General features: G+C 36.0%; 1 protein-coding gene across 1 annotated transcript; it reads right to left on the bottom strand.

Moving 5' to 3' along the window:
- Window positions 1-21564: 21564 nt before the first annotated feature.
- On the bottom strand, window positions 21565-23547 carry LOC132551553 (uncharacterized). The gene has a single exon (XM_060215705.1). It carries the CDS (start codon window positions 23545-23547, stop codon window positions 21565-21567), a length of 1983 nt encoding a protein of 660 aa, XP_060071688.1.
- Window positions 23548-51639: the final 28092 nt, after the last annotated feature.

The raw sequence follows: 51639 nt of genomic DNA, 5'->3' as shown, positions 1-51639 counted from the left end.
ACACATACTCGATTTTGTTTTTCTTTATGTTCCTCTGAAATACTTAAAAACGGGGTCAAAGAACCGGACGTATTTCATTTCTGTTTAATCCCCTTCCCTCTAAAAAACACAGGACAATTGTGTGTATACATTACTTTTTATCGTAATATGTGTTATGTACCAGAGTCTCAACGTTATTAAGCTGTATATCACTAAGACCTGATTCGTTGAAAATTTTACAACCAAACACACATTCCATTTCTAAATAAATCAAGGATAGCATACACTACAACCAAATAGTTAGTTAAACCGCGCAACACAGCTATTTTGTCCGAGTCAAAATTGTTTAAACCTTGGAGGCTCTTGAGAAAAATTCACAGTTGGAATTTTATGTACAATGTGAACAGAGTTACTATTCAAATAAATCAAAACGTAGCATTTTGTATCAAATTGAAATTAATATATATCCGTGAAGAGACGAACTGTGTACTTTAAAACACTGAAAGTTAAGTACAGTTGTTATTATACCAGGACATACAAATAAGGATGTATTGATTAACTTACCCACGGAAAATACACAACGGGATATCTTTAAACATTTCCTTAAAATAAAGATGTTCACATCCTACTCGCTATGCCAAAAATCGCTGATGTTTTCCTGGTATAAGGGAACTCATTTGAATTTTAGACCGTACGGTTAACTAGTTTTAATGAGAGATGCATTATCACTTCGCGATATACTGAAGTTTTAAAAAGAAACAAGTTATGAAAAAGAGATGCATCAGATTCGTAAAAAGGGCCTGTTCGACTCGTGTGTCAGTTATTGATTGGGCCGAGCAATGCTTCGTCCGTTCGCTATTTGTTATCTTGTGAGCGGAAATCCAGCAGGTGAAACGTTGAAAATTGACCCCCGATGAAAACGGACCCCGGGTTCCTCTTTTATTGCATGTCCATTTTTCAACGTTACCCAGGCCTTCTTATATAGAATTTCATTTCTTCTTTGTCTGTTTAGAAGATTTATGACTTATATGTATATACTGTTGGTATCCATTTTTTGTTACCGCGGGTTTTTGCAATATCAAACTGAGACGTACATGACGGACAGTATACAATGTACGACTCAGAGACGAGTGACCAGTTGGATATTACCACTATCGAAAATAACTGAAGACCTGAAGAGTCAAATGTAAAAAAAAAAAAAAAAAAAAAATTCGTAATCAATCTAGTTTATAATGTAACATAAGTACCGTAACGGTAGCGCCAATGTTTGGACGTCTTAATTTCTGTATGCTACTTATATCAATCATATTTATGAAGTAAATATTGGGACAACAAAAACATAGTTTACACCACTGAAATTCTGTATGACAAATCCCATCTCAATGACAAAAGTGTAACTTCTTGTCCCTAGTATCATTAAAAAAATCCGATCTCAATGATCCTGTTGTTCCAACGGTTTAAAGTTCAGTAATGGTAAGTATTGTATCTCTTCTACTCAGTAACCGAACTTGATGTTCGAGTAATTCAAACTATTGACAGGGGATTAACAACATAAAACCTGTTCCGTGATTTAAATGAAAAAAAAGACTATTTAGTGTGTATTGACTAAGCCGACAGTGTTTCTGGTTTTACGGGTCCGTCCAAGCAAGCATTCCACCGTCCTTATTACAAGCCTTCTATCGCATTTTTATCCCGATCTCGAGAGAACATTTAACGAGTGTCAAGTGGGACACCAACAATTAATGATTTGCCACAAATGAACGGATGGTTTGTTTTGTTTTTTTTTTTTTTGTTTGTTTGTCTTTTGTTCTTGTTTTTTTTTGTACACCTGGTCCTGTTATAGTACACCTGGTTCTGTTATTGTACACCTGGTTCTATTATTGTACACCTGGTTCTGTTATTGTACACCTGATCCTGTTATTGTACTCCTAGTTCTGTCATTGTACACCTGGTTCTGTTATTATAAACCAAGATCTGTTATTGTACACTTGGTTCTGTTATTGTACACCTGGATCTGTTATTGTACACCTAGTTCTGTTATTGCACACCTAGTTCTGTTATTGTACACCTGGTTCTGTTATTGTACAACTAGTTCTGTTATTATACACATAGTCCTGTTATTCTACACCTGGTCCTGTTATTGTACTCCTAGTTCTGTCATTGTACACCTGGTTCTGTTATTGCATACCTAGTTCTACTATTGTACACCTGGTCCTGTTATTGTACACCTGGTTCTGTTATTGTACACCTGGTTCTGTTATTGTATACTTAGTTCTGTTATTGTACACCTGGTCCTGTTATTGTACACCTGGTTCTGTTATTGTACACCTGGTCCTGTTATTGTACACCTGCTCCTGTTATTGTACACCTGGTCCTGTTATTGTACACCTGGTTCTGTAATTGTACACTTGGTTCTGTTATTGTACACATGGTCCTATTATTAGACTCTTGGTTCTGTTATTGTACACTTGGTTCTGTTTTTGTACACATGTTCCTGTTATTTTACACTTGGTTCTGTAATTTTACACTTGGATCTTTATTGTACACACGGTCCTGTTATTGTACACCTGCTTCTGTTATTATAAACCAAGATCTGTTATTGTACACTTGGTCCTGTTATTGTACACTTGGTTCTGTTATTGTACACCTAGTTCTGTTATTGTACACCTGGTCCTGTTATTGTAGACCTAGTTTTGTCATTTTACACTTGGTTCTGTTATTGTACACCTAGTTCTGTTATTGTATACCTGGTCCTGTTATTGTACACCATGTTCTGTTATTGTATACCTGGTTCTGTTTTTGTACAGCTGGTTGCGTTATTGCACACCTGGTCCTGTTATCTCAACATGGTCCTGATATTGTACACCTGGTTCTGTTATCTCGAGATTATACTGTTATTGTACACTTGGTTCTGTTATTGTGCAAATGGTTCTGTTATTGTACACTTGGTTCTGTTTTAGTAAATCTGGTCCTTTTATTGTACACCTGGTCCTGTTATGGTACACCTGGTTCTGTTATCTCGAGATTATACTGTTATTGTACACTTGGTTCTGTTATTGTGCAAATGGTTCTGTTATTGTACACCTGGTCCTGTTATTGTACACTTGGTTCTGTTATTATACACATGGTTCTGTTATTGTACACCTGGTCCTGTTATTGTACAAATGGTCCTATTATTTTACACCTGATTCTGTTATTGTATACCTAGTTATATTATAGTACACCTGGTTCTGTTATTATACACCTAGTTCTGTTATTGTACACCTGGTTCTGTTATTGTACACTTGGTTCTGTTATTGTACACCTAGTTCTGTTATTTTACACCTGGTTCTGTAATTGTACACTTGGTTCTGTTATTGTACACATGGTCCTATTATTAGACTCTTGGTTCTGTTATTGTACACATGTTCCTGTTATTTTACACTTGGTTCTGTAATTTTACACTTGGATCTTTATTGTACACCTGGTCCTGTTATTGTACACTTGGTTCTGTTATTATACACATGGTTCTGTTATTGTACACCTGGTCCTGTTATTGTACAAATGGTCCTATTATTTTACACCTGATTCTGTTATTGTATACCTAGTTATATTATAGTACACCTGGTTCTGTTATTATACACCTAGTTCTGTTATTGTACACCTGGTTCTGTTATTGTACACTTGGTTCTGTTATTGTACACCTAGTTCTGTTATTTTACACCTGGTTCTGTAATTGTACACTTGGTTCTGTTATTGTACACATGGTCCTATTATTAGACTCTTGGTTCTGTTATTGTACACTTGGTTCTGTTTTTGTACACATGTTCCTGTTATTTTACACTTGGTTCTGTAATTTTACACTTGGATCTTTATTGTACACACGGTCCTGTTATTGTACACTTGGTTCTGTTATTATACACATGGTTCTGTTATTGTACACCTGGTCCTGTTATTGTACAAATGGTCCTATTATTTTACACCTGATTCTGTTATTGTATACCTAGTTATATTATAGTACACCTGGTTCTGTTATTATACACCTAGTTCTGTTATTGTACACCTGGTTCTGTTATTGTACACATGGTCCTGTTATTTTACACCTGGTTCTGTAATTGTACACTTGGTTCTGTTATTGTACACATGGTCCTATTATTAGACTCTCGGTTCTGTTATTGTACACTTGGTTCTGTTTTTGTACACATGTTCCTGTTATTTTACACTTGGTTCTGTAATTTTACACTGGGATATGTTATTGTACACACGGTCCTAATATTGTACACCTGGTTCTTTTATTGTACACCTTGTTCTGTTATTGTATACATGGTTCTGTTATTGTACACCTGGTTCTATTGTTGTACACCTGGTCCTGTTATTGTACACCTAGTCCTGTTATTGTACACCTGGCCGTGTTATTGTACACCTGGTTCTGTTATTATAAACCAAGATATGTTATTGTACACCTGGTCCTGTTATTGTATACCTTGTCCTGTTATTGTACACCATGTTCTGTTATTGTACACCTGGTCCTGTTATTGTACACCTGGTCCTGGTATTGTACACCATGTTCTGTTATTGTATACCTGGTTCTGTTTTTGTACAGCTGGTTGCGTTATTGCACACCTGGTCCTGTTATGGTACACCTGGTTCTGTTATCTCGAGATTATACTGTTATTGTACACTTGGTTCTGTTATTGTGCAAATGGTTCTGTTATTGTACACTTGGTTCTGTTTTAGTAAATTTGGTCCTTTTATTGTAAACCTGGTCCTGTTATTCTACACCACGTCCTGTTATTGTACACCTAGTTTTCTTATTGTACACCTGGTCCTGTTATTGTACACCTAGTTCTGATATTGTACATCTGGTCCCGTTATTGTACACTTGGTTCTGTTATTGTACACTTGGTTCTGTTATCTCCACATGGTCCTGTTATTGTACACCTGGGCCTGTTATTGTACACCTGGTTCTGTTATTGTACACCTGGTTCCGTTATTGCACACCTGGCCCCACTTGTATAAAACATCTCAACTTAAGATTTCCTCAAGTCGAGATTTTCCTCAGCTGATATCTCCTCAAAAACGGCTTGTATAAAATTTTCTCAAGGAACAGGAGGAATTCATCGGCTAGGATGTCCTGAAATTCATTGAAGAAATTTCATACAAGATATTTTCAAGGAGATATCAGCTGAGGAAAATCTCGACTTGAGGAAATCTCAAGTTGAGATGTTTTATTTGATTTAATAATTATTTTATTGCAAAACTTTGTACAATTGGATTGGGCACAAGTTTTTCCAACTTATTAAGCCCTCTCCATTACATGGATGGTAAAACAATACTTAACTACAAGCAATGTAACAATATATTGAATCATAATATTTTTCATTGAAACAAAAAAAAAAAAAAAAAAAGGATGTAAAGAAGAAAGGAGGATAGGTGAGGAAGGAAGAAGGGAATATATAGTACAAAGGAAGAAATGCAGAAACTAGCCAAATCGCCCAGAGGCATCAATAAATTTTTGAACAGCTCTAGCTAAAAGTGAGTTTTCAGCTGAACTTAGTCGTACGTCTCCATTTAAAAGTACATCTATCGAGATATCACCCTGATACCACGACAGTTCGGTGAACAGGGTGTTACGAATTTGAATGTAGTTCGAACAATGAATTAACTAATGAAAGGAATCTTCAGAGGGATGTCCACAGGAGCAAGATGCTGAGTTCATGAGATTGGCTCTGAATAGGTCATAGTTGAGTGAGCTTGCCCTATTTCTTAAACGACAATGAAGAATATTCAGTTGACGGGGGCCATATGATAGGAAACACGATTTAAGCTTGTTGGAGTTTTTTGGACGTAGTTTGGTTTTAAACAATTTTAGTGAACCAGCCGTTTTTAAAGATTCATCTAATCTATTCCAGAGTTCAGTTGTAGAAGGAAAAAAAGAGTTACACATAGATTGAAGACGATAAGTTGGTTGTCGTAACTGATCTGCATTTCGTAAGTCATACCTAGTGAGATTACCAATATGTTCAGGGATAAAGTCAGTGAGGAAAGATGGTGCGATCCCATTAATTATATTATAAAAAAGAGATAACTTGCGATGTTGACGTCGTAATTTAAGTTCTTCCCAGCCCGTTTCATTTAGTAGAAAGTCAGATCTAGTATAAATGGGTAAACCAGTCACAATTCGGGCTGCCTCTAATTGATTTTTTTCAATATTTAATGACATATTAACTCCACAATTATCCCAAACTTCACAGGCGTATTCTAATAATGGCCTTATGTATGTGAGATACATTTTTTCTAAAGTGTGCCTGTTTAGAATTAATTTTAACCTACGTAAAGTTGCTATATATTTAGATACCTTTTTAATAACTTCTTCTACGTGTTTATTCCATGACCCATCATTACTCAGTATAACTCCTAAATGTTTGTGATGATCTGTAAGTTCTATATAAGTATTGTTAAAAATAAATTGTGGTTGGTGATCAGGTCGTGTGTTAGATATTATCATTATTTCTGTTTTGTGTGGATTAAAAGACATTAGCCAGTCTTTCGACCATTTTTCTAATTTTCTCAGATCACTATTAACTGCTATTTCTATGTCTGCTATATTACAAGAAGAGTAGGAGAGTGATGTGTCATCTGCAAACAAGCGTGATAAAGATGTAAGTTCTGTGTAGATATCATTTATATAGATTAGAAAAAGTAGAGGCCCTAGAACAGAACCTTGAGGAACTCCTGCAGAGGTATTCATAACAGTAGAGCGAGAATCATTTATAAAGACAGATTGACTTCTATTGGAAAGATAACTTGAAAGCCATTGAAGAAGTTTACCATCAATTCCATGTTTTTCTAATTTATAAAGAAGACCAATATGCCAAACCCTGTCGAATGCCTTAGAAAAATCACAAAAGACAAATGCAGTATGCTCATATTTTTCTAAACTAAGTTGGAGGGTATGATACAACTCGATAAGTTGATGCGTACAAGAATGTTTTATACAAGTGGGGCCAGGTCCTGTTATTATACACCTGGTTCTGTTATCTCGACATGGTCCCGTTATTATACACTTGGTTCTGTTATCTCGACATGGTCTTCTTATTGTACACTTGGTTCTGTTATTTTACACTTGGTTCTGTTATTGTACAAATGGTCCAATTATTTTACACCTGATTCTGTTATATTATATCTAGTTCTGTTATTGTACACTTGGTTCTGTTATTGTATACCTGGTTCTGTTATTGTAGACTTGGTTCTGATATTGTACACATGGTCCTGTTATTGTACACCTGGTCCTGTTATTGTACAAATGGTCCTATTATTTTACACCTGATTATGTTATTGTATACCTAGTTCTGTTATTGTACACTTGGTTCTGTTATTGTACACCTAGCTCTGTTATTGCACACCTGGTCTTGTTATTCTTCACTTGGTTCTGTTATTGTACACCTGGTTCTATTATTGTACACCTGGTTCTGTTATTGTACACCTAGTCCCGTTATTATCAACTTAGTTCTGTTATATCGACATGGTCCTGTTATTGTACACCTTTATTTGTATTATATAGCGGCTGTAGACTGTGGTACCAAACATATACTTGTAGTATATAGAGGTTGTAAACTGTGTTACCTAACATATACTTGTAGAACGTAGAGGCTGTAGACGGTGGTACCTAACATATACTTGTAGCATATATAGTCGGAAGACTGTGGTACCTAACAGATACTTGAAGTATATAGAGGTTGTAAACTGTGTTACCTAACATATACTTGTAGAACGTAGAGGCTGTAGACTGTAGTACCTAACATATACTTGTTATATAAAAAGGCTGTAGACTGTGATACCTAACATATACTTGTAGAACTTAGTGACTTTAGACTGTGGTACCTAACATGTACTTGTAACATATAGAGTCGGAAGACTGTGGTAACTAACATATACTTGTATTATATAGAGGCTGTAGACTGTGTTACTTAGCATATACTTGTATACCGTAGAGGCTGTAGACTGTGGTATCTCACATTTACTTGTAGTATATAGAGGCTGTAAACTGTAGTTCCTAGCATATACTTGTAGTATAGAGAGGCTGTAGACTGTGGTACCTAACATATACTTGTAGATCGTAAAGACTGTTGATTGTAATACCTTACATATACGTGTAGTATATAGAGGCTGTAGACTGTAGTTCCTAGCATATACTTGTAGTATAGAGAGGCTGTAGACTGTGGTACCTAACATATACTTGTAGATCGTCAAGACTGTTGATTGTAATACCTTACATCTACGTGTAGTATATAGAGGCTGTAAACTGTAGTACCTAGCATATACTTATAGTATATAGAAGCAGTAGACTTTGGTACCAAACCTATACTTCTAGTATATAGAGGCTGTAGACTGTAGTACCTAACATATACTTGTAGAACTTAGTGACTTTAGACTGTGGTACCTAACATGTACTTGTAACATATAGAGTCGGAAGACTGTGGTAACTAACATATACTTGCATTATATAGAGGCTGTAGACTGTGTTACTTAGCATATACTTGTATACCGTAGAGGCTGTAGACTGTGGTATCTCACATTTACTTGTAGTATATAGAGGCTGTAAACTGTAGTTCCTAGCATATACTTGTAGTATAGAGAGGCCGTAGACTGTGGTACCTAACTATACTTATAGAACGTAGTGGCTGTAGACTGTGGTATCTAACATATACTTGTAGTATATAGAGTTCTAGACTGTAGTACCTAACATATACTTGTAGACCGTAGAGGCTGTAGACTGTGGTACCTAACATATACTTGTAGACCGTAGAGGCTGTAAACTGTGGTACCTAACATCTACTTGTAGTATATAGAGGCTGTAGACTGTAGTACCTGACATATACTTGTAGTATATAGAGTTTGTAGTCTGTGGTACCTAGCATATACTTGTAGAACGTAGATGCTGAAGACTGTGGTACCTAACGTATACTTGTATTATATAGAGGCTGTAGACGGTGGTACCTAGCATATACTTGTAGAACGTAGTGGCTGTAGACTGTAGTACCTAACATATACTTGTAGTATATAGAGGCTGTAGACTGTAGTACCTTACATTTACCTGAATTATATATTGGCTGTAGACTTTAGTACTATCCATTGAAATTTAACTGATCTAAATGGGGAGGGAATTATAGAAATTCAATTCATTTTTATTGTGTTATGATGAATATTTGCAGCTGACAGGTAATACCATTTTAGAGATAAAAACACAATATTGGCTTCCAGTATATAGTCTTCAAGATATAGATGATATTGCAAATACAGAAATACAATTTGTTATTGACAACCAGCTGTTTTTGGAGACAATACTAATGGAAATAAGGGGCAAAACCATAGCATACTCATCACACAGAGACAAAAAACAAAATACGCTTGAAAAGGACTTACACTTAGAAATAAAAAGACATAGAGGAACAAGAACAGAGAGCTTCCGGTTAATGCCGGAAATGAAAGTTACACACGTGACCTCACAGTTGACACTTCACATAGGTACAAGTCACGAAATATTATATAAAGAGTCAGGTTTCATTGAGCTTTCTAAAAGAAGACATCTGCACCAAAATATTCTGTTTTATAAGATATTTAATATTGATTGTCCTTCTCATGTTTCTGATTATCTTCAACCATTTTTAAATAACAATACTGATAATTATCACTTTCGTCATATCAGGATTTTTTATATCCCGCCACAAAGATCAATAGCCAATAGCTTTTTTCCTAAACTTATGTCAGAATGGAATAATCCATTTTGTCTGTTCCCCAAAATGACTTCCATTATGCAGTTAAAAAACATTTTCTAAATGATCATAACATGTCTGTTCAACAGCATTGTATTTCTACTTTCAGGTATCATGGTAAAAGAAAATTTGATATTATTTTGTGCCAACTAAGAAATAATGCTAGCAGCCTTAACTTTGACTTATTTAATTCCCATCTTTGTGATAGTCCAGCCTGTAATTGTGGGTCCATATAGAAGACTGTGATCACTTCTTTCGCCATTGCCCTCTGTACATTAACCAAAGACTTACCTTCTTTAACGCCATTTCTACTTTAAATGATGCTATTCCATTGACGATTCAGACTTTTTTATGTGGTTGTTCAGATGTTGATGTAATTACAAATGAACTTATTGTTGTAATAACTCACAGATACATCAGTGATACACACCGTGCCTTATTTTGTATGCGTACTCTTAAAATATCTTAAGATGTTTGTGATTACATATTTGTTATATACGATATTTTGATTTGTACATACTGTTAATACTATCAGGAGAGGGCTTATATAGGCATTGCCTGTTGCCCAATTCCTATTGTAGAAAGAACTGTACAATAAAATTATTCTGAAATGAAAACATAGGAAAAATACCAAATATTACAAAATAACCCACTAACAGCTGAATATTACCAACTATCTTTCTTTTATAAACATTTTATGAACCATTTAACGTAAAAAAAAATACTAATGTACAATTATGTAAAGTTGTTTCATACTTACTACAGTACACGTGCTCGAGCGACTAGCTCATGCCACGCTTCACTCGCTAAGACAATCACAAATTATTGTGAAAACTGGCATTGCAACTCAAATACACTTAATTGCTGCTGCTGCTGCTGATGCTGATGATGATGATGATGATGATGATGATGATGATGATGATGGGGTGGATGGGAGGATGAATTAATTAATGTTTGTGGCGTTAGCATGTATACTATTTAATTTATGTCAAATTTTTTTTTTTAAATAAAACAGATTTTTAAAAAACGCAGTTATATCGCGGGCAACATCCATTAGAATATTGTTAGTAGTTAGCAATTCAGAATATATGAATTTAGTACATACCTGTAAAGAGTGCTTCTTTATTCTAGATAGCATCACATTGTACAAAGTAAGCGAAGGTCTGTTCAATGGAAGCAGTTAATTTACGTTATATAGAATCCTGGATATTATGACGTTGTCACAGAACACAGACGTTCGTTGAAGAGACAACGCCTATATATTCATGTGTAACCTTGGTTAAACATAATAAGGTCGCAGGGTCACCAGTGTGCATAGCAATGCATGCATTGTGAGAGTGGGAGCGTTTTCATTGGACAATACATTTATGTATACTGCGACCCAATAGACAGTCCCACTTAAGATACGTTTTTTTTCAAGAAATCAAGAACAGAAACTGGATTTTCACTGATTTATTCAATAGCTTGTTAAAATTTAGACAATTAGGCAAAATGTGGCTCGATTCTTAATTTCATAAAATTTACCATTTCTATTGTCTATTTAATGAAATTGCCCCCTTGAAATGAAAATCACAAATCAGACAATAATGCGTGTGTCCGCTCTGAGCATTAATACAGGCTGTGCACTATATATCTCAATTTCATGAAGTAGGTGATACGTTATATACTTCTAGAGATTTAGACCAAAAGGAATGAACCTATACAATCGTTTTTTTTAAAGGAAATTGGAACTTTTTACTAATCTTAACACAATACGGGAATTTAAACACTGTTGTAGGATGTCACTAGGGTGAAGACAGGGAATCCTCAAAGAGAATGCTGAGGTGAAGTAGTGTCGTAAGGTGCTCTACCCTCTCTCTCGTCATGTCAGCAGTAAGGAGTATCGTTCTCGCCTTGTGATGGACAGGTTGTATATCAACAATGTTGAGGTGAAGCCGCAAGCGTAGGCGCTCCACCCCACTTCCGGGTAAGAAAGAGGTCAATCGAACCTACTCGACCATCCCAGGAAATGCTGTGAATCTTCCACAATTTTTATATCGTCATTTAGTGAGACCTGGAATGCTACTTATCTTGATATTTTTTCATCTTATGTTGTTCTATTTCCATTTGTTCTTGTTTTTACTATGTTTATTATCCCAACCATGTTTTCAGAATATACACAGATATACATGTCCATCACCTGTTAGGTATTTACAAACGCAATACCATCTTTACAATTGGTATCTCCATGTCACTCCATGCTCTACGTTGATAATACATCATTTTAGTGCATTTCTATTTTTTGACAAAGGTTAAGTGTATTGAGCCTTCCTGTATCAGTGGAGCATTGAGTGACTTGGTAAATTCCGGTATTATTTATGATTCTCTGACATTATGTTCATTAAACATTGAGTATTTATTGCTGATATATATTCTATTAATATTATGCGGAAATATTCACCCTAATCCTGGTCCTGATAATGATACTAGCTCTATCTTTCAACATATTTCTAATTGTCACATAAATGTATGTTCATTAAGAAACAAGATCCATCTTCTTGATGCAGAATTCTCTGACTATGATATTTTATGTGTTAGTGAAACTCTCTCAATAATTCTATTCCTGACAATGATGTATCACTTGAAAACTATGGTAATCTCTTCAGAAAAGATAGAAATACCTGTGGCGGTGGTGGTGTTCTTATCTACTCTAAAAAAAACCTTAATATCAAGCGAAGAACTGATCTCGAGTCTGATGAATTAGAATTACTTTGGGTTGAGGTATCCACTCATAATAAGCCTATTTTAATTGGTTGTATCTACATACCTCCAAAAACTCTTGTTAATTACTGGAAAAAAACTTGAAAATAATTTAAATGATGTGTTTGATTTACAAAGAGAAGTAATTCTGGTTGGAGATATTAATCAAGATATGCTAAACCTTAGTCCAAACTCTCATTTTTATAGACTCTTATTAAAATACGGACTACAAAATACTGTTACTGAACCTACTCCTCAATCTTCAACTTGATATTCTTGTTACTAATAATGTTAACTTTGTTACTAATACATCTGTGCTACCCCCATCTTGTAGTGTCCACTCCCCAATTACTGCTAACTTAAACTTCAAGTCTTTAAAGAAACTTGCTTATAAAAAAATTTATATTTATATTTCCAAAATACTGATTTGACGGAGCTAATGAATATCTTAGTTCTATTGACTGGAATTTTCAATTAGTAGGTGATATTAATGAAATTAATTATATTCTATCGAACAAAATTTTAGCTGCTTTTGACCAATTTGTACCAAACAAGACTGTAACTATTAGACCTAATGACAAAATATGGATGACTAATGAAATTAGACTGAAAATAAGACAGAGAAACCGTCAGCATTCTAAAGCTATACAACAGAATTCCCAAGCCTCCTGGAATGAATTTAAAACTATCCGAAACCAGGTAATTACCTTAATTCGAGTGGCTAAAAATAAATATCTATCTAAATTACAATCTTCTCTTATTGATAAAACTATTCATCCTGGAAAATGGTGGCGCATTGCTAAATCAGTTATGAATTTTCAAAAGAAAAGCGATACTGACTCTCTCCTGATAATTAATGATGATCCGAAAATACATCCTCTAGATAAAGCTGAGTCTTTCAATGATTACTTCACATCTATTTCAGTGACAGACAAGAATGCTGATGATTTACCACCTGACTATCCCCCACCAATTAATAACTCCTCTTCTATCGACATAACTGAACAGGACATTATTGACCAACTTCAGCTTCTAAATACTAACAAACCTTCAGGCCCTGATTCCATCCCTCCCAAATTCATAAAAGGAGTTTCTCAATCCCTTGTTAAACCTCTCTCTATAATATTTAATAAATCTATCTCTGCAGATGTACTTCCTACCTCCTGGAACAATGCCCATGTAACACCTGTATATAAAGGAAAAGGAGAAAAAGTGATCCTTCCAACTATAGGCCAATCTCTGTTACTCCAGTCTTCAGTAAAATCCTTTAGAAAATTGTTTACAAATATTTGTATAACTATCTTTCAAGATACAATATTATCTCTAGAAACTAATCAGGTTTCTTACCAAAAGATTCTATTGTTAATCAACTTTTAATTATATATGATGAAATTATTAAACATTTGGATAAAGGTAAAGAAGCAAGAATGATATTTTGTGATTTTAGCAAAGCGTTTGATAGAGTTTGGCATGGTGGATAAATATACAAATTGAAAAAAATACGGTATTAGTAATAACATGTTTAAGTGGTTGTCATCTTATTTATCTGCCAGGAGACAGCGAGTGGTCCTAGATGGGTACAAGTGCAACAGGAAAACATTACAGGCTGGGGTCCCACAAGGTTCAGTTCTTGGTCCTTATCTGTTCTTGCTATATATTAATGATATTGGTGATGATCTACTGTTTAATGTGAAATTATTTGCTGATGACACATCCTTATAATTGGCCTAATTGAGGGTGACAGGCAAGATGCGGCTGATATATTAAATGATGATCTCCAAAAAATTTCTGGATGGCCTAATAGGTGGGGTATTATTTTTAATCCCGATAGGACTGAATCCCTCCTTTTTTCTAGACGATTAGATTCTTAAATGTTGCATCCAAACCTGTATTTTAATAACTCAGTTGTTAAAAATGTTACCTGTCATAAGCACATGGGTCTAACTTTTAACAGTCATGCTAATTGGGCCAACCACATAAGCTTTATGTATGAGGAAGCTTATAAACGAATAAATATTCTTAGAAAGTTAAAGTACAGAATTGACAGAAAGTCACCTGAATTAATATATATCACATTTATTCGTCCTATTTCAGAATAGGCTGACATTGTTTGGTCTAACTGCACAGAAAGGGAATGCAACATCTTAGAATCAGTTCAATTAGAGGCAATACACATTATTACTGGCCTGAGACGGGGCACCAGTCATGCTATCCTTTATAATGAGTCTAGATTAATACCATTAATTAATATTCATTTTTTTATTATTTTAAATAACAGATGTCCTCCTCAAATAACTGATTCTATCCAGCCTTTTATCAACAATAATACTGCTCATTATCCTCTTCGACATAATAGGTTGTTTGATGTGCCCCTTGCATAAACTCGTCAAAATAGTACTAGTTTCTTTCCAAAACTCATGACTGAATGAAATGACCCATCCTGTCCCTGTTTCCCTCATTGACATCCATTTATGCAATAAAAAAATTGTCACAGCCTGTTATCAATCCTCTTTTACAATGCACTGATACTTTTAAATATTACGGTAACAGGAAGACAAACGTAATCTTGTGTCAACTAAGAAACTCTGCAAGTAATCTAAATTTTGACTTATTTAATTTCCCACCTTAATGACAACCCTGCCTGTACTTGTGACCACCCAGTTGAAGATCTTACTCACTTTTTTTCCAGTTTCCCTTCTTTAATATCCAAAGACAACTCCTCCTTAATTCTCTTTCTACTCTTAGTGATTCTATACCTCTTACCACTGATACATTTCTTAAAGGATCTCATACACTTGATGCAGATATAAATAAATCTATTCTTGATTTGGTTCAGAGATTCATAACTGATACCGGTCGCCTGTTTTACTCTTAGTATACTTATATATACATTTTTTTACTATTTTAAATTTGAATCTGTCATCTTAAGTTTGGTCCGCCTGTCAATTTTTACGGACTCGACTCAAAATTGTGGGTATATGGACTGTTTGAACCTGCAGCCTGTGCCGTGATCAATTGACAAACTTTGACTCCATCTTGTTATATATAATTATATTACCTATCTAATCTTACTATTCTTTAACACAATAATTTAAATGATGGTAATGCTTGCCTAACATTTCTGTTATATAATTATTCATCTGAATCTATATTCTAAATTCTTATTCCTGGAATGCTATAATTATTATTTAATATGTTAAATTTTGATTGATGTGTCTGTGTACTTGTTTAAGTTGTATGGAGAGGGCTTTCATAGGCTCTGCCTGTTGCCCAATTCCATTTGTCATCTACATCAAGACAATAAAATATTCTGAAATGAAATTTAGTGAGATATTGGGATCACCTTTACAGAGAATGTCAACATTTATTTTCCCGGCATTTATATGACAATATTTTTTATCCTGATTGTCTCCGTCAGTACTTCCACATATAAAGTATATAAAAATAACAGTCCACTTGTTCTTTAATGTGTTTTGACATTATACTAGGAAGGAGATAATGGGTATATAAAGTGTTACCTATGTCAGTCCATCCTGTTCTTTTATGTGTTCTGACATTATACTGGGACAGAGGTGAGGTGTATATAAAGTGTAACCTATATCAAAGAATACATTTGACAACTGCAAATTCATTAAAGATATTTATTTGTACAAAGGAGCAGGGACATTTGTGATCTTTTTGCAATTTTTTTTTCTTGTACTTGTAGGTATTTCTTAAAAATGTGAAAGGTTAAGTTTTAGAATTGTTCATTAGATACTTACACACAACATATTTGAAATTGGAATTCTGCAAACATTACCTCCCCTTTTGGTGACAGCGGTGCTTTTAAAAGTGTTCGAGAAGAATACACTACCTACATAACACGTTGGTAAGGTTAATCTGTGTAATTTTGATGGAATGTGTATCATTTTACACAAATGCATAGTATTAGGGCTTTTTGTTGCTTCTTGTCATCATTCTTCTTCCGAATTTGTGGGTTCGTAATCTTTTAAACGGTAAGGGCACGCAATCTATGTAGTATGTTATGGAAGTACATCTGAACTTGTTACTGCCGCATTTTTAAGTAGGTCAAAAAGCCATAATGGCCACAATGACCCAATTACCAGAAATTCTAAAAACAGCAATAAATCGAAACCTATTTGTCCTACAAATTTAGTAGAAGTATATTTTATGAAGAGGGGGGTCATGTATAACTTTTATACTACATGTTAATAAAGATTCTTTCAAATAAAAAAGCTCGCCAAGGGGTCAAGGTCACCAAAAAATAAGAAAAAGAATGATTTTCAATCCGATCAATTTAGTTTCTACATTTTTTCTGTGACGTCTTTCTTTGGCGTTTTACGTCATTTTTTTTTATAATTCCCATAGTTCAATGTAAACTGCAATGATCATCTCCAAGTTTATACGATGAAATTTTGCTTAATTGTTATGGAACAGGTTTGGAAATGTGCCATTTAGATGATGATCGAATTTTCATCTTTGTCGAAAAAACAAAATGGCCGCCATGATGCCATACTTGATTCTTGCGCTAACGTCGACATCTCAATAATGACGTGACATTCGGTAAGGGTCAAAGTTCAAAAGAGCAATTTAGGGTACCAAACTAACAGAAACCTCTTCTCAAGTTTAGAAAGGTCTAGACGTTCGATATTTCACACACATAATGCTAAGATAATTGTCTATTACCTGGATGTGGATAATATGGATGGCGTTGGCCTACTTTCAAGGTCACAGGGATCAATTATGGTAATATCATTAAATGATGTTTTCTTACGTTTAAATAGGAAAACAGTTACGAGATTTGATTAACAACCTTCTGTCGAGACTTTTGACTGGTATAAGTAAAACTTCAATTTAGGGTTCCAACGTATACGAAACTTCATCTCAAGTTTGGAAAGACCGAGAGATTTGATATCTTTCACACATAAAGTTAATATAATATAACAGTACGCTCATTGCTTTGATCTCTTACTATTGATGATTCCTTTTGTACTTTGATTTCATAAAGATTGCCAATGTATTGCAGGCATTGATTTTAGTATAGGTGAGAAGCCCATCAAAGTTGTCAATGAAAATTTCCAGTTGGATAATGTTTTTATTAGCCCACCATCATCAGATGGTGGGTTACCCAAATTGCTCTGCATCCATAATCCGTTTTCATAAACAATTTTTGTTATCGCTATTTCTTGATGGATCTCTTTCCCTTGATCCCTGATTATGCCATCAAGGCGGTCATCTTGGATTTGGCTTTGTAAGTTTGTTATCGTTATTTCTTGAGAACTGCTTTATAGATCTTTCTTAAATTTTATATATATGTTCCTTTTTGTCCCTTTATAGATCTTTCTCAAAATTGTATGTATATGTTCCATTAGGCCCCTAGTTGTGCTTGTTTGAGTTTGGGACTGATCAGAAAAACAATGGCCCAAAGGTAGCCATCTTGGGTTTTACATGCAATTTCTTAAAATATACTGAATGGATATCTCTTAAACTGCATACATATGTTCCCCTTAGTCTCTCCTCTATCCTATACTTGATCATGAAGGACTACTGTAGGCTATACATGGTAATGAAGGACTAATTTTTGCTATACTTTCATTACCACATGAAAGCTTAAAACGATATTCTGTTGGTCAACATATTTTGACAAAAATGAAGTTCCAGCCACATCTCCGTTTAAAGTTGATCGTATTTACCGAATACATTATGATAAATACATCGTCTGCGGACATTTTAACTTAGTATTGGATCCAGATTTAAATCATGACCGAAGCTACAAAAATGTTAATAACCAGAAAGCAAAAGAGGAAATATTAAGTTTTTCATTACTAGATATATATATAGAATTTCATCCTGACATTAAAGCAAGCTAGATTATATTATTTTTTCCTTATATAACTCAAATATTGAGTCAGTTTATAGATCTGATCATCCATTTCCAACTCTCAACTTGAAATTTAACTTATCTAAACGGGGGAGGGAATTATAGAAATTCAATTCATTTTTATTGTGTTATGAGGAATATTTGCAGCTGACAGGTAATACCATTTTAGAGATAAAAACACAATATTTGTTTCCAGTATATAGTCTTCAAGATATAGATGGTATTGCAAATACAGAAAGACAATTTGTTATTGACAACCAGCTATTTTTGGAGACAATACTAATGGAAATAAGGGGCAAAACCATAGCATACTCATCACACAGAGATTCCGGTTAATGCCGGAAGTGAAAGTTACTCACGTGACCTCACAGTTGCCACTTCACACTAACAGCTGAATATTACCAACTATCTTTCTTTAATAAACATTATATGAACCATTTAACGTAAAAATACTAATGTACAATGATGTGAAGTTGTTTCATACTTACTACAGTACACATGCTCGAGCGACTAGCTCATGCCACGCTTCACTCTGGTAATTTATCACTGAAGGGTAAGTGTATGGGTGTATACAGCAGATACATATTCTGATCTTGTGACGTTTATTTTACTTGTCCTTTTTGCTGTTTAAAGTTTTATCTGTACTCATTAGGGTGATAACATTTATAAGAGAATGTTTTGACTATTGTAATTGGCGCAGAGTAAGAGAACCCTCCCTGTGACTGGGAACAAAATCAAACTAGACCATGCTTACTAAGAAAATCACGATAGAACCAGAGATGAGCATTACAGTTATGTCCCTTTTCTTGGATTCTATCAGAGTTATTTCCTTTGTCTTGAATGTGACATATATCAGTGTTAAAAAATATAGAACTAATGAAGCGTTCAAATATATGAGCATCTTATGGTGTAAAAGAACAAAAACATCAATGTGAATCTACAATATCTTGTGATTGATTATGTATGAATGTATATGACTATATGTACATATATTTTGTTGTCATGTGACTGCCATATGACCAACGTGTGGCCATTAGCATTGCCTTATATATAATTTAGAACAGGTAAATTTTGTTTAGTCCATATGGTCCCGAAAAGGACAGATTAAGTTTATTCGATTTGTTGAGAGTGAATGATGATTTATCTTCCATATATCTGTAGAACATTACTACTTGGTATTAATGTGACTTGAAATATGTGTGTATGTAAAAGGTCATTATAGAACAAGGGAATTTGTTTTACAGTTCGTTGTGGGCATGCTTGTTAAATACTTCAATGTACATGATGAACAATGTGTATGTCAAATAGTTTTTTATTAGATATGATAAACTTGCTCTGCAGAATAATTGATTTAAGGAACAGATGTTTCCTTACAATAGATACAGTGACATGGATTGATGGTAACTGAAGTGTATAAAGCATGTTTGAACATGTGGATATTGATACATATACTGAGATTGTGTTAGCGACATAGACATAGTGAAGCACTCGGGCGAAAGCATCAATAAAGCTCTTTAAGAGTACCACCAATACACGCTACATGGAAACAGTTTTCATGCATTTTCCACCTGTGCTGTTTTCATGTATGAAAAACAAAAAACACGATGTGCCAGAACATTTTGTGGGTTCACTTTCACACACCTATTAAATTTGCCATTCCATCATGAAAATAAAAGACAAGTTGAAAATGTTTACTGTTTATTTCATGTTTGCATATAATTGTACAAATATTGACCTACACTATCAACAAACTGCTGTACAGTGTATGCTCAAAATTTAAATGAAAAAGGACAGAATAACAAAATTTACTGAAAAGTATCGTATATGTATTTTTTGTCACCTGAGACAAAGTCTTATGATAACCTATTGCAATCATCTTCAACCAGCGTCGTGCGTCAGTTAACAATTGAAAATTTTCGACTTAAATTTTTGCAGAAATCTTCCTTGGCCTAAGGTGAAACAAAAAAGTGAATTATATGGTCCCACCTTATATGGGCCGAGGGGCGGGATCACAAATGCCCAATTTCAAAAAACTTTTCTCAATACCCAGATATGATAGAATCAAATGCTCTTCGTGGGAGGATGCTTCGTAAGGTGGTTTACAATAATTGTAAATTTACTTTATAATTCATAAAGGAAATTATTTTTTGAGTATGATTTGTTAAATTTCCATTGGAAATATTTCAAACTTAGATGGTATCAATATATTGATCCTGACTGACCCCAATGGCTGATATGTGAAGCCAAAAGGACTTCAATTTCACAAATCGTCTTATCAGGTTTGATCGTATGAAATGTTCTTCTAGGTGGAAAATGGAAGCGTCTAGAGGTGCTTTACTTATCAATATGATCCTCACATTTCTTTCTGGAAATAAAAATTAATTTTACTATGATTTTTATAGAAAAATTGAATTCTCCAACATAGACTTAATTTCCTATTGGAAATAACTCGTATACATATATTGACACTGGCTAGCTATCATCAATGTCACGATTTCGTTTTTCATGACACTAGAAAGCTACTTTCCCTTTCACCTTTATATTCAATATTATCTCAGGTGACCGGGTACCTAATCTTAATTGTAGCATCCCACTGAACAACCCACCAACATCGGAACTAACGTTGGCTCTATTTCACTGTTTAATACTCATTCGTCGGATACCTTAACATAGAAATTGAAATCGCATTTCATACATACTAATATTACAAAGTAAATACAATACTTTATACATTTGAAAGGATAACATTTTTGTCCGCTACCAAATGATAAAAATATTCATGTTAGTTCACAAATAGTTTATCTCAATACACAAAAAATCACCGTCGGTAACCCACCTGTAATGGTTCGCTCGCTAATATAGTGAGTGAAGGAAAGTAACGAGAGTAACCCACAAATACGGACAACACACAAGCGAATAGAGTACATGAGTTGGCCATTCGACTGTTTCTCTTGATGCTACACAATTATAACACATGAACATAAAGAGAATAATAATGTACATTGGTACGGGTCAGAGTGAAAATTCGACAACTAAATCGATATGCACGCAGATGGTTCTAAAAGGTGTATATTTTTCAGATATTGAAATTAATATTTCTATTTTTCTTAATTGGTTAACTATAAAGTCTAATATTATTTATAGGGGAAAGGATGTTCATTTTTTGTTCAGTTGACAGCATTTCGTATATCTATCAATAAATATGATAATCTATATCACTTGGCCAATGCTTGCCAGTGTCATTTTCCATGCCTCAGCGAATTGTATATCGAATTGCTCTATATATTCTCTCATATATAAACTTTTGTACAGATCCACAATATCTGTCAAATTGCCAGATTTTTCCGATGAAAGGAAGTCCACCAACTCTTTACTTTTGTGGTATAAATCCAACTCTGCATTAAAATCTTTTAAGATATTATGAGCGTTTCTTTCTTGTGTGACATACGGTGGCGAAAAGGCCAAACGGATATCTTTTCTGTGAAGAAAGAATTGAGCAATGTAGCTTCTCCAAATATCACTGACACGCCCATTTACACTGATAGGTAATGCTAGGTAAGGAAACGCCGGCGGTAGCCATAAAGTCGCTTGGGCATTGAATGGTGCATAGGAATATTTAGGCAACACTAATGAGAGATGAGACTTTCTGGTTGCTCTAAAGTCAAAAGGAGCGTCACGTGTCAGTCTATAAATAGCATCTATGTCTGGCTGATTATTGGCTAACGATTGCACGATGCCAAGATTCAATGTATCACTTGAATTGCATAGTTTTGGTTTAGTGGTTTCGTTTCTAATATCTTGTAGGGGAAATCCTCTTGGCCAGGTATAAGTTTCCTCCACTCCGAAATATGTATAAGGGTTTAGGAGAATATTTTCCACGCCTTTACAAACTGTGACGTAATGGAAATGTGTTTTCATTTTGAAATCGTTTAGTTTAATCATCCCATTATTATCGTCATCAAAGTCCCATATATGTTTAGCTTTGTGATGAATAGCATACATATATCCAATGTTTTTTCTTCCAAAATGATTATTTGGTATGATCTCTGATAACAAAGGATATAACTTGCTTTGTTCTTTTACCGAAAGATATTTGATTCTGTTTCGGGCCTTATCAAATCCAAGTCCTTGGAGATATGTACCCTCCAACGGTGTCAAATTGTCAGCTACTATAACTAGGCACCAATTCGACAGCGACGCTATGGTTTTCACAGCTTTTGATGGAGAATGTATTGTCGTGACAACAGCCCAGTTATTGCACTCTGGCATTTTGTCTAACATTGCCAAATATTTATACTTATTCGTTATAGACGTTGGTAAAAGTGTTCTTACGATACCACCCGAAAACAACGACCCAGTTACAGAACCAATGGGCCCAACATTTGAGAAGGTTTCAGGTGTGTTATATTTATGGAGTTGCTTCATCACATCCACGGATGATTTGTGGTTTAGGATATACCTTGTACAAAATCCTGGCTTTATGTTCAACAGTATCGTTGCTTCATGACCTCGGCCCATCTGAAAAATTATTTTGTTATCTGCAACGTAATCAATATCATTGTAAATAGACAACCAAGATACTAAAGACGTATCAGCATAGTTAGTTTCAATCAAGTCAATGCTAGCGTTGCATCCTTTCTGATCTGTACAATAGTTGCGTTTAACAATTCTATCTATTAATTTTTTACCAACAACTACAAACATTTCGTCTAAATAAAACTGTTTTGCATTTAGTTTCTCTCTGGCAAAATGTGTCCACCCATAATATAATGTCTGTGATTTCAGTTCATCAAGTCTTTTGAAAATCTGTGGGACACAAAGAAATGTATCATCATCTAATTTTGCAATAAGTGTCACACTCGGGTATTTTTCATGAACGTATTTATACCACACATATAATTTCTCTCCAAATCTTACCGCTCGTCCCTTCACAGTCACGTTTAGAAAAAGAATATCGTTGTATTTGCTGTTTTCTAACATTGCATCCTCTGTTTGATTGTCCAATAGAAATTTATATTTTATTCTGAAAGGAAGTGTATCTTGTAGTAGATTTACAGTAGACAGCCATGTCGACCGAAGAGCGTTCCTGTATTCAATATGCAAATCTGCTGAAAATATTCCTAATACGAAAAGTGGTCTTTTGTCGAGGTTTGATAGCTCTGCAGATTTTATGCATCTTTGTGTCGCTGACATCGTGTTCCATTGAACACATGAAATGAAATAGTAGAAATTAGTGCAGAAGACATATATCAAAAGTCCCTTAAATAAGGTCATTTTCATAAACCTCAGAGGTCTGCATTTCCCATTCATGATTACTTGCTCCTTGTAAATCAGCAGCTCGTGATGCGATGACTGAAAGATAGATATGCACATTTCAATAAATTGGAAGCTGATTTGATACAGTTCTGAGATATAAATGTGTCAATTCATAAAATGATGACTGGCATTATCTCATTTATCTATACAACACATATAAGAGGCAGCATAACATTTATATAAACACACACAGACAGCAAATAAATTAAAAAGCACATCTCAAAGCAATAAAAGGGAAATTTAACATGGTTAATCATATAACTTATATTGACTGTATGCGGTTTAAAGAAGAGTCTGATTAACGTAGGTTAAGATAAACATCTATAAGTTGGAATAAGACTTTTTAGAGTTTTCTAATTTCCCATTTTATTGTGTCCTCCAATACACAAATCCCCACCAAAATACTTCTAGACGTGACGTTTCCGAAAACTCTCATGTAGAAATAATTGCTCGGAATGGACTACATAAAATGTTTCATTCTTAGCGACAAAATGACGTGGTTTGATATACACGATTCTATCATACATTCCCATGGCTAAATTATTGTTAGAAGTGTAGTCAATGCTCTCTCAAAAAAGAAAAAAAAAACTCATCTGTGTTTAATTTTCTCACAGCAACGTAAGCATTCCCTTGTATCGGGAATAACCTTTTAATACGATTACTTCCGATTTTGCCATATCATAAATGAATTCGGAAACCTGTGATAAACACCAGTTGTAAAATTAATGCAGCAGACATAAATGCACATGCTGCAATATGACATCAAGTGTTAAATGTACAAGGTAAAGCAGTTCCCGCATGCCACATTACATTCATTTGAATTTAATCACCTAGTTTCGATTTTTTTCGGTCGACTGTTATGATTAAAGAATTTAGGCCCTTAGCATTATAAAAGAGTCATAGAAGAGAATGGCAAGATGGCGGACATGGTAGAGTGTGACCTCAATAAAAAAAACTCCTCCCGTTGTAGAGTGTCACCCCTATAAGACAAAAGATTCCTCCAGTGGTAAAGTGTGACCACCATAACAAGAACTATCCTCCCGTTGTAGAGTTTGACCTCTTTAACCAATACTCTCTTCCCGTTATGGCGTGTGACCGCTATAAGAAACATATACCTCCATTTATTAAGTGTGACCACAATAACAAATACTCTCCCTACGTTGTAGAGTGTGACCTCTATAACACACTCGCTCCTCCCGTTCAAGAGTATGATATCTATATGAAAAACATCCCTACAATTGTAAAGTACTCTCCTCCCCTTGTGGATTGTGACCTCTATTATCAATACTCTCCTTTCGTTGTAGAGTATGAGTCTATCCTCTATAGTATATATGAACTGTGTGACTTCTATAACAAACTAGTCACGTTCGTCTTTAAGTGTGACCTCTGTAGCAAATATATTTCTCTCGTTATAGAGTGTGACATCTTAGGAAATTGCTTCCTCCGGGTGTAGAGTGTGAACGCTATAACAAATAGATCGGCCCCGTTACAGAGTGTGATCTGTATAGCAGATCACTTCAGTTGTATAGTGGGACCTCTATAACTAATACCCTCATTCCTTTGTTGAGTGTTACATCTGTAACAAATACATCCCTCCCGTTATAGAATGTGAATAATAGATATATCCCTCCCGTTATAGAATGTGAATAACAAATATATCCCTCCCGTTGTAGAGTGTGACCTCTATAACAAATAGATCCCTCCCGTTGTAGAGTGTGACCGCTATAACAAATAGATCCTTCCCGTCATAGAGTGTGACCTCTATAACAAATAGATCCCTCCCGTTATAGAATGTGAGTAATAAATATATCCCTCTCGTTGTAGAGTGTGACCTCTATAACAAATAGATCCCTCCCGTTATAGAATGTGAATAATAGATATATCCCTCCCGTTGTAGAATGTGAATAACAAATATATCCCTCCCGTTGTAGAGTGTGACCTCTATAACAAATAGATCCCTCCCGTTGTAGAGTGTGACCGCTATAACAAATAGATCCTTCCCGTCATAGAGTGTGACCTCTATAACAAATAGATCCCTCCCGTTATAGAATGTGAGTAATAAATATATCCCTCTCGTTGTAGAGTGTGACCTCTATAACAAATAGATCCCTCCCGTTATAGAATGTGAATAATAGATATATCCCTCCCGTTGTAGAATGTGAATAACAAATATATCCCTCTCGTTGTAGAGCGTGACCTCTATAACAAATATATCCCTCCCATTGTAGAGTGTGACCTCTATAACAAATAGATCCCTCCCGTTATAGAATGTGAATAATAAATACATCCTTCCCGTTATAGAATGTGAATAATAAATATATCCCTCCCGTTGTAGAGTGTGACCGCTATAACAAATATATCCCTCCCGTTGTAGAGTGTGACCGCTATAACAAATATATCCCTCCCGTTGTAGGGTGTGACCGCTATAACAAATAGATCCCTCCCGTTGTAGAATGTGACCTCTATAACAAATATATCCCTCCCGTTGTAGAGTGTGACCTCTATAACAAATATATCCCTCCCGTTGTAGAGTGTGACCGCTATAACAAATAGATCCTTCCCATGATAGAGTGTGACCTCTATAACAAATAGATCCCTCCCGTTGTAGAGTGTGACCTCTATGACAAATAGATCCCTCCCGTCATAGAGTGTGACCTCTATAACAAATAGATCCCTCCCATTGTAGAGTGTGACCTCTATAACAAATAGATCCCTCCCGTTGTAGAGTGTGACCTCTATGACAAATAGATCCCTCCCGTCATAGAGTGTGACCTCTATAACAAATAGATCCCTCCCGTTGTAGAGTGTGACTTCTATAACAAATATATCCCTCCCGTTGTAGAGTGTGACCGCTATAACAAATAGATCCCTCCCGTTGTAGAGTGTGACCGCTATAACAAATAGATCATCCCGCTGAAGAGTGTGACCGCTATAACAAATAGATCATCCCGCTGAAGAGTGTGACCGCTATAACAAATAGATCATCCCGCTGAAGAGTGTGACCGCCATAACAAATAGATCATCCCGCTGAAGAGTGTGACCGCTATAACAAATAGATCATCCCGCTGAAGAGTGTGACCGCTATAACAAATAGATCATCCCGCTGAAGAGTGTGACCGCTATAACAAATAGATCATCCCGCTGAAGAGTGTGACCGCCATAACAAATAGATCATCCCGCTGAAGAGTGTGACCGCTATAACAAATAGATCATCCCGCTGAAGAGTGTGACCTCTATAACAAATAGATCATCACGCTGAAGAGTGTGATCTCTAAAACAAATAGATCCCTCCCGTTGTAGAGTGTGACCGCTATAACAAATAGATCATCCCGCTGAAGAGTGTGACCTCTATAACAAATATATCCCTCCCGTTGTAGAGTGTGACCTCTATAACAAATAGATCCCTCCCGCTGTAGAGTGTGACCGCTATAACAAATAGATCATCCCGCTGAAGAGTGTGACCGCTATAACAAATAGATCATCCCGCTGAAGAGTGTGACCGCTATAACAAATAGATCATCCCGCTGAAGAGTGTGATCTCTATAACAAATAGATCATCCCGCTGAAGAGTGTGACCGCTATAACAAATAGATCATCCCGCTGAAGAGTGTGACCTCTATAACAAATATATCCCTTCCGTTGTAGAGTGTGACCTCTATAACAAATAGATCCCTCCCGTTGTAGAGTGTGACCGCTATAACAAATAGATCATCCCGCTGAAGAGTGTGACCGCTATAACAAATAGATCATCCCGCTGAAGAGTGTGACCGCTATAACAAATAGATCATCCCGCTGAAGAGTGTGACCGCTATAACAAATAGATCATCCCGCTGAAGAGTGTGATCTCTATAACAAATAGATCCTTCCCGTTGTAGAGTGTGACCGCTATAACAAATAGATCATCCCGCTGAAGAGTGTGACCGCTATAACAAATAGATCATCCCGCTGAAGAGTGTGACCGCTATAACAAATAGATCATCCCGCTGAAGAGTGTGACCGCTATAACAAATAGATCATCCCGCTGAAGAGTGTGACCGCTATAACAAATAGATCATCCCGCTGAAGAGTGTGACCGCTATAACAAATAGATCCTTCCGTTGTATCCCGCTGAAGAGTGTGACCGCTATAACAAATAGATCATCCCGCTGAAGAGTGTGACCGCTATAACAAATAGATCATCCCGCTGAAGAGTGTGACCGCTATAACAAATAGATCATCCCGCTGAAGAGTGTGAACTCTATAACATTTAGATCATCCCGCTGAAGAGTGTGACCGCTTTAACAAATAGATCATCCCGCTGAAGAGTGTGACCGCTATAACAAATAGATCATCCCGCTGAAGAGTGTGATCTCTATAACAAATAGATCATCCCGCTGAAGAGTGTGACCGCTATAACAAATAGATCATCCCGCTGAAGAGTGTGACCGCTATAACAAATAGATCATCCCGCTGAAGAGTGTGACCGCTATAACAAATAGATCATCCCGCTGAAGAGTGTGACCGCTATAACAAATAGATCATCCCGCTGAAGAGTGTGACCGCTATAACAAATAGATCATCCCGCTGAAGAGTGTGATCTCTATAACAAATAGATCATCCCGCTGAAGAGTGTGACCGCTATAACAAATAGATCATCCCGCTGAAGAGTGTGACCGCTATAACAAATAGATCATCCCGCTGAAGAGTGTGATCTCTATAACAAATAGATCATCCCGCTGAAGAGTGTGATCTCTATAACAAATAGATAATCCCGTTGTAGTGTGTTATCTCTATCACAAATAGATCATCCCGCTGTAGAGTGTGACCGCTATAACAAATAGATCCCTCCCGTTGTAGAGTGCGACCGCTATAACAAATAGATCATCCCGCTGAAGAGTGTGACCGTTATAACAAATAGATCCTTCCCGTTGTAGAGTGCGACCGCTATAACAAATAGATCATCCCGCTGAAGAGTGTGACCGCTATAACAAATGGATCATCCCGCTGAAGAGTGTGACCGCTATAACAAATAGATCATCCCGCTGAAGAGTGTGACCGCTATAACAAATAGATCATCCCGCTGAAGAGTGTGACCGCTATAACAAATAGATCATCCCGCTGAAGAGTGTGACCGCTATAACAAATAGATCATCCCGCTGAAGAGTGTGACCGCTATAACAAATAGATCATCCCGCTGAAGAGTGTGATCTCTATAACAAATAGATCATCCCGCTGAAGAGTGTGACCGCTATAACAAATAGATCATCCCGCTGAAGAGTGTGATCTCTATAACATTTAGATCATCCCGCTGAAGAGTGTGACCGCTATAACAAATAGATCATCCCGCTGAAGAGTGTGACCGCTATAACAAATAGATCCCTCCCGTTGTAGAGTGTGACCGCTATAACAAATAGATCATCCCGCTGAAGAGTGTGATCTCTATAACAAATAGATCATCCCGCTGAAGAGTGTGATCTCTATAACAAATAGATCATCCCGTTGTAGAGTGTGACTGCTATAACAAATAGATCCTTCCCGTTGTAGAGTGTGACCGCTATAACAAATAGATCCCTCCCGTTGTAGAGTGTGACCGCTATAACAAATAGATCATCCCGCTGAAGAGTGTGATCTCTATAACATTTAGATCATCCCGCTGAAGAGTGTGACCGCTATAACAAATAGATCATCCCGCTGAAGAGTGTGACCGCTATAACAAATAGATCCCTCCCGTTGTAGAGTGTGACCGCTATAACAAATAGATCATCCCGCTGAAGAGTGTGATCTCTATAACAAATAGATCATCCCGCTGAAGAGTGTGATCTCTATAACAAATAGATCATCCCGTTGTAGAGTGTGACTGCTATAACAAATAGATCCTTCCCGTTGTAGAGTGTGACCGCTATAACAAATAGATCCCTCCCGTTGTAGAGTGCGACCGCTATAACAAATAGATCATCCCGCTGAAGAGTGTGATCTCTATAACAAATAGATCATCCCGCTGAAGAGTGTGATCTCTATAACAAATAGATCCTTCCCGTTGTAGAGTGTGACCGCTATAACAAATAGATCCCTCCCGTTGTAGAGTGCGACCGCTATAACAAATAGATCATCCCGCTGAAGAGTGTGACCGCTATAACAAATAGATCATCCCGCTGAAGAGTGTGATCTCTATAACAAATAGATCATCCCGCTGAAGAGTGTGACCGCTATAACAAATAGATCCTTCCCGTTGTAGAGTGTGACCGCTATAACAAATAGATCCCTCCCGTTGTAGAGTGTGACCGCTATAACAAATAGATCCTTCCCGTTGTAGAGTGTGACCGCTATAACAAATAGATCATCCCGCTGAAGAGTGTGATCTCTATAACAAATAGATCATCCCGCTGAAGAGTGTGATCTCTATAACAAATAGATCCTTCCCGTTGTAGAGTGTGACCGCTATAACAAATAGATCCCTCCCGTTGTAGAGTGTGACCGCTATAACAAATAGATCCTTCCCGTTGTAGAGTGTGACCGCTATAACAAATAGATCCCTCCCGTTGTAGAGTGCGACCGCTATAACAAATAGATCATCCCGCTGAAGAGTGTGATCTCTATAACAAATAGATCATCCCGCTGAAGAGTGTGATCTCTATAACAAATAGATCATCCCGCTGAAGAGTGTGACCGCTATAACAAATAGATCATCCCGCTGAAGAGTGTGATCTCTATAACAAATAGATCATCCCGCTGAAGAGTGTGACCGCTATAACAAATAGATCATCCCGCTGAAGAGTGTGACCGCTATAACAAACAAATAGATCATCCCGCTGAAGAGTGTGATCTCTATAACAAATAGATCATCCCGCTGAAGAGTGTGATCTCTATAACAAATAGATCATCCCGCTGAAGAGTGTGACCGCTATAACAAATAGATCATCCCGCTGAAGAGTGTGATCTCTATAAATCTAAATTAACGTTTACATGTTTTACTATGATCCCCACCACCAACTCATAAATGCAACCATAAACCCCTTATTTCCCAAGAAGTTTATAGACACTCCACCTGTCATTTAGCTTCAACATGAGCTTTCATCCTTTTCAAGTCCAGCTTTTGGCAAGCAACCCTCATATATTTAGCAACATGGGAATACAAGCTTTCAAAATCTTTTGAAATCATCTTTTACGAATAATGACGTGACCATAGCTACCAGAATTTTAAATATTTGAAAATAATATATATTTCATATCATTAGCAAATGTTTTCGACGATAGAAGTGAATAAAAAATACATCAAAAATCCGTAGTATTGTGAAATATTGGAACCTAAGGATATGTATATGCCAGATTTTTTTTTCTGAATTTCCGGGGATTCAACATGGCTGCAGAGTAGTGTACACACTGCTTTCTTGCTTTGCATTTTTCAGACAATTTCTGTCATTCCTAGATGTTGAAATATGTTCATCAGTAGTTACATTGTTATCTCAGTACCATGAACATGTTTTTTATAAATATTTTGTTAAAGTATGAATTCGAGAGATTTTTGCTGTGAAATGTGAACTGAGAAAACTTCACTCGCCTTACTGTATTTACCTGGCCAACTGTAAGGTACACCTTGACAATGTTATTGGCTATACTGGGATTGATTATTATTTCTGGAAAGCAAAATAGCTTGTATTCTGTTAAAACTAGTGTTTTGAACCAATGCAATCAACAGGAATGAGTTTGGGGAACAGAACTACAGAAGGAGGTTCAACAGGCCATAGTGGCAGAAAGATATTAAATGAACAGATTAAAACAGACATGGTATCAAGTACAAAACGAGAATCGGATAAGGTTGTCAGCACAGACGATTTGAGGAAAATTACATCAGAATTGATGAAAAAATCTGACGTTAAAAAAGATGGTGTCTTAAATAGCCTCTGAGATCACGGAACAGGACATGGAAAAACAAATAAATTCAAAGGAATGAAAAAGAATGAACATTCTGAACAACAAGAACTACAGATTACAGGAGTCAGTCAGACATAGAGAGAGAGAAATAAAAATTATAAAACAGGAACATGAATATACATGTGAGGAGATAGAGGCCCAGAGGTAAGAATTTGAGAAAGTCAGGTATTTGGCTATTGAATGAGTCAGAAAAGGAAATTATAATGAACAGTACAGTTGTAGAAACAACTTGAAAGTTATGAACATGAAAGAACTGGACACAAGAGAGAACGAAAACCAGAGACCTAGCTAAGGTTTTTTTTTTTTTTTTTTTTTTTGTGAAGCCATTAATCGCAAGATGTCAGAAGGAAACATCAGCCCCGAGGGTCTGGTCGCAATTCACAGAATTCCCGGAAGAGACTCAAATAAGCCCAGGCCAATAGTGGTAAAAATATGGAAAAAAGATAAGAGAACTTTTGTTATGAGAAATAGAAGAATCCTGTCATATCTGAAAGTGGCGGACGACATTACCAGGGACAATGTTCTAATGATTAATCCACGGAAGGGAAACTCACAAATTGGCAGTGCTTGGTACTTTAATGGAAAAGTGTTTGCGGGAAAAGGTGGTGTGATGAATTCAATTGAATTTTTGAAAGGGTTGCAAAAATGTCAGGAAGTGTCATAGGAGAGACTGTGTGATCACATTCATATATCGACAAGTAAAATTCTGGGTGTAACGAGTGTAATTTAACCTTCTCCGTTTAAATGGAATGAATACAATAATAATTCACTCCAGGTAGGTAAGTCCAAACTTTTCTCTTCACTAAACATATAGTTTTATTATGAACTAGACTTTACTTATAAACGTATACATTATCTTAAATAAACATTTTTTTAAAATAGATATTTAGAAAAAACCTTGTTTGATAGTGTGATCACCATACATACTTTATATAAATACACATGGTTGGAGAGAAGGTAACGTTTGACAATTCTGGATATTCGAGTCCTAATAGTTGACGGAAACAGAAGCATTAGCCAATTGTTAGGTAGAATATATTTGTCAGTGTTTCTGGGGCCATGATGAGGGTTATCTACACGTGGGGCGAGTAGAGTATTAAGAATGTAAAATAATTGAAGCATTCTACGGGATCTCCTGTCGGCCAAAGTTTCCCAAGTGGTTCCATTATATAAAGATTGGCTCCTGGTATAAGAAGGTAAACTATTGACAATGCGGGTAGCCTTAAGTTGTAACTTTCCTAATTTATTTGTATCATTTAGAGAACAACCGTCCCGTAATTCACAGCAATATTCCAGATTTGGTGGTATAACGAATATATATTTATATGTTTAATATATATTTCAGTTTACGGAGTACACCTAGTTGTTTTAATTACCTTTTTTACAAACACTTTTATTGTGGCCAGTGTTCATCAATGTACACTCCCATATGTCTTTGAGAGCCGAATAAATCAATACTGGTATTATTAAAAACTAAATTAATGAAATGATCCAAATCTTTATTAGAAATAAGCAACGCCCCTGGTTTTTCTGGTTTTAATTTAGCCTACCGATTATCTGCCTATAGTTTAATGATTTGATCACCGTATACGTCATATTTGACCACAGTACTTTTAACAATTTCATGAGATTAATAAAGAAAATAAGTTGTATCATATCAGAACGCAGTGTGTCCGATAGTAAAACAGCCAATCGTCGCTCTACAGGACACTATGTCATTACCCAACATACTAAGCTGAGAGGTATATCAGTTAACATAAACTTTGAGTGGATATCGGAACAAATTTAAATTAACATGAACTCGGCACTGCCTTCAAAGTGTACGCAAGATGATCAACTTTTTTCTACTGCATGATTCATGGCTTCATTGGAGCGTGTTTTTTTTAATTAGCTTTAATTTTGCAATATTTTAACAAGACACAAGTTCTCGCCACAGGGTTAAATAACAAGTAAACAGATTTTAAAGTCGTTAAGTTCATGTATCTTAAAACAATGGATGACGTTAAACATAATACAGTATAGCTACGTTAACAACGATATACTTAAACATTTTACTGTCTTGTGTGTATTGATGGTCGTTATGGTTGACAGAATTTTGCAAGAAAACGTCTTACTGTTGGAATATGTGCTTAGTCGAGCCTTCTACCTTTTGTCGCTAATGCCGCAAATTCAAAGCTTACTATATGTAGTAGTGTTTAGAAATAAAAATTAGCATCACGATAAAATATATTTATCTCGATGTCTGAATAAGTTGTAATCATAGTTTCAATAATTTGTTTAATCTGTCTCTGTTGACATTTTCAGACAAGCATCAACAAAACATCGTTTCGTACTATGAGAAATAATTAACGTTCACAGGGAAAATAAAGTCATTTCATTTTCATATTTTCCTTTATGAAATTTTACTTTGTTTTGTAAATAATATTTTATTTTGAGATTTTTATATTGGCATAATTTATACTAGTACTTCAAGGTATAGCTGGAAATCTTACACTAGTGTTCTTTGTTCAATTGTTTGGTAATTGACCAGCGTAAACCTTTCCCGTTCCATATTACAAAGGTTACACATAGGACTACTAGTTATACCACCTTTAAACACAAATGAATTAGTTGTTAATATATGTTGTATTATCCTATGTTGAAACCACTGTAGTTTGGTGTTTCTTGTAACTATGAAGGGAGTTATATAAATGTCGGACAAGTTCAATTTATTATCTTCAAAAGTCCTCTCCCATTTTGTTCTACCAGTGGAAATAATCACTTTTTTATCATCAGGTTATAAATTAACCTACAACCTCTAGCTCTATTTAAGAAAATGGCAATATTATTTGGAATTAGTGGGTAGACAATTAATTGCTTTTCTGCAAATATACCTTGACAGAAGAAATTAAACCCTGATATTGACGAAAGTTAGTTTTGACACTGTGCATCTCTTTGAATTCTTGAAAAGTGTAAAACAATAATGTATTGTGATCTTTTACAAGATCATTAACAATTGTTACCCCTCTGTTGTACCAATCTTTATAGAAAACTGACTTTTTTCCAATAGTAAAAATGGCATTCTTAAGATGAACTTTTCTTGCATTTGTTTTAACTCCCACAGAATCATTAAGTCTTACCCAAGCTTTGAATACATCTTTCCAAAATTTTTTCTTACAGTTATTCAAACACTCTTGAATATACCCACTCCCACATGTAGAAAGTTTTTTGTAAATCAAATAGCGAATTAAAAACTAATTACCACTTAGATGGCTTCTGAATTCAACGTCTAATCCAACTCAATTTCAAAGAATCTATAAATACCTTAATGTTTACCATTTTGAGTCCTCCCTCATGATAATTCTGAGTCATGATATCATTTTTTATTTTATCTACCTTACTATTCCATATAAAGCTATAAAAATGGAGTTAATGTTCTGCAAGAAGTGTTCATCAGGGTTTGGTATTGATATAAATAAATGATTTAATTGTGAGAGCAGGAGAGATTTGATCAGAACTATTTTCCCAACGGGTGTAAGACGACTTCGACTCCAAGTCTTAATAAGTGTCTTAAGCTTAACTAATTTTTTGTCAAAGTTAATTTTGGGAATTTCCTGTAGATTCACATTAAAATCAATTCCTAGAAGTGTAAATTTATCCCGTCCCCATTGTAAGTTCAATTCCGGTAAAAAAGTATTAGTACTATAAATTTCATTCCTGATCCAAATAACCTTAGTTTTATCAATATTGAGTTTCAACCCAGATCTTTTTGCAAACTTATCCAATTCAACAATAGATTCTTTTAGGGAAATTTCTGAGCCATCTAATATAAGGATTGTGTCGTCGGCATATTGTGAAATGAGAACTGGACAACTATTAACCTCTATACCCTTAATTCTATTATTATTTCTGAATCTAATACCTAGTATTTCTACACATAGAATAAAAATATACGGAGCTGTTGGGTCGCCTTGACGACAGCCTCTTTTGACATTAACAACAGATGACAGGTTACCTCCGTGATTAACAGTAGCCGATACATTAGTATGTAAAACCTTAACCCATTTTCGAATATCTGGACCAAAATTAAAATAACTAAATACCTTGTCAACATATTTCCACGAAACCGAATCAAAAGCTTTCTCAAAATCTAACATTAAAAGCATTCCCGGAATATTCAAATCTTCAGCAAGTTGCATGATATCATATACCAATCGCGTGTTTTCGACCTGTAACGACCTGAAATAAATCCTGTTTGATATTCACATATTAACTTATTTAAAACTGACCTTATTCTACCTGCTATACAGCCTGAAGCAATTTTATAACTAATATTCAATAATGTTATAGGCCTCTATTTTTTTAAGAACTGCCTAGGCTTATCTCCCTTGGGAATACATGTAACACCCTGTCTTTGCGTTACAGAAAGGATACCTTTTTTCATATATCCCAAATTTACAGATCTTACAATAAAAAAACCCTAACTGCTTCCAATAACATTTTAAAAATTCAACTGTATAACCATCCGTACCAGGACTTTTGTTATTTTTCATATTTTTCAACACTTTTGCTGCCTCTTCTAATGTAATTTCCCCTTCTAGATTTTTTGCCTTCTAAATTGCTTTCTAAATCTTTGATTTGTATGCTATTTATCAAAGCGTTATGGAAAGATAATAGAATCGGCGGTATCTAAACTGCCACCGTATTTGGAATGTTATCATATCGAATAATAGAATCATACAACAGTTTTCTACCAATCACTTGATTCATTATTGTCACATATGACGCAGGTAATTTCTATCGAAATAAGAGTTAATTACATTTACAATAACTTAAGTATTGTCAGCATTACAGTAAATTGTTTTAAAAAACAGTTAAACATTTCGAAACAAATTCACTCTATTTTGAGCTGTCGAGGTTCCATGCATTGACAATACATCTCACTTCAAGTGGTCTCTACTAGTGTTACCCCTTATTCAAATTTCCCATTGTAATTGTTTATCTTTACGTATGTAACATGGTGTATTGTATTTCCTTGTTAATATTCGTTCCCTAAGGTTTTATTAATATAATGCGATATCGATATTTTCTATGTCACATGACAGCCACGTGATTCAAATGTACAATGTAGATTAACACTACAAGTATATCAATGATATTAATTATTATTAATTGTTATAATTGCATTATATTCTACTGATAGGCTCCGTAGATATTACCAACGAGTATGTAATTTACAAAGAATATTTAAACATTATTCACGGAATAAAACGAACTGTTATCAGTTCAAATAAATTCCTTTGTGATCGATATGGCAGATCGAAATGTGACGGCTGACGGTTAGTACCTGTTTTCACAATCGTCAGAGTGAGCAATTTGATTGCTAAGTAATACATCTGCTTATGAAATACTTTGTATAAGTATAATTGGATTATGAAAAGAAGGGATTATTACGATAGTACGTGTTAATACAACTTGATGTATGCGTGATCGCCGCTATTGATAAATAGTTCACCTATATCTACATATATGTAATTATATCGTATGTGTCAATCAGTGTATTCGCTTCATTTCTATTTTATAACGTCTGCGATAGTGTAAGGGATATGGTCGTGGTCCTGTGGACCTCCGGTAGGGACTGAGATTGAATGCACTTCGTTCATATCGCGGACCTTCAATCGTAAGTCATCGTGGCCTTATTTGACTCCACAGGTGCCCAAGTGTACTGCATTTGTGCCATATTTTGGTTATTGTTTACATTGTAAAAGTAAAAATACCTTTCCTCGACCCAGAACAGGTCGTACAAGAAAGACTGTTCCTATTTTGTTGAAGTTGGTGACAACAAGATTATTACGCCTTTGAACATTACTGACTGTGTTAACAATCAGTGTGGTCCAGATGCTCTATTTGCCTGTGTCCCCAAAGGGAGGAATGGTTTCGAGATCACTCGGTAAGGCATCGGTCCAGATATTGTTGGACGGTGTCAACATTAACAGACGTTTCTGTGATGTGTCGGATGTTGTAAAATCTTTTGTTTTCTCCTTTCTTCATATACCTGCCGATATTGAATATTTAAAAAATAGTGGTAACGAGTTTATCCCCATTCCAATGCCTGTATTACCCTAGGACGAAAATAGCGCACGGCATGAGAATTGTCAAGGTCAGGCTTCCGTCCATACCATATACGGTAAAGTTGGACAACAATCAGAAACATATGTGTTCTCTGTGTCATTTGATTGACCATCTATTCAGAGATTGTCCACAATTCCGCTGTTTTAAGTGTAAGGGGCAGTAACATTAAGCTCGCAACTGTCGGACCGAGCCATGCATGCGCTGCGGTGACGTCAGAGCCGATAGGCCGTGTGGAATGTCTACACCTGAGCGCGCGGAGGAAGACACTATCCGTAAGATGTCCATGTGTGACGCGTGTGGTTCTTTTAACTGTCGATGTGATGGCGATGAGGTAGACGACGAGCGTTGTACTGACTGTGACAAGTTTATCTGTGCTTGCCCAAAGTCTGATGATCGCGATGATACCCTGCAGATTACCGACAAGTAGATAATACATGTAATGAAAGTATTGACTGATTCTGTTGTTGAAGTCACACGTACCTCTGATGATGATAAACTGTCATTGGATGGAGATGATGAGAGTGTGGAGAGGTTGAAAGGGAGTTTTTTTAATGGGGGTGAATCTGATATGTCTGGTACGGAGGAGAGTAGTCAGTTTGAGATGAATACTTTTTTTAGAACTCAAAGAATTCATGAAGTGAAAAGATTAAAAGGCCACCACAAACGTCCTCTACACAAGTCCAAACACGGCCAAAACAGCGCAGAACTTCCTTTCAAAAGTATACAAAGTAGAGGTTATTGATATATTAACTTGTTATCTTTCAACTGTAATGGGTTGGAAGACATTACTAAAATACAACAAACGTTTGCTTGGTGTAATGAAAAGAATTATAATATTGTTTTATTACAAGAGACGCACTAGAATGACACTTTTGTAAGTCAGATAAGTGACAAATGGAATGGAACAATTAATGTTTGTAATAACGACAGTGGTTATCAGGGTGTAGCAATATTGATTAGTAATAATATGGAAAAATATGTGATAAATTCTGAAGGTCCTGATGGTCGGTTTTTACATGTCAAGTTTTATATTGATGGTTCTATTTTAAATGTTTTTAATATTTTACGCGCCAAATGCTCAGGTTGTGTAATGTAGACGGTAATATCATATTGGATAGAAATTTTAATACCACTCTTAGTCATTTAGACAGAGGTGGGTCATCGTGTCATGTTGTTGATAAATGTGTTAGAAAGTTGAATGATATAATGAATTTATTTAATTTAACTGATGTATGGAGAAGAAGAAATAAGGGTTGTTCTGTTTTTTCTCGCAAACAAATCAGAAACGGCAATTTGTGTCAAAGTAGAATTGATTATTTTATCCCGTGAATGATTAAGTTGTATCCAGAACGTGTTCTATGATGACACTTTTTGCCTGACCATGCGTTTGTTTCACTGAAAATTGATTTAGATAACGTAGAGAAAGTTCCAGGGTTATGGATTCTTAACAACAGCTTTTCATTGGAAGTGGAGTTTGTGTCTAAAATTAAAAAGTTTGTATCTGATACCAAACAGGATGAAATGTATTACATCTACCCTTTGATTTGATGGAATAATCTAAAATATGGAATTTAAAAAAAAATCACAACTGTGAAGTAAAAGTAGAGTGAAGAGTTTTAATTCCGAATACTGTATAATTCAAAAAAGATTATGTGATTTTTTTCTGCTGAGCTTGGTGTTCAGAAAGATATATACATTGATCAATACAAAGAACAGCAAGCCAAGTTGGAAAAGTTTGAAAAAGAAAAGTGTAATGGGGCGATTTTGAGATCGAAGGCTAAATGGGCGGTTGACGGTGATAGGAATACTAGTCATTTTTTTAAGACTGGAAAAGTATAAACAAGGATTAAAAACTATCAAACAACTTACAAATGAAAATGATGACTTAGTTTCTGATAGATTCACTACTAAATGTAATATATTCCTTTTACAGGGATTTATATTCTTGTGTACAAGTTTGTGAAGATGAAATTGATTCCTTTTTACAATGCATTGGTCCAGAATTCTCTGAAAGGGAATGTTTATAAAACCAGATTTAAGTGGAATGTTTAGTGATAAAAGTCCAGAGAAAGACTGTAGAGTTTTATAAGCATTTCTATGATGATTTTGAAAGTATATTTTTGCATTTGTTTGTTAATATTCGTGAAAAAGAGAAACGTTCTAAATCAATGAACCTGGGTGTATGTTATATAAGAATAAGAATGAAAAAACTTGCCTTAAAAATTGGAGGCCTATTAGCCTGCTGAGCGTTGATTATAAAATTCTAAAAAGAATTATGTCAAATAGGCTGAAACAAGTTTTGCCTTCAATTATCTCCCCTTTCCAAAGTTGTTGTGTATTGGGCAGAGACATAGCGGACAATATATCAGTGTTAGAAATGTTATCAACTTGGTTGAAAGGAATAAATTAGAAGGATATATTCTTAAAATTGATCAGTAAAAGGCTTTCGACAGAGTTCACAATGGTTATCTGTTAAAAGTGTTTGAGAAGTTCGGATTTGGCCAGAACTACATAAATTGGATTAAGATTTTTTATACTGATATCTTTATTAGCGTAAAGTGTAATAGATGTGTAACCATTTATCCCCGATTCGGAATTCAGTAAGGCAGGGCTGTCAGATATCTGCGTTACTATACGTACTGGTTGCTGAACCTCTTGGACAGACAATACTAAAGAATAAAGCTATTTGTGGTATTCCTGTTCCTATGTCGGAGAATGAATCTAAAATTTTTCAACATGCTGATGTTACCACTTTGACCCTTTCAAATAAAAATTCTATACAGGGAGTTTTTATGTTTTTGAGACATATAGTCGATCGTACGTAAGTTAACAAATCAAAAACTGGATTACTTTGTATTGGTAGCGGAGAAATATCTGATAATGAATGTAACTTGTATAAATTCAAACTGTTAAAAGATGTTATTTTAATTCTCGGAGTATATCTGGTGTCACAAAAGGTCAAATGGACTTCAGTGTTAACATCATCGGGAAGACGAAGACTTTGCACGTTAACCTGCTGAGACACTACATCGAACAGGAGGCTGGAGTTGTGGCAGAAGAAAACAGTGGTGTATTCTCCGTTGAGTGTATGTCAGTAGCTGAAGGATGTGAGGAAGGATCAGTCGATCCACCTGTAACTACAGAGGACATTTTTACACCTCCACTACCTGTCAGAACCGAATCACTCGAGGATGTAGATATTTCTGAAGGTCTGATCAGCGAGCAATGGGTTGAAGTAGGAACATTGCTTGAAACATTTGCCGATGTGTTGACTGATGTTCCCGGGAATACTAACCTGATAGAGCATGGCATTAGGACACCGACAGATGAGCCTGTGCGAGTAAGGAGCCATAATATTCCTTTTACAATGAAGACTACCATCAAAGACGACGTTGACAAGATGTTGGAAATGGGGGTGATCGAGCCGTCTGATTCACCGTATTCAGCGCCAGTTGTGATAGTACGGAAAAGGACGGTAGCAACCGTTTTTGTATGGATTACCGACAGCTGGACCGAATTTCCACTTTTGATGCGGAACCTATGCCTAATGCTGAGGAGATTTTTGCGAGACTGGCGGGACATAAGGTTTTCACGACCCTGGACCTTAGCAAAGGCTACTGGCAAGTTCCGATGGAAAAATTGTCAAAGAAGAAGACAGCGTTCTCCACTCCTGTAGTACTGTACCCTTTGGCTTGGTGAACGCGCCAGCGACATTTTGTCGACCTTCGGAACATGGTTGACGTCGAGAGTTTCATGGATGACATCCTCGTTCATTCCGCCACATGGAAAGGATATGTGGCTACCTTTAGGGAACTGTTCAGATGATTTCGGAAAGCAGGGTTAACTGCTCGCCCAACCAAATGTGTTATTGGCTACAAAAGCTTGGATTGCCGCGGACATGTCGTGGGAGACCAGCGACTATTTCCTAACCCAGGGAAAGTCAAAGCTATTCTTGATGTACCTACACCGCAGACGAAGAAACAAGTAAGATCGTTTCTCGGTATGACCGGATTTTACAAGAAATTCATTCCTGATTTTTCATCCATTGCTGTTCCTCTAACAGACTTGACCAGGAAAGGCCAACCTCATAAGATCCTATGGGAGGAGCCGCAGGAAAGAGCATTTGTTACATTGAAGAAGTTCTTGTCTGCTAGCCCAATTATGAAGCTTCCAAATCTTGAACAGGAATTCATTTTGCAGACAGATGCTTCTGACTACGGTCTTGAGGCGGTTCTTTTGCAGGACGAATAAGGTGAACGTTTGCCCGTGGCGTATGCAAGTCGTAAGCTGAAGGGTGTTGAAGTGGCATACTCAGTGATCGAGAAGGAATGTTTGGCGGTGTTGTTTGGGATCGTGAAATTTCAGTGTTATCTGTACGGCCGACATTTCATTCTTGAGACTGACCACCAACCACTTCTTTACCTGAACAAACTGAAGGGTTCAAACGCGCGTCTCATGAGGTGGGCATTACAGTTGCAGCCGTACCGATTCACCATCCGCGCTATTCGCGGCAGAGACAATGTTGCTGCAGACTGTTTGAGCAGGCTTTGAATCCTGAGACAGTGGAACAAATACTCTGTGGACCGATGTAAATATTGCAGCTGTTTGTTGAAAAAGTTATTGTGTCTTAAAGACTGAGAAATAGTATGTCTACAGAAGAGGATGTGTACTTAAATAGTGTAAAAAGTTGAGTGATTATTCTCGTCGGATATGTGTAATGATGAAATGAAACTTTCGACCCAAGTTTATTTCTAAAGGCGGGGAGGTGTGTCACAATCCGACCTTATCCGGGTAAGTATACGTTTGGGTACGCTCGATACGGTAGGTTTGAGCTTCCATACTATGCAACGATAGACGTGGCATGGAAATGCAGATGCCATTTATTCCTGTAGAAGCGTGAAATATCAGTCACGGTAAGTACACAAACTATTTTTCAATGTATTATGTGAATGTTTATAGTTTCTGGGTTGAACGTGACTGTCGAAAGCTTGTTTAAGTGTGTATCATTGAGTTTGTTATTGTTGTTTACCGGGTACGTTCGTGCATGCGTGTGAGCACTGATACACCGTTTATTACCTGTATACATTTAAATATGGTTAGGGAACGCTTTATATAATGCTTATATGTATTATCTTAGGTTTCATTAGTAGTGCGAAGTTATAGAGCTATTTTCATACATTGTATCTTCTGAAGCGGATATCATATTATCAGGTGGAAAAAGTATGGTAGCCTGGAGATGCCATGGGTATCGTTACATGAACGTTTGTACTATTAGATCGTATTTTGGTACCGCAGAATACAGATCATGGTTTCTGTGGGAGAAGGAGTAAACTTATGAGTTTGTTACTCTCGATTGGTGGGACAGGCGGCAAACGACGTCTTATGGAGACCCGGAGGGTTCATTTTATTTCCACACATAGACTTTACTGAAGCCATCGGCGAAGGAAAGATCATATCCTTGGAGGCAACGGTCAGTACTGGAGTATATGGAGATGTGTACATTCTGTAGATAGACCTCGACATTGTATAGAACTGATCATTGCGGTTTTTCCAGCTGTGCTATTTTTTCAGCTGTGATATGTGACGCTACAGAGACTTTAGGTGTAGATTCGTGTAAATTGTATGGTTTGAAAGCTTAGTGTGAAATCAAATGCATGTTAGGATGAAATGTGAGTGAGTGTTATCATACACAGTAAAAAACACAAAAAAAAGTATTGTAAACTTTGTAACTAGTGTAATATATTTGTAAATATTGACCTTTGTTGTTGTTGTTTGTGGCAATTGCTCGGCTAGGTTACATCTGGAAAAGAGTGACGCTCTCTGTGATGAGCTTAACTGGAGTGGTAAAGTTAAGTCAATTACAAATCTTTTACAGCCATGATCTCAGAGAAATTTGACTATACACGGAAGAGCTACAGTCATCTCATCTTTGTTATTGTCTTAAAGTCGGTACACATTTGCTGTTACGAGTATACCCGATGGTGTGGAAAATGAATTAAATAAGTTGTGTATTGTTTTTCTATGAAATAATAAATCTCATCTTGTATCATATAAAACTATGATCGGTGATAAGCGTGACGGTGAATTACGTCCTGATATAGATCTAAAGCTAAAAGCTTTTAGAATTAAATTTGCATTCCGTTTACTATATGCTAATGAAACTTCATACATTTTGTGGAAAGATACGTGTAAATATGTTTTGTCTAGTGAAGGTGACATGAACATTGGGATTTTATGCTTTTAATGAAAATTGTATTTTAAAAAGGCAGTGGTACTGTAATTTGAGATGATTTTTAATTCTCGTAGCCGTGGTTCGAATCTCGGATGTTACTGAATTTTATTCTTGTATTTTTCATATATCATAACTTTCTATTGAAAAAGGTTGCTTGTCCATCTCAGATGTTCATCTCAGCGAGGTTTATCGTATAGCGATGAAGGATTATGCGATTATGTCTCGTCTACCTTAATTAGGGTGAGTTGTTTTATTAACACTGTCCTGATTACTGTTGACATAGGTCATGTTAATACACACTGTTACTCGGTGTATGTCACATGTGTATGTAATCATATGTGAGATAAGAACCATTAATGTAATTGCATGAGTGAAATGACTAGCATGTCGTCAATTGTATGATGATGGTCAAAATGTTAATCATTCTCAAAGTTTTATTTCAATTTGTTAAATGTGCGTTATTGTCTGTGTTTATATTGAATGTTATGTTTTAATATACTACAGACGAATGCCTTTCGTCTTTATCTTAAATAAAGAAGAATCGGACTGAAAGATTTTGGCGTCAAGGACAGGATTCTTCAACAGACAGGCATTTGAGATGGGATATTATGACTCCCGCTACCAAGATACGTTATGAACCCTGGGTACTGCTAATCCGAGACAGTAACCATGACCCCCTGCTTCGTGTACTTCCGGTATACTGGACATTGCTGATTGTGTAGATTCTTTGCCGGACTAAAACAGTTCACTTGTCTTAATATAGTGTTGAATATTAACATATAGTTGGTGTTCATATCTTCTTCATTATTTATTGGTACTTCCGTATTGCGAATTGCTTAACCTGTATTTCTATATTTTGTTATTTTTGCTGTAGTGTAATATTAATGACCGAGTCCAAATTAAGAAAAGTTTTGATCAGGCATTTCAACAAGCCTAATGTGGATCGGATACAGCGTAGTGTTGCTATTGTTTTGAGCGACAGTAAGGCTTCATATATCAAGGATGACTTAGAAGATTTTTAGCCGAAACCTCAAGTCAATTTCCGTGCTTCAAACAACAATTACCCTCCGTTTGAATGCATGCAACCAAGTTTCTCTTTATCTTTGGCAACACATGACCTCACTTGATGTAACGAAGAATATTATTGTTACTTGTAAAGGTAATAGTATTATCATTTTAGAGTCGGGTATACCATATAAGGATATGTGTAAAAAACTGGCTTCATTCTGAGTGCGGTGTAATAGTTGTGGAGTTTTGGTATGCTATAATTGCTAGCACAATAGATGGTGGCATCTTTCCTGATCTGTAGATCTCGAAAAAGATTAATGTAATTGAGACAATGGATAGATATAGAAAATGCCAGGAGACAGTTTACCATAGTAGGGGAACATTTAACCAGGTATATGTAATTGTTTTACAATGCCGCCAGCGCGCGCGAAATCAGCTCGTGCTGTGAGAATCTGAAGTGAAAGTGAATGAGCTGCGCATGTGTAGTTATTCAATTTCACCTGTCCCCGATCTGTCACTCCGTACCTGGCCGCCACAGCGTCCATTTCATTCTTCCCCTGTTTAGTACCCCTGTTTTATATTCAATGTTATCATTCTAATCTTTTATCTTTTGTACGTCATAACAGAAACGATACTTTCTGTCTGTTATATATTGCAGTCTCCAATTCAATCCCTGGTTTTTTTTTTTTTTTTTTTATTGTGACAACATGGGTTACATGTATATATAATTATATTCTAAAAAGACGGGAAGGTTGAAAGTTAAGTCAACACCATACGGAACATGCGTGACGACGTATTTTTAACTACTGACAAGGACAGAATGGAACTGCGAAAAAAAGATACATTGCAAATAAGTTTGTAGAGAAAACCATGGTTCCTTTGCTGATGTCAATTGAAAAATTCATCAGTTTTGCTTTTAAAATTTGGTAAAACTGCGAAAATACAGAGTAAAGAAACTAGTGACTTTTACATTATCGTAATATCCGTCTCCTTCTTTAATGTCCCTCAAATAATTTCAATTAAAATTTAACAAGAAAAAACTGATAACACTGTATTCATATATACTTATATCACTGTATGAAAAACAGGAAGTATTTTGTCACGCACTTAAGGAAAGTTTTAAAGGATGAGGTAAAATCTACTTCGGGTTTACGGGGCTAGTAGGCTTATATTCATACAATAGCATACCGACAGAATTAAAAATCTCAAGAAAAAATTAATAACTTCATTCGTGGAACGTAAAAGGTCCTGGTTTGACAGCGATAAAATGAAACATATTTTTTTTTTATTTTCCATTAAGTCTTCAAAACATTTGCGATAAATCAAAACGTATAGGTCGCATGATTTATATGATGTTTGAGATTTTTGGGAATTTAGAAAATCAGAAATGAGATATTGAAAAACTCAAAACATATTCTAACACAAATTATATTACTTAATGGATAAAGTATTCAAATCGTGAAAATATCGATTACAAGCCCACACACTGTCCGTGTCAGCACCGCTCTTCATTGTGCACGGGTTGTGCGCGATACCTAGAATACGGACGGCCAAACAACTAAAACCAACACAACAGCTATCGAACGTTTTCGTCTTTTAAAAATGTCAACGCATAACACATATCCACCTACTTACAATTTTAGAGATGCCTCTGTTGTTGGAGTCGGCGTCAAGTTCTTCCTTGTCGGAGCTGTAAATACGTGTACGTGGTAGTTAAACATTCTACTGCTCACTACGTCGGCTCTATAGGGTATATAATGTGTCCACAGAGCCAATTAGTACAAGGATAGGCAAAAGGGCGCACGGGTAGCTTGAGGTTAGACATTGATGGATTATGACCCGAATGTGTAACAAATAGTGCTAACGGCGTTTTCACTGATTAATTACTCTGATTTGGCAACAACATAGCACCTAGGTATTACATTAGCATCACCGGACATTGCTACTACAACACAGTACACACGTACTTGTTGATAAAGCCATGTTTATTACATGTTGAATAATAATAATGTTACATGTACAAAAGCAACATCTCATCAACATACTCATACTAGTACTTCGCGTTGTGTCTCGTATCAGAACTGTCCGTCTGGTGAGCTCCCCCAAGGCTGTGTGCTCTAACCTAAAGATCCCCCAATCCCACCCCTTTTGTCTTACTCTGGACCAAGCTTGTCCGGCCATCCCCTAGTATGGACTTGTTGTTAGATGATACGATTGTTGTAGTATAGCCACCTATACTCGAGGTGCAAGGTTGAGATTCCCCTTGATAATTTGTTACTTGAAATAGACCCTAATAATTACTCTACTACCAGATGGCTTTATCCGAACGGGAAGTAGCATGAATTTGATTATCAAGGAAGTGGAGATAGTCTCTACTTAATTAACCTACCCAAACTACACCCACTGATGATAGTCTCGGGGCCCAGTCTACAGCAACCTGAGTGTATATATGCAAGTAACTATCCACACCCCTGTGGACTACCTATATATGTTATATTGATATACTGTTTCATTAAACTATTGTTTAAGCTAACTTATTTCAACCAAAGAAAATCCAGCTGTGTTACAGAATAGACTAATAGGATCAGAAGATATCAGTGCTGTCCATTGTAAATACAGTTACGAAATATCGGTGTGCATTCATACTTCCATCCAGTCTACCCGATATTACGTATTGATGAAATTAATTAACCAGTCAGTCAAAGGTTATTGATTTATGTATCTGAGTTACACTAATATCGAATCCATATTTTGTAACAATGGACTACGAGCAACAGCACACTAGGATCAGATCACTAACCAACACTCGCTAAAATTAGCTTAAAACCAGTCAAAAATACAACAGTATTCCCTTCCAAATGGACTTTCAATGAAAACGTTACTTAAGGTAAGCAGAAAATGTTCAATCACCAAAAAAATAAAACAAGTGGGAAGACATATGCAAGTAAGACTCCATGGACCTTAAAACCCAGCAAAAGTATATATGCCTATATGAACCATCATTTCGAAAATTATATCAAAATTACCATATTAGTGAAATCTCGTATTTTGTATTGAGCAAAATATGAATATGATTTATTCCCGAAGCCTTATCGTCATTATGTCCAAAGGCTATGGGCAAATTTGAGTTTTTTTCGTGCAAAACTAATTTTCATGAAGTGATACTTACCATAACTTAAGTATGCAAATATGGTACCTATACCAATCTTTGTATCCCAAAAAAAAAATATTCGAAATCCCCGCCCTCCGTACGATCCCATGAGCCATAGAGTGATCTCCCGTCCCCTAAAAATCTTTGTGGAGTCAATCTGAGGGGAAGCCAGGCAGCAAAGGAAGAGTGGAGAATAAAGTGGGACTTCATAAAGTTAAAGATCATCAGAATGTTCGTAAGCATACATTAAGACCTGGCAAATCCACCTGGAAACCAACTGCGAGGAGATATCTCGTTGTCCTAGTTTCATTGGAATACCCAGACAGGATCGAGAGCCCCCCATAATTCTGTAGCACCCTGCCCACCAGGTTGAAGGGAGGGAATGCAAATGCATACATCCCGTCCAAGTCCGGAGACAGGGCGTCCACAGCCCAAGCCTTGTGATCTGGAACCGGAGAGACGAAAGTTGGAAGCTGATTGTTTAGGGAAGTGGCAAACAAATCTATAAGAGGTCTGTCCACACCTGACAAATTCCCTTCAAAATCAAGGGACACAGATGCCATTCCGTCTACACTGGCTGGCGCCGCCTGGAGAGAATACGTTCAGCCTGCCAGGAAAATGCTTGACTGCGATTGTCAACTACATCTCCTGACAGAGTAGAAGAATGCGAATGACAAGATAACACATGACGTGAGACCTGGTGCTCCCTTGTCTATCCAGATACGCGACAACTGTAGAGTGGCCGGAAGCCACACAAATCACTTTAAACTGCAGAACCTTTATACCTCTATATCCTAAAAGTATATGTTAGATACCACAGTCTACAGCCTCTATATACTACAAGTATATGTTCGGTACTACAGTCTACAGCAACTATATACTACAAGTATATGTTAGGTACTACAGTCTAAAGCAACTAAATACAAGTATATGTTAGGTACCACAATCTACAGACTCTTTATATTACAAGTATATGTTAGGTACCACATTCTACTGCCTCTACGGTCTACAAGTATATGTTAGGTGCTACAATCTACAGCCACTATATACTACAAGTATTTGTTAGGTACTACAGTCTACAGCCTCTATATACTACAAGTATTTGTTAGGTACCACAGTCTACAGCATCTTTATACTACAAGTATATGTTAGGTACTACAGTCTACAGCCTCTATATACTACAAGTATATGTTCGGTACTACAATCTACAGTCTTTACGATCTACAAGTATATGTTAGTTACTACAGTCTACAGACTTTATATACCACAAGTATATGTTAAGTACCACAGTCTAAAGCCACTAAGTTCTACAAGTATATGTTAGGTACCACAGTCTACAGCCTCTATATACTACAAGTATGTGTTAGATACCACAATAAACAGCCTCTTTATACTACAAGTATATGTTCGGTACTACAATCTACAGTCTTTACGATCTACAAGTATATGTTAGGTACCACATTCTACTGCCTCTATATACTACAAGTATAAGTTAGATACTACAGTCTACAGCCTCTATATACTACAAGTATATGTTAGGTACTACAGTCTACAGCCTCTTTATACTACAAGTATATGTTAGGTACTACAGTCTACAGCAACTATATACTACAAGTATATGGTAGGTACTACAATCTACAGTCTTTACGATCTACAAGTATATGTTAGGTACCACAGTCTACAGCCTCTATATACTACAAGTATATATCAGGTACTACAACTAACAAACTCAATATACTACAAGTATACGTTAAGTACTACAGTCTACAGCCTCTATATATTACAAGTATATGTTAGGTACCACAGTCTCCACCCTCTACGTTCTACAAGCATAGGCTAGGTACCACTTTCTACAGCCTCTATATACTACAAGTATATGTTAGGTACTACAGTCTACAGCCTCTATATACTAGAAATATAGGTTTGGTACCACAGTCTACTGCCTCTATATACCAGAGTTATCTGTTGAGAACCAAAGTCTACAGCCTCTACATTCTACAGATATATGTTAGGTACCACAGTCTACAGCCTCTTTATACTACAAGTATAAGTTAGGTACTACAGTCTACAGCCTCTATATACTACAAGTATATGTTAGGTACCACAGTCTACTGTCTCTACGGTCAACAAGTATATGTTAGGTACCACAATCTACAGCCTCTTTATACCACAAGTATATGTTAGGTAGTACAGTCTAGAGCCACTATAACTTATAAGTATATGTTAAGTACTACAGTCTAAAGCCACTAAGTTCTACAAGTATATGTTAGGTACCACAGTCTACAGCCTCTTTATACTACAAGTATATGTTAGGTACTAAGTTAGGTACTACAGTCTACAGCCTCTATATACTACAAGTATATGTCAGGAGCTACAGTCTACAGCCTCTATATACTACAAATATATGTTAGGTACCACAGTCTACAGCCTCTACGTTCTACAAGTATATGTTAGGTACTACAGTCTACAGCCTCTTTATACCACAAGTATCTGTTAAGTACTACAGTCTAAAGCCACTAAGTTTTACAAGTATATGTTAGGTACCACATTCTACAGCCTCTACATTCTACAAGTATATGTTAAGTACTACAGTCTACTGCCTGTACGGTCTACAAGTATATGTTAGGTAACACAGTCTACAGCCTCTATATACTACAAGTATATGTTAGGTACTACAGTCTACAGCAACTATATACTACAAGTATATGTTAGGTACTACAATCTACAGTCTTTACGATCTACAAGTATATGTTAGGTACCACAGTCTACAGCCTCTTTATACTACAAGTATAAGTTAGGTACTACAGTCTACAGCCTCTATATACTACAAGTATATGTTAGGTACCACAGTCTACAGCCTCTATATACTACAAGTATATGTTAGGTACTACAGTCTACAGCCTCTATATACTACAAGTATAAGTTAAGTACTACATTCTACCGCCTCTACATACTACAAGTATATGTTAAGAACTACAGTCTACTTCAAGTAAGGTCTACAAGTATATGTTAGGTAACACAGTTTACAGCCACTTTATACTACAAGTATATGTTTGGTGCCAAAGTATAAAGCTTCTATTTACTTCAAGTATATGTTCGGTACCACAGTCTACAGCCTCTATATACTACAAGTATATGTTAGGTACCACAGTCTACAGCCACTATATACTACAAGTATATGTTAGGTAATACAGCCTACAACTTCTATATACTACAAGTATATGTGTGGTACCACAGTCTACTGCCTCTATATACTACCAAGTATATGCTAGGTACCACAGTCTACAGCATCTTTATACTACAAGTATATACTAGGTACTACAGTCTACAGCCTCTATATATTACAAGTATATGTTAGGTACCACAGTATAAAGCCTCTTTATACTACAAGTATAGGTTAGGTACTACAGTCTACAGCAACTATGTACTACAAGTATATGTTAGGTACTACAATCTACAGTCTTTACGATCTACAAGTATATGTTAGGTACCACATTCTACTGCCTCTACGGTCTACAAGTATATGTTAGGTGCTACAATCTACAGCCTCTATATA

Source organism: Ylistrum balloti, unplaced genomic scaffold (genome assembly GCF_031769215.1).
Source record: "Ylistrum balloti isolate Yb309-2 unplaced genomic scaffold, AGI_CSIRO_Ybal_v1 Utg370206, whole genome shotgun sequence".
NCBI classification, from domain to species: Eukaryota; Metazoa; Mollusca; class Bivalvia; order Pectinida; family Pectinidae; genus Ylistrum; species Ylistrum balloti.
Note: the sequence above shows the minus strand (reverse complement) of the source record. Positions and strands in the feature narration are given on the sequence as shown.

Bases quoted from the DNA above. Each gene is read 5' to 3' on its own strand.
- LOC132551553 (XM_060215705.1), bottom strand. From the start codon at position 23,547: ATGTCAGCGACACAAAGATGCATAAAATCTGCAGAGCTATCAAACCTC.